Source organism: Triticum urartu, chromosome 6 (genome assembly GCF_003073215.2).
Source record: "Triticum urartu cultivar G1812 chromosome 6, Tu2.1, whole genome shotgun sequence".
Classification (NCBI taxonomy): Eukaryota; Viridiplantae; Streptophyta; class Magnoliopsida; order Poales; family Poaceae; genus Triticum; species Triticum urartu.
This window is the reverse complement of record NC_053027.1, coordinates 556,123,308-556,195,396: the sequence shown is the minus strand read 5'-3', so window position 1 is coordinate 556,195,396 and position 72,089 is coordinate 556,123,308. Positions and strand designations below refer to the sequence as shown.

General features: G+C 44.4%; 3 protein-coding genes and 1 pseudogene across 5 annotated transcripts; all 4 read left to right on the top strand.

Moving 5' to 3' along the window:
* The first annotated feature begins 13,955 nt into the window (after positions 1-13,955).
* Positions 13,956-21,123, top strand: LOC125512953 (annotated as a pseudogene).
* A 14,784-nt stretch (positions 21,124-35,907) lies between these two features.
* LOC125515325 (cysteine-rich receptor-like protein kinase 10) lies at positions 35,908-42,823 on the top strand. Of its 3 annotated transcripts, none has more exons than XM_048680780.1 (7): positions 35,908-36,895; positions 36,986-37,090; positions 40,089-40,249; positions 40,625-40,835; positions 40,987-41,218; positions 41,931-41,978; positions 42,345-42,567. In XM_048680780.1, the coding sequence occupies exons 1-7, from the start codon at positions 36,052-36,054 to the stop codon at positions 42,427-42,429; spliced, it is 1,686 nt and encodes a 561-aa protein (XP_048536737.1). In that variant the 5' UTR covers positions 35,908-36,051; the 3' UTR covers positions 42,430-42,567. The 3 variants fall into 3 exon arrangements, with proteins under 3 accessions (XP_048536737.1, XP_048536736.1, XP_048536734.1); XM_048680777.1 differs by having other exon boundaries at positions 35,913-36,895; positions 41,931-42,084; positions 42,345-42,821; XM_048680779.1 differs by lacking the exon at positions 40,089-40,249 and having other exon boundaries at positions 35,910-36,895; positions 40,680-40,835; positions 41,931-42,084; positions 42,345-42,823.
* Positions 42,824-57,264: 14,441 nt separating this feature from the next.
* Positions 57,265-59,450, top strand: LOC125515324 (cytochrome P450 72A15-like). Its single transcript, XM_048680776.1, has 4 exons — positions 57,265-57,859; positions 58,014-58,258; positions 58,441-58,825; positions 58,905-59,450. Exons 1-4 carry the CDS (start codon positions 57,344-57,346, stop codon positions 59,328-59,330), a joined length of 1,572 nt encoding a protein of 523 aa, XP_048536733.1. The 5' UTR covers positions 57,265-57,343; the 3' UTR covers positions 59,331-59,450.
* A 3,316-nt stretch (positions 59,451-62,766) lies between these two features.
* LOC125515323 lies at positions 62,767-67,318 on the top strand. The gene is made up of 4 exons (XM_048680775.1): positions 62,767-63,272; positions 65,627-65,741; positions 66,248-66,443; positions 66,537-67,318. Exons 2-4 carry the CDS (start codon positions 65,733-65,735, stop codon positions 66,674-66,676), a joined length of 345 nt encoding a protein of 114 aa, XP_048536732.1. The 5' UTR covers positions 62,767-63,272; positions 65,627-65,732; the 3' UTR covers positions 66,677-67,318.
* Positions 67,319-72,089: the final 4,771 nt, after the last annotated feature.

The window sequence follows — 72,089 nt, the reverse complement described above, 5'->3', positions numbered from 1 at the left end:
GAGAGAAAAAAGTTCGTCAAAACCTATCAAAATGGGATCTAATTTTGAAAATCTCGACGCAAGAAATCCAACGACAAAAATGATTTGATATTTGGACGCGGGGTTTAATAGATAAAATGTTTTGAATAAAAGAATCTACGACTTGAGAAGGTGGGACTGACCTTTGTAAAGAGTACTCCATAATTGATGATTTCGGTTAGCGGTTTTATCCTATCGGCACCGGGCCAACAGGGACATGCCTGTTAACCCGCCCTCCCCTGGGTGCTGGCTTCACAAAGTTTTTTTAATCGTTTTCCACATGTTTCCCCATGGGTGCAATGTCTCTCATATTGCGAGAGGTTTTTTTTTGAGACAATCCCACGAAGCTTTTATTTCAAACCGTCACCACATTTACAGGGACGAAAGAAATCCCGTTGGGCTGGCCTAACCAAACATGGCGGCCCGCCCCCAACCTCAAAGCATGCTTCGCTAGATTGTGAGACTCAAAATTTGAGCTCCTAAACTCATGAACTAAATTACAAGAAATAAACGAAGATAGATAAAGTTTGATCTCTTGGACAATTGCTCCATAAGCAGCAGCGCTTCCTTTATGAACTTCTTCGACCACCCCCTTACAATCCGAAGCAATATGCACCCGGTGCTCGTTCAGGTCCTTGGCTAGTGCTATACCTTCTCGTACTGCTAAGGATTCCAATGTTGCTGGATCACCAATGGAGGTGTATACAAAAGCTGAAGCTCCCAGGAATTTACCTGTACCATCTCTGCATAGAGCACCGACTGCACCATACGCACCTCTTCTGCCCACGGCTGCATCAACATTTATTTTCACATGATGTTCAGGTGGTGGCAACCAGCCAGTTGGCCTTGCCGCTGCACTCCCATGGTTCACTCTGTTCGGGACTAGAGCTTGTATCTCCGACAAGTAAGAAGCAATAAAGCCATGAATGACCTGCGGGCTCCTGAAAATTCCTTCATGTATGGCTTTCCGACGCGCATCCCAGATTGCCCAGAGAGCAACAACAAACTTGACAAAATCTTCACTGGAGAGCGCAGCTTGCATGGCGAAAATCCATTCCTTAGCATCCTCCTCCTGATGAATACTTTGCTGGATAATAATCTCCTCCGCACTCAAAGCCCATGTGCTGCGGGATACAGGACAATTTAATAAGGCGTGTCTCCAAGTATCGTGAGCCCCACATAAGAGACAAGCCGGAGTTGTGGCCATGTTTCGGTGGTGCAGAACTTCCCCAGATGGGAATGAGTGCCTTGACAATCTCCACATGAAAACCCTCAGTTTAGATGGAACTTGAACTTTCCAAAGTGACTTCCACTCCTTGCTCTCTTGCTTGCTAGAAGACCCCTCCCGGCCTTCCAACCAGCTTTCCCTATTTATTTTCGTCCTGACCAACATACGATATGCAGATCCGACCGAGAAAAAACCCCGAGGTTCTTCACTCCAAGCCCAAAAATCCTCGACTCTTCTTGTACACAACGGGATCCTTAGTATTGCTTCAGCATCAAAAGGTGTAAAGACTGACCGAACTAAATCCTCTTTCCAGGAGGCTGAGTTGTTTCAATCAGTTGCACTACCATTTGTGGGGGTGATTGGATCAATGAAGTGATCGGGCGTCTGTAACTCTCCCTTGGAATCCAGTTGTGTTTCCAGATATTAGTGGACTCTCCATCTCCTATTCTTCGAATTATCCCTTGAGCCAAAACATCTCTTCCATCTATAATAGCCCTCCAAATTTGAGAGGGGTGTGGTCCCAATTCTGCATCTAAGAGGGACACATCAGGGTAGTATACTGACTTCAAGATTCTTGCACTCAAAGATCCAGGATCAGCCATCAACCTCCATGCTTGCCTCGCAAGCAGAGCTAAGTTAAAGAGTTCTAGGTCTCAAAAACCTAGCCCCCCCATATATTTAGGTGTTGTCAAAATGTCCCACGCCACCCATGCTGGTTTCCACTTTCCCCTCTTACTTCCCCACCAGAATTTCCTTATGATTGATGTAACACTGTCGCAAAGCCCTCTGGGTAATCTGAAACATGACATAGAGTACACCGGAATCGCTTGAGCCACTGATTTGATTAGAACCTCCTTCCCCGCAGCCGACAAAAGTTTTTCCATCCATCCTTTTACCTTCTCCCAAACTCGGTCTCGTAAGTATTTAAATGTCCCATTCTTTGAGTGACCCACATCGGTTGGCATTCCCAAATAGCGCTCGCTGAGAGACTCATTCTGAACTTGGAGACGGTCCTTCACTTCCTGTCTTGTAGCTTGGGGCCAACCCTTACTAAAGAATATAGATGACTTGTCATTATTAATTCTTTGCCCCGAGGCTCCACAATAAATACTCAGCAGGTTTGATACTTGTTCTGCACCCTCAACACTAGCCTTGAAAAGCAACAGGCTGTCATCAGCAAATAAAAGATGGTTTATGGCCGGAGCCGTAGGGGCCACCTTAATACCTGACAAAGATGACTGAGAACTGGATTTCAGGAGGCACGAAAGGCCCTCTGCTGCAATCAAAAATAGGTAAGGGGAGATAGGATCTCCCTGCCGGATTCCTCTGGATGGGCTAAAACTCTCTAGTTTTTCACCATTAAATAAAACTGAGAAAGAGATAGAAGATACCATGTGCATAACTGTGTCAATCCATTGGTGTGCGAATCCCAACTTAATCATGATGGCCCTCAGATATGACCACTCCAACCTATCATAGGCTTTCATCATATCAAGCTTCAAAGCACACGAGCTATTGTTTTTGACCTGTTCCGCTTCATAAAGTGCAGGCATTCATAGGCACATATAATATTGTCTGTTATCAACCTTCCCGGTACAAAGGCTGATTGTTCCTCTGATATTATGTCCGGAAGCACAAGTTTCAATCTATTTGCCACCACTTTAGAAGCTATCTTGTAGATCACATTGCAAAGACTTATAGGTCTAAACTGTGAGAGGAGCGAGGGGTTGGTCACCTTTGGAATGAGCACTAATATGGTGTCGTTGATGCACTCTGGGTTCTCTTCTCCCCTCACAATTCTGAGCACTATATCTGTTACATCATCTCCACAAATATCCCAGTGTTTTTGATAAAAATGAGCAGGAAAGCCATCAGGGCCCGGAGCCTTTGTAGGGAACATCTGAAAGAGTGCGGTTTTGACCTCTTCCCTCGTGTAAGGTGCGCATAGAGCATTATTCATAGCGGCCGTCACTTTACGAGGTACATGGTCAATAACCTGTCGTATACCCTGGGTTCCCTCCGATGTATAGAGATGCTTATAAAATTATTTGCCATCACTGCGAGAGGTAGCCCCACCTCGGCTCTCTTGCTTGGCTAAATGGGTCAGCCCAACACTGTAGTCCCTGTGGTGTTGGACCGAGTGCCTGTTCCGTCTCGCGCGATAATTTCTCCCCGTGATATTGGTGGGTGGGCCTGGGTCCATTAACACAACACATGAAATAATCCTTATCTTTTTTTACAAATTAATAGCTTCACTGATTAAACAGGGGCATTACATTCAGCTTGAATACACGAGTGTATGAAACCAGGAATAGAGTTCATCAGGTCAGACTAGCTTGCTTTGCACCAGGAATAGAGTTCATTATTTCACGTTAAATCTTCCCTCCTGATAATTTTGTGCATAAGTCATGGAGCTGAAGATTCCAGAACCAGGCACATGCATCTACGTACAGTATGTCACAAGCAAAGTCTTGTCTGCTAGAAGAAAATATCATACAACTTGCAGGATGACGAAAAAATCCATACAAGACGTGAGTATTGTGCCCATTATTCAAGTCAAATCTATTTGAGAAATTTGCATATCTTTTCTTTGTCTTGAGTAAATGTTTTTTTTTGCGGGGGAAATACTTGTATTACTCAATAATCAAGTCTTTACAATCATCTTTAGCAATCTCTACCACCTTCGGAGGACCTGACCCAATCCAGGTCGTAGTTCTACTCTCCACTCTCCCAAAGGCAGCTAGACAATCACTAGCTTTATTTTGAACTCGCGAAACATAAGTAATACAAGTAGATCGAAGACTAACAAGATATCTTATCTCATTAATAAGAGAAGCATAAATGGAACGATCCTTGCCAGCACAAGTGATCATGGCCACCGCCTTCGAAGAATCCATCTAAACAACAATAGGAAGATTTGACCTCTGAATAGATATCGAAAGCCCCTCCATGCATGCACATAACTCTGCTTCCAGAGCATCTCTGCAAGAAAACAAAACTCTGCAGGCTGAGAATATAATGTCACCATTTGAATCCCGGAGGATCATTCCAGCTCCATCTGCTCCAGAAGAATCATAGGACCCGTCAATATTTAGTTTAACCCAATCCATGCTCGGTCTAGACCATCTGACCTCTGGGGATGCAGCTCTGCCCGGTGAAGGCAAAGAACCCAAGACCACCACGGACTTGCCCTTAATCGAGTCCATGTTGGAGTTCAATTTGACCGCCAGCAGCGACTCCAGGTAGCTTTGCAAGAAGCGAACCGAACCTTCCAGTGGTGGGGCTGGTTTTTGATGTGTTATCTCATTCCGGACAAACCAGCTACGCCAAAGGGTCATAAGCATCATGCTTCGCTCAATTTTCACTTAATGGTGATAGGGAAATTAGCAGCCACTCCTTCCCACTATTTATCAGATTATCAATACTAGGTAACCTCCATACCTTGGCCATCTCTAGATACAAGTCTCGCCCAAACTGGCAACGCACAAAGGGGTGAAAATTATCTTCCTCTTCAAAACCACAAACTGGACAGGTGCTAGACACTTCTAGTCCAATTTTATGCTTGTTCCGCCAAGTGGGAAGCCCATCAGTCGCTACTCGCCAAGCAAAGTTCTTGACAGTAGGAGGAACCACACTTTTCCATATGTAAGACCAGCAAGCTCTACTCCCGTCTGGAGAAGAGCTAGATGAGGACGCCCTCTCTCTATGTGCTTCATCAAATGCCAACATATAAGCACTTGTTACTGTGAACACTCCCAGCTTATTGGGCCCCCATGCAATAACATCTTCGTCCTGCCTCGGAGAAGCTCTAATCTTTAGAATTTCATCAACGTCCGCGGCAAGGAAGTGCTGCGACAGTAACTGCACCTTCCAGGATCCATTCTCATTCAGGAAATCGGAGACATAGCGCACACGACATCTGCCTTGCAATGAGATGGGTTTATATGAGAAAGGCCTCGGGATCCAGTTGTCGTGCCAAACTCGTATGCTCCTGCCATTGCCCACACGCCAAATCAAACCCTTCTTTAGCAAATCCAACCCGTGGCTTATTGCTTGCCAGGAAGAGGATGCATTTCTGGTGAAAACCGTATCCTCAAGCTTGCCCTCTGGATAGTATCTTGCTTTCAGAACATGTGCACATAAACTGTCTGGCCTAGAGATCAATCTCCACGCCTGCCGAGCCAAAAGCGGCTGGTTAAACAACCGAAAATCTCGAAAATCTGCACCGCCTCTATCCTTTGGCTGCATGAGATGGTCCCACCCCCTCCAATGGACCTTTCTTTTCCCTTTTGCTGAACCCCAATAAAAATTTCTAACCATTCTTGTAAGATCATCGCATACTGAAAATGCCAATTTGAAAACCCCCATGATATAAGTTGGCAGCGCCTGTGCAACAGCTTTCACTAATACCTCCCTTCTGGGCTGGGCAAGTTGACCATCTCCCCACTGAATAAGGCGTTTTGTCAAGCTTGTCTGAAGGTTTTGGAATTTCCCCTTAGACATGCGTCCCTCAGGAGTAGGCAGGCCCAAATACTTCTCCTCAAAAACCAGACTTTGCACACACAGCATCTGCCGAACCTCATCTTGAACTGTGTTCGGACAAGAAGAACCAAAGAACATGCAACATTTTTCATAGTTGAGACTTTGCCCAGTGGCCATACCATACAAGTCTAGAGGCTTCCTTAACGCTCTTTGCCTGACCTCTAGTTGCCTCAAAAAACAACAAGGTATCGTCAACAAATAACAAGTGAGATGTACCTGGTGCTCGCCTGCATACTCTCACCGGAGTAATAAGACCAGAAGCCACTCTTTTTTTAGGATCGCAGAAAGACCATCCGCCACAAACAGGAATAAGAATGGTGAAAGGGGATCACCTTGCTGAAGCCCACGCGTCGGTGCAAATGAGTCCAAGAGAGTTCCGTTTAATTTGACAGAATATCTCACCGATGTGACACAAGTCATGATCCAGTCTATCCATCGCTGAGAGAACCCCAACTTTTGCATCACTTACCTCAAGAATCCCCAGTCCACCCTATCATATGCTTTGGAGAGATCAAGCTTATATGCACAAAAGCTCTTTGTGGGATCCTTTTCCTGCTTGATGTAGTGTAAGCACTCAAAGGCAATTAGCGCATTATCAGTAATCATCCTACCCGGTATGAACGCACTCTGCTCATCTGAGATTAGGTTGTCCAAGAGAGGACGGAGCCTATTAACCAAACACTTAGATATGACCTTGTAAATCACATTGCACAGACTAATTGGCCTATACTCAGACAACTTTGTAGGATTAGCAACTTTTGGTATGAGGACAATTGTCGTGGAGTTAACTCCCTCTGGAATCACCCCCATCGCAAAGAAGTCCTTAGCGGCCGTAATCACACTATCCTTGAGAGTCGCCCAATTCTTCTGAAAGAATCTGGCCGGAAAACCATCGGGCCCCGGCGCCTTAAGTGGTCCTATCTGAAAGAGTGTGTCAGATATTTCCTTATCACTAAACGGAGCACACAACTTGTTATTGTCCTCCTCCGTGACCAGTGCTTCAAAGAGATCAACCACATGGCCTGCATCAAGGTTAACATTCGATGTGAAGATATCACGAAAATACTCATTCGCTAACTTACCCATAGATACCAAATCTGAGTGGACCACCCCAATACTATCTGTTAACTGCCTGATTTTGTTTTTTCGAGCCCTCCACACTGCCTTACTATGAAAAAACTTTGTGTTGCGATCGCCCTCCTTAAGCCATGAAATTCTCGATCTTTGGAGCCAGATCATCTCCTCTTGGTACAAAAGATCATTCATCCTGTCTGTCACTTTCCTTATTTCTTGTCTGTCCGCATTCATATGCATGAGCTCTTCGAGTTGTGATCGGGACTTAGCTAACTCCTTTGTTACATTTCTGAACTTCCTGCACCAAGACCCAAGCGACACCATCTCGTCTTGGTTAGCGCCTCTCGCAGTTGCTCCAAAGTTTGGACATTTCCAACAGACTCCCAAGCATTCTTGATGACCTCCGGCAGCGTGGAGTCCCGCTCCCAGAAAATCTCGTACCGGTGTTTTTTAGGCCCAACCGGTCCTGAATCCGCCTCACCTTTGAGCAGTACTGCCACATGGTCCGAACAAGGACTAAGAATATGATGTACAGAGGCAAAAGAGAATAGATTCCTCCACTCATTTGTTGCAACGGCCCTATCAAGCCTCGCCCTGACATTGTTCGTGCCGCTTCTCTTATTGTCATAGGTGAAAGGGACCCCCGAAAAACCCAAGTCTACCAAGCCACAAACTTCAAGCGCATCCCTGAATGCTATCATCTGCGGCTCCGGCCTTGGTGTAGCTGAAAAGTGTTCAAAATCCCATATTGCTCCGGTCTTGAGTAAATGTTGAGCTTCATTCTCTAGCACAATATCCAATCAAGAGTTCAGATCAGCGGTCAACACTCAACATTGAAGATGACTAGTCAAATTAATATGCATCGCCAGTCATTTCCCTGTGATACTTCAACAATTATTTGAAGGCTGAATTTATTTCATTCTGGCAGATACATCACGGGACTATTATTCTCATAATATTTACTCAATAGAATCTGTTGTTTTCATATTCGGCATCCTACTTCTCGAGATTGTAAGTGGGAGAAGGGCTTCATATGAATTGTCTGAAAAATAACACGAGTTTAGGAGATATTTATACACACGTGACGCAGAATTCAGGGCTATGGCATCTCCAATGCGGTCCCTTAAAGTGCCAGTAAAGGGCGTGGTCCGTGTAAAGTAGGGTCTAGTATATTGTTCTTGTGCACGTATTCGTATACGTATATAATTGTAATTGTGATCATCTATATATTGAGACGTGAGGCTGGATTTCAACCACCCACGCAAAACCCTAAACCCTGTGTTTAACTTGGTATCAGCAAGGGGCGACACAGGCCGAGAGACGATGGTGTCCGGCCCAGGTGAGGATGGCGGCCCGGGCGACGGACCGGGCGAGGGTGGCGACCCAGCTGTGCCGGGAGAGGGTGGCGACCCAGCTGTGCCGGGAGAGGGTGGCGACCCAGCCACGTCCGTGGTCGCGCCATCGGGCGCCGCACCTGCCTCGGGCGGCGGGACATGCACGTCGGGCGCATCAGGAGGCGTCGGAGCAGCAACATGTACCTGGGTTCGAGGATGCCACTTATCCCTCTCATGTCTGCAAACTTCAGCGGTCTATTTATGGTCTCAAGCAATCGCCTCATGCCTCGTATGCTCATTTGAGTCAGCTCCTTTCGCGGCTCGGTTTTGTTGCCTCCAGATCAGATGCATCTCTGTTCATCTTCTCTCAGGGTAAAATACAGATATACATGCTGGTGTACGTTGATGATATTGTGATTGCTGGCTCTACCCCCGCCGTGGTGGATCGTCTTGTGCAGTCGTTGTCTGCTAGCTTTCCCATCAAAGATTTGGGTCGCGTCGAGTACTTTTTTGGTTTGGAAGCGTCCTTTCATTCAGGGGGCATGATCTTGATGCAGAAAAAGTATGCTTTGGATCTTCTTCATCGCGTTAACATGGAGAACTGCAAGGCCACTTCCACTCCGCTTGCTACTTCCGAGAGTCTCTCACGTCATAGTGGTGCACTACTGGGTAGAGATGACTCCTTTCGGTGTCGCAGTGTGGTTGGAGCACTTCAGTATTTGACCCTCACTCGTCCTGATTCTCCTTCGCAGTGAACAAAGTGTGTCAGTTCCTGTCTCAGCCAACGGAGGATCATTGGGAAACAGTCAAGCGTATTCTGAGATATGTCAAAGGTACGCTAGACATGGGACTACGGATTCGTAAGTCCAGATTTACTGGAGTGAGTATATTTACCGATGCAGACTGGGCATGCTGTGTTGATGATAGGCGCTCCACTGGTGGTTTTGCTATATTTGTTGGACCTAACCTTGTATCGTGGAGCTCGAAGAAGCAACCCACAGTCTCGAGATCAAGCACCGAGGCAGAGTATAAGGCATTGGCCAATGGTGCGGCTGAAGCCATTTGGATAGACTCAGTTCTCACAGAACTTGGAGTCCGACGGCAGCGCACTCCTATATTGTGGTGTGATAACTTAGGGGCAACTTACCTGACGGTGAATCCAATATTTCATGCTCGGACCAAACACATTAAGATTGATTTCCATTTTGTGAGAGAACGAGTAGCTGCTTGTGAACTGGAAGTCAGGTTTATTTCTACAGATGATCAGTTAGCGGATGTATTTACTAAACCCGCTACTAGACAGATGCTAGACCGTTTTAGAACCAATCTGAATCTTGTATGGAGTTCAGATTGAGGGGGCATGTAAAGTAGGGTCTAGTATATTGTCCTTGTACACGTATTCGTATACGTATATAATTGTAATTGTGATCATCTATATATTAAGACGTGAGGCTGGATATCAACCACCCACGCAAAACCCTAAACCCTGTGTTTAACTGTCCGAACACTTTTTGTCATTCAACGCAATTCACTAGTCGTCCGCCGACCAGTCCTCATGTTCGTTTTCCGTCAAACCGGAAGCAAACTTGAAGAAGCGTTGAGTTGGATACGTATCCTCACAGCTTATGTGATTTGTCCTCTAAGTCCGTCTAGCCCATCCTTAATGTCTGCATTTGCTGCCTATTCGAGGGAAATGGTTAGACGGCCAGATCCCGTATGTCCATGGACGCATCGGTATTTTTTTCGATAAAGAAGACGCATCGGTATGGGTCTATGGTTTTGTTTCCCGTTTCATGTCTCAGACTATCACTATCTATGTAGAGTAAATAATCTGCTCCGTTAATTATACAATAACAAGAATTATAGTGGTCAAGATTAAAGATCAACTTTTATTTCAACTATGGTATTGATGAAACTTTAAGAGCATCAACTATATGCCAAATTCCCTACGTGTGAATTTTGGTTACCAGAAGTGACCTATCTAGGCCCCATAATTCTTGCGGAAGGTATTGCTGCCAATTCCAAAAGAGTTCAGGTTGTTCTTAGTTAGACTCCACCTGAATCGATTATGAAAGTTACGATTTTTCATAGTCTAGCAAGCTATTTCTGCCACTTCGTCAAGAATTTTTTCAAAGTTGTCAAATCTCTGACTGAACTCCTCAAGAATGGTAAAATGTCTAAGTGGACACCATAGTGGGAGAAAAAAAATCAGGAATTGAAAAGAAGACGGATTATTGCCCCCTACTTGTGCCCCCACATGTTCACAAAGACTTTACAATTTATTGTGATGCCTCGTGACAATGACTGGGTTGCATTCTGATGCAAGATCGACATGTGATTGCATATGCTTCTGATCACTTGTGTCCACATAAGGATAATTATCCAATACACAATTTAGAACTAGCAGTTGTAGTCTATGCTCTTAATACATGGCGCCGTTACCTAACCATTGCGAAATATATATACATGGATCATCAGAGTCCAAAGTATATCTTCACCCATCAAGATCTTAATCTCACGCAATGACATTGTGTCGAGGTTATTTTGAATTATGATTTAGGAATATCCTTCACCCACAAAGCAAATGTCATGGCTGACGCACTATATTTGGAATGAAAAGAGTAATAATTAAAAGAAGTCGGATAGTTCATTAAGATAATGCTTAGTAATTATTGTTTATTTTTAGCTATTTAAGATCTTTCTAAATCTTAAAAAACAAATTACATAACAAAATAGTAGGATGGCAAGAGAATTAGTGCAGCGGGTGAAAAAATGCAAGGATTAAAATCAAGCGTCAAGAGCCTATCAAGGCAGCCCTAAAATGCCCTGACAACAGATCCATTTACAGCAAAATCGGTGCTATCTCGTTCGATTTAGTTACCTAAATGTTAAAAAACTGAGTTAGATGTTTTACGCTAAAAACCTGACGATCAGATTTGCCATGCGAAAATTGATAAAATTGCAATGTTTCTGTATAGGATTTTCCATCTTCTAAAGTAAAAATTGCCATGTAGTGTAAAAGCTTTTTAGAAGAACTACCATGCTGCAGCGGGTAATTGTCATGTGTTTGATCGGGCCGGATCCGACGTACTTGAGGGCGTCAATTTTTTTTATGCTAAAATTCTGACATCGGATGTATATTGGGGTCCTTTAGTTATGGGGTGTCGCTACGTCCTCCGGCTGATAAAACGAAAGCATCAGTGGCCTCTAGAGCCATCCGATTGACAAAAAAAGAGCCATCAAATCTCCCCAAACGTGTGTGTCATGAATTGCAACAAGCTGGTTGTTGCGATGTTCACTCTGCAACAACGGCTTCGTTGCAAAACCACCCAAAACGGTTCTTTTCACATCACGCGTTCTTTTCTTAAGCGTTATTTTTGCAAGAAAAATATTTGCAACAGAGGTCATGTTACAGATTTTTCTTCCATCTTTCACGTTTTTGTAGCATAAATGATGTCGCGGAAGGATTTTTTTTTTTTTTTGCAACAAGGATGATGTTGCAGAAGTTTTTTCAGTGAAAAATGATCAAGTTATATACTCGCTGGCTACTCTTTGGGGCTTCATAAGTTTTCAACAGAGCATGTGTTACAAATTTAAGTTTGCAACATGCCCAATGTTGCAAACTTGTTGGTCTGTCTCGCGTAGCCCTACGCCCTGCATAATTAAAATCAAATCGGGCGGTCACAGAGGTGACGGATACGCGCGAGTCTTCAGCCGGCTGAAAGATAGCGTTTCCCTTAGTTATGGACAAAAATCGCGTCCAAGTTTCGCCATGCGCGGCCGTGGCCAAATCACTGACCACTAAAATACTTGGGGAAACGAGAGCGGAAACCACCTTGAGGTAGAGGAGAAGTAGTCCAAATCCAATCCAGTACGTAGCGCGCGGTTACCTATCCATTCATACGGAGCACTTTATTCATTCATATGGAACATTGACTTCAAGAATTGTATATAGTCCATCTCCAATTATTAATCCAGAATGGAGTATGCATCTCCATATGGCAGAATTGAGGTTCATTCTTCCATAAAGAACAAAAGGCCAGAGTCACAAAACTTCTGCTCTGGTCCTCGGAATACTAGCGACAAGTTCCGAAGTGCCCAATGTCACTCTTAAACTGACAATTTGTATAAAACAAGCACAGTACATCCCATCAAGCAACTTAATTAGTACTTCCTCTATTTTAATTTACTCTGCATATTAGATTTGATTAAAGTCAAACTTCATAAAGTTTAATCAAGTTTATAGGAAACAATATAAATATTTACCATAACAAATCTATATGATGTGAAAGTACATTCAATAATGAATCTAATGATATTAGTTTGTTATTGTGTATATTAATATTTTTGTTTATAAACTTTGTCAAAATTATAAAGTTTGACTTTGACCAAAGCTAATATACGGACTAAATAAAAATGCATGAAGTACAGTTTTCTATTAGGTGGTCACGACGGGAGGTCCCCTTGTTTTAAAGAAAAAATGGTTGGTCACGGTATATTACCAAAATAGGCTTACGCCCTGCTATATTAATATAGCACCCACCCGATACAGCCAGAAGTTCGACGCTGGGGCAAACAACACAATCATGCCCAAAAGAAAAACAAGAGAAAAGCAAGAGAAAGAAATGCCGGCAACACCGGATGAACGAAAGCTGAAGCATCCCGCAACCGTTGCGCCCACCGAAAACATCCACCACGCTCCAATGCCATCGAGTCACTGCGAACCAAGCAACATCTTCAAGAAGGACTGCGACAACGACGACGCTGCTGCCCGGACGAATCCTAGGATTTCTCCCGGTACACTGAGGGAAGCAGGCGAGAGGTACTCCTGACGCCCTTCAAGAAGGTTGATGGTGCCCGCAGGCGTCACCGCGTCGGTGCCGGGCGGACCCAGAGGGATTTCGCCCTACCCCTCATACCCACAACCCAGGACTAACCGGCGGCTCCACCACGCCAACCGCCCACCAACCTGCACCACCATAGTCACGAGGACACCACCGTTGTCTCTCCATCACAGATGCTGCGAGGCCGGCTGAACCAAACGAGACCACCGCCGATAGGGACCGGGAACACCACAGCCACGTGGGAGGGGACAACCTCCATTGGCACAAGCCGTAGCAGACCGGCCGCAGGTGCGAGAGCACGCCGGACCCCCTGCCCAGCCGGGCCCAGATCAGGCCCGTTAAGCTCCTGCTGCCGCGCTGCACCCGACGCAGCGCAGAGCCGCCGACCCCAACAACCGCATCCCGCCAGCCCAGCCGGAGGCCAGACCAACCTGCCCTGACCCAGATCGGGCCCAAAAGGGCCTAGATCTGGGCCTGCAGGGCTCTGCCGGCCAACCCCCATCGCCAAAGGGCCGCGGCGCCGCCGTATCTGCGCCCGATCTACACTGGAGCACCGCCCGCCGAGGCGCACCGTCGCCGGAAACCGCCGCCCGAGCTGGGGAACCGCGAGGGGGAGAGGAAGAGGGCCGCCACCGCCCGCCTCGCCACGGCGCCACGCGGGCAACGCCCGGCCATGCCAGCCTGCGGCAGCGGCGGGAGGAGGGGTGGGAGGTGGGGGCTAGGCGGCGAGGGGAGGGAGGGCCGCCCCGGTCGGGGGGGGGGGGTACGGGGAGGGAGAGAAGAGATCCTGAAGTATCAATGACTTATCTCCGCCGTCACGGTATATTAGACAGCCTCAAGCTCCCACTTCCACTCAAAGGCTCCAAGCCTACCAGTTGAACGCTCTCGAACGTACGTACCTCACCAGTCATCACCATGCCAACGTGCCTCCTCCCCCTCTTCCTCCTCCTCGCCTTGTGGCCGCCGACGGCGAGGGTTGACGCTACCTCCACGGTGAGCCCGCTGAATCCAATTTGCAACCCGACCGCCGGCACGTACACGGCAAGCAGCAGCTACGGGTACAACCAGCGGAATCTCGGAGTGGCCCTCGCCACCCGTGCCGGTGCGTCAGGCTTCGCCAAGGGCAGCTCCGAGGAGGCGCCCGACAAGGTCTACGGCGAAGTGCTCTGCCGCGGCGACTACACCGGCGCCAAGTGCACCGACGGCCTCACAGCCGCCTTCCATGACGTGGACGGGCTCTGCCGGACCCGGAACGCCGTCGTCTACTACGACCAGTACATGCCTGCGTTTTGATTTTCGGCCGAAAAAAACGTATTTCGGCCGAATTTCGGCCGTCTCGCTAGGGGCCGATATATGGGCCTATCGGCCGAATAATTTGGCCCAGTTTGATTTTTTTGGCCCGGCCCAGCTTCGAGAGCCTTCCGGTTAGGCTTGCGCTGAGACAAAACCACGAACACAACAGCCTAACCCTAGAATCACTCGTTTTCTGTCCCTCCTCCTGTGTGCGGTGCCGCCGCTACGCGAGCGCTTCCACCCAATCTCCTCGCCGTCCTCCACAGCTCCGGCCAAGGCGCTCACTTCTCCGGCCCTCCTCCATATTCCTCACCTCCACACCATCCACTTCCTGTCCTTTGCTTCTCCAAGACTGCAGCATGGTGCTCGGCGGCTGCGGCATCGGAGATGATGGTGCGCGAGCCGACCAGTTCAACGGAGGCAGTAGCACGGGGCAGCAGCAGCAGCATGGAGGGCGGCCACTTGATCGGGAAGGTACAGATGTTCTTGATGCAGTTTCAGTACGTGTATGCAGTTTCAGTCTTCAGCAATTTGTCTTGTCCAAGTACGTGTATGCAGTTTCAGTTCTTCAGCAATTTCAGATCGATGTTACTTTGTTTCTTGGTTATAATCTGTGTCTACTTGTGCTGCTTTAGATTTAGGAGAGGTCCTTGTTAAATGGCTTGGCAAATGCATACATCATACGCGGGGAAAAAGTGAGTCTTGATGAGTTGAACGTATAGCATTGAGATTATTAATCTGAAATATACGCATCTGGTAGTCACCAAGGAGTCTCACAATGTTTTGGTTTGGTATATAATCTGAAACATACATGCATCTGGTAGTCACTAAGGATGCTCACGATCTGGTAATATCTATTTTAGTCCAACAAAAAAGTGGGTTCCAAATGTTATTCTGAACATCCTAAAATATATAATCGTTCCATAGATCTGGGCTGTGTGCTTGTTTTTGAGCTGTTGAGATGATGCTTGTGTGCAATATTAAAGTTTTTTTATCACGTCCAACCACTGGCTTGTATGTTTGCAGAAGCATCTCATGTTTGAATTGATCATTTATTTAGATCTACAGAACGTCCAATAAAAAATCAGTTGTGTTACTTGTGTATTATTTAGATGTTGACCGATGGTTAATTTCAATGTTCAGCGGTACCATTAAGTGATGGTTCTAGAACTAAGCTTTGCAGTATCTTTCTCAATAATAGATTATAGTTTTTGACTTGTCTTTTTGGCAAACTAGAGCATCAGGTTGTATATAAATTACTTATTCCTTAGTATCTAGACTAGAGCATTAAGCTGTACTGTTTTTGTTTATAATTCATATGAGGACACCAAAGTAAGCATGTGATTTTCATACTCTTCATAACTGACCGTTGTTCTTTTGGCATGTGATTTTCAGGTCCTGGAACTGCAAATAGGAGTGGCAGTGGCAATCACGATGCAAATGCAAGTGGTTCCCAAAGATCTTGCAAAGGTATTACTATGCTATGCTTGTTCACACGATGCAAATGGAACCATATGATCTTGATTTGCTAGGTTCATTTAAAGTGATGTTGTTTGTTACTTTGCAATGCAGAAATTAAAGACAATAACTTATATGATCCTTGGAACTATGCATGGCCGTATTATGGTGGTTTTGATTGTGTGTACTGCAGCCTAAAGCACAAAGGTGGGGGTGCAACCTAAAGAAAAAGAGACACAAATTCAAGTGGAAAAGGACGCACCACCAAGAGATGGCAATTTGGAGACCCGTAGATCTGTACGGCTTGTCAAGAAGAAGACCAAGGAGCAAGGACGTCAACAGCCCATACCCTGTTGCTTAGAATCTGCTGATAAGTCTCTTCTTTTTAGTGTTTTATGATTCATGATAATTGCTTAGAAAATTTGAGTTACTTGGAGCTGCTAGTTACTTAGATGTGTTAGCTTTCTATCCATGCCTAGCCTTGTTATCATGTTAAGCCATGTATTCATATTATCCTGAATTGTTACCACTTGACTATTGTTGCACTAGACACTTCCCTGTTAGTCCATTTTATTTCATTATGCACAAAGTGGAAGAAGAAAATTCTGGTGTTGAACTACATCCATCCTGATCCTTTCTTTGTTTTCTCTAAACCAGAAATGCCACATGAAGAACTAAGGATATCAAGAAGCTTTTGGATGTATGCAAGCTTGGAGCTGCTGTTTTGTAGGTATATTAACCACTGTATTTATCTTGTAATATGTTTGAGCTTATGCATGATTTTTGATTCACATTTTTCACCGTGGATTTTCCTTCTGTATGACAATTGACAAATGGCTAGTCCAAGCCAACAATGGGCTGTTTGTGTCTATGTCGCTTTCTTTGTATCCTTAAGAGTTTTGTTGTGCTGGAGTACAAACTATGAACTAGAATTCATCATTCTAGTATATGTAGGAATTTAACCTTTGCTCCTGAAGCTTTTTGGTGAATAAAAAACTATATTGCTGTAGTAGATTTGTTATTTGATTCATGAGCATGCATAACATTTGACTATTGTTCTACTAGCCACTTCTTGTCCTGTTAGTCCATTTTATTTTTTATGCACAAAGTGGCAGAAGATAATTCCGATGCAGAACTACCTCCATCCTGACCCTTCCTCTGTTTTCTCTAAACCAGAAATGGCATTTGAAGAATAACCAAGGATATCAAGAAGCTTTTGGATGTAGGCAAGCTTGGAGCTGCTGTTTCAATGTCATGCTTTGATGGTTGTCTTTTGAGCTGTTGTTTCTATGTGTAATCCTTTAAGTCTGTTGGCTGTACCGGACTATTTAAACTCTGAACTATGCTGTGATGCTTGAACTGATGTTGGACTGTTAAGGGTTATGATGGAGGCCACTTTATAACTAATGTGTGCCTGTTAAGTTGGACAGATGCAGTTTTATTAATCCCTAAAGCTTATTTGCTGAAGTTTATATGATCAATCCTGATGGTCGTTGTGCTGCTATATTTATGCTCTGTTTTATTTCAAATCTTGTTTGAATTTTGGCCGAATTTCGGACAAATTTTGGCCAAATTTTCAAATTTTGATTTTGAAATTTCGTCCGAGATTTTGCTGAAAAATTTAAAATTCCCGAAATTCGGCCATTTCGGCCAAGGACGAAAAAAAACACAAACCGAAAATTAAAACGCAGGTACATGCTCCGCTTCACTGACGACGAGCAGTCCCTCTCGAGCGTCAGCAACGGCACTGAGGCGGCGGAGATGTTGCTGGAGAGGGTAGTGAAGCTGATGAACAGCATGGCCGGCCTGGCCACCTCCGGCAGCCCCAGGTCGACCATCCTGCTGTATGCGACCGGCGAGGCAGGGTTCGGCGAGCAGGGCGTGAGCACGGTGTATGGTATGGTGCAGTGCAAGTTGGACCTCACAGGGCCACAGTGCAAGAGCTGCCTTGACGGCATCATCGGGCAGATGAGGAAGCTGTTCAGCAACGACAGCAGCCAGGGCCAGCCCTCTTCATTCCTCATCGGGGGCAGGCTCATTGGAGTTCGGTGTAATCTGCGATACGAGAAGGAACTCTTCTTCGAGGAGACAAACGACACTATCAAGATCGACATGCCGAAAAGTACGTGCTGCTTCACTGCTTACAATTTGCATTTGCATTATTAATTTTGAAGGAACACTTATACTCCCTTGGTCCAGAATTACTTGTCTTATATTTGTCTAGATACGAAGATAATACATTGGTACCTTGAAATATGAAGTTTATAGATATGCAGATAAATCTGGAGAAAACCATACGCACAGTTGAACATAATTTTCTAATCCAAGCAAAAGGGAAACAAATGTTGTTCCAAAGTCCCTAAAATGTACTCCCTTCATCCCATGTTAATTGTCGTTTAAACAGATATATCTAAATATATTTCAGTGCTAAATGCATCTGTTGGAGCGACAATTAATATGGGACAAAGGGAGTACTACTTATTTGCCGTCTTTTTTCATATTGACTTTTCTCTCTCTTTTCCATACATTTATGCAAGATGGAATGAGCGGGGTGCTTAAGATTGTCATATTTGGAGTTCCTCTTCTAGTTTTGCTCATCTTAGGATTGCTCCTAAGGCCATGTATTGTGAAGAAAGTCAGAGGTATATTGTTGTTGTGTTATTTTGCATCGACTTATTCTTCACTTTCTTTCACATGAATATGTAACTTACCTGCCCATTCTTGGGTAGACTTATTATTGCATAGGGATCTAGTCATCCTTGAAAAGGAAATTGTAAGTGAAAGCGACTCGAGGTTTTCACTATTCAGATATTCGAAGATAAGAAGTGCTACTGATAACTTTTCAAAAGAGAATAAACTTGGAGAAGGTGGATTTGGTCATGTTTACAAGGTAATGGCATTTACTTGAATCAACATTTGTGAATGTTAGCCTTACTGAGACAAAATAACACTCTTTTTAGTTTTTGTAATCTTAAATTTCAATTCTATTTGCGCTTGTTTATTTTTTAATTAATTCAAAGATTTAAAAAAAATCATATGTGACTTCATTTCTTATATCTAATAGAGATTTATTTTGTCCCTTCAAAGAATCAATGACACATGCACATGAAAGGACACTTTTTTAAATAGAAATCGTCTGAATATAGCATCGTGAACAAGCATATTGATTGCCATGCATAATTCTTACATTTACCATATTCTCAAGATGAGCAGTTTTAGCATGCTCCCTCTTACCCCCTCTTTTCACATGTAATAGATCTGAGCCGTTGATCTCATTAGTAGTGGTCTAATTAACTCTTATCTTCTTCCCTCACATGTCAAAAAAAGGGTAAGAGGGAGCATGTTAAAATTTGCCTCTCAAGATAGCATTAGTCATCTATTGATCTCTCATGTAAAAATACATGTACACTTCACTAGGGTCGGTTGACTCAGGATCAGGACATAGCGGTCAAACGACTTTCTCCGAATTCAGTTCAAGGATTCCGTGAGTTCATGAACGAAATCAAACTCATAGCCAGCCTCCAGCACAAGAATCTGGTCAGGCTTCTTGGATGCTGCATCAAAGGCAAGGAGAGGATACTTGTATATGAATTTTTGCCAAGTGGTAGCTTGGAAGAGTTCATTTTTGGTACGTTCACTTTTCCCTGGGAAAAACAAAAGATAACGCCATTCTACTTTCACGCAAAAATAACAAAAGGCAGAAATATATTCTATTTCTTTATTCTAGTGAAAAAAACTGTATCTCTGTGTTCACATTTAAAATTGTAATTCACTAGGGGCAGGAGCAAAGCAGAGCTGGCCCGTGCGTCGCCACATAATTGAAGGAATAACAGAAGGCCTTCTCTACATGCATGACTACGCGCATGAGTGCATAGTCCACAGAGACTTGAAACCAAGCAACATCCTATTAGATCATGAAATGAATCCAAAAATTTCTGACTTTGGGATCGCAAGGATATGCCTCTCCAATGTGACGGAATCAAATACAACGACAGCTATGTGAACATTGTAAGGTTTTCATTTTTATGAGCTTCACATGTTAGGTCAGACTTATATTTTGTTAGTAAGTGAATCTTACTGAAGATAATTAAGGGAATATTTATTTAGCTAGCTAAGTACCTTGTAAGTTGAGAATAACTTGAGTTCAAATGATTCATCAAAATTACATGACGTATATTTAAAGGAGATGGTGTTAATATTTTTGAGCGTATGCAATACATAGATATATACTGTCGCACTGTATAGGTCATGGAGATGGAAACATAATATTATTTGTGTATATGCATTCAAAACTTATTACACAAACTAATAGGTTGACTCATGACTCTGCACACCTATGACTTGTATTAGTGTTGACTTATTCAAGGCATTGTCATACTTAAGTCAACTAAATCTACAACTTCTCCCCCCTTCCGTGATCTTCTTGCAAATCTGCAATGATAAGAATACTGATGGGGTTGTCAAATACAAAAGAGAAAAAGTTCAAACAGCAATGGAACTGATTTGACCAAATGAGCGCATGTCACGCCTATCGTCTTTCCATGATATTTCTTTTGCTGTGAACCATGATCATTTATAATAACCTTGCTGGCATATATTGCTTTATTACAGTGGATACATCGCACCGGAATACTGCTCCCAGAGTGTGTACTCAACAAGGTCAGATGTTTTCAGCTTCGGCATCCTAGTTCTCGAGATCATAAGTGGGAAGAGGGCCATCGGTTCCTACCAATTATCTGGAAGATCATACGAACTCAGGAAATATGTGAGTAAAATAAAACATTTCAAAAACAAAGAATCCACACATTATATTGCTTCAGATGTCCCTCTACAAAGCCAGCAATTATTATGTGCGATCTGGTTCAATCTCTAATATATAATCCCTATACCTAGTTAACTATCACCTCCTTTTGTCACGAAAAAGAACTACTCATCTCTTTGAACTTTTTTCAAAAAAAATGACCTGTACATATGATTGCAAGACATACTTCTTGAACGCACAACTAATATGTTTGGCTAATAGACCTGGCGACTATGAAGAAGGTCACTAGTTTTAACGCATACTCTGTTTGCATAATAGGCATGGCAACTGTGGAGAGAGCAGAGGTGCGACGAGCTTGTGGATGATTCGCTAGGCGAGGAGTACCCTGAAATGGACGTTATGAGGTGCATCCAGATCGCGCTCTTGTGCATCCAAGATGTCGCGGAGGACAGGCCTACCATGCACGACGTCATGACGATGCTGGGCAACGGAAACAAGAGGCTGCTCCTGCCTGCGCAGCCCGGTTCTTGCAGTATGCACATCTTCACCGATGCTGAAATAGAGGTGTGAGCCTGGAGCAAACTAAGGCTTGTTGAGTAGACATCGGTGATGTTTGTTGTCTGTTGGAGAGAAGCAATGTGCAGATGGTAAAGGAACTGTTGGTGTGCATTTTTGTTGTATATAAATGACTTTTTTCTTACTTCTCGTTGTTTTCCATTACCTTTTTGACACAAGTGTCTTTGCGTTGTGTAGAAATGGTCCTTTCTCACTTCTCTTAGTCTTTTTGCTTGCCTTCTTGGCACAATTGCTTTTTTGCTTGCCTGGCTGGTCCAAAGTCACGATATTTTCGTTATAGAGTTATTTTTCATGGTCCAAAATAAGTTTGAGATAAAAATTGGAGCCACATGTAGCTACCACATGGAGCCACATTTCCGGTTTTTAAAATATATGAATATTTCTTTTGATACAAGACATTAACACTTTTCTTATATATAAGAATGTAAATAGATATGGTCGGATAAGATCATGATTTTTCAATACCATTTAACATTTTTATTTGCCAAATTCAAAGCGGAGCGAATAATGACTGGATGTGGATTATGTCGATTTACGAATTCGTAGTGGGTCCGGACCAGGAGTGAACAAGATATATCGGATACGTACAAGCAAATAGACATAATTTCATTTCTAACATCAGAGTGGATTTTTAGATCACGGGTGCCTAGGCGCCCCTTTATCTATACAATTCATTCAGAAAATGGCGCATCAAGATTTGTGCGACTCACTGTAACCAAGGAAACCATTAGTAGTTTGGTACCTCGTTAAGCGCAGGAGTTGACATGTCGACCCGGTTGTGAAAATACCTCTTAAAAAGCTATCAAAAAGGCTTTGCATCCGATAGCTCCCTCTACTCACTTTTGCATGCTGTGCACTCTCACCCCTCTTCTTTCGTTTCAACACCTAGCGTCTCACGGGTGAGGAACGACAGTGAGCCAGCGGTGAGACAGGTGACCCAGCTTTAGGGTGTGTTTGCTTGGGCTGCAAGTTCTCCGGCTACAGCTGGAACGGCTCCGGCTGGAAGGAGCGGCTGTAGCTGCTAGCTGTGGCTGAAAGGTTAGAGTTGAGGTGTAGTCGTTTGGTAGTCATGTTGTAGCAGTTGTGGCTAATACTGAAACACGTTGAAATGACCATAGCATCCATGTTGTTCTATAGATTGGGTTTAAGTGTTGATTGTACTGGTTTAACAATAAATGACCCGATTAAGAGCTGTTTTTGTTGTAGATGGCTATTTTTCACATAATTGAACTAAAATTACACTAGTTGATGGTATTAATAGTATATTCGGATAAATTTGACATATATTGGACATATGAGAACCCAATAGTTATGGTGAAAATACAACAGTACTACTCTGGCCGTCATCACCGAACACAAAACCGTCTTTGCTTTAAGCTGTGTCATTAAGCCCTGATTGGCAATGGGAATGAAGGACCTGGTTGATCTAGCACATATGACAACAGCAGTTCATCATACGGCAGTAGTAGTTGCCGGTAGGTTTAACAGTAGCAGTTCAAATTGGAAAATAATCTATGAAATTTGCATCACATATCAGTAGCACTAGCAGAGGAAATTCGCAACACGCACACACAACACAGGCAGTAGCAGAGCACACACCGACGAACCAGCCCAGACACGAACGACGCATAAACGTGCATGCTACACGGCGTTGAAATTGCAGAGGGTTGGGCCGGCGTCACTGGAGTTGAAGCACGGCGAGCCGGCAATGTGGTGATTCGAAGAGGCCCGGGCGGCGGTGATGGAGTCGAAGAGGCTCGGGGCGAGCCGGCAGCGTTGGGAGGAGAGAGGAACTGGACGGAGGGGAAGCTCGTGATGAGGAGTTTCGGGGACGGGTCGATCCGTTCCACCGGCTGGTGGAGCGAAGGGGCTCCGGTCGTCGAAGATTCGCCACCGGCGCCGGCGCGGGACGAGAGGGAAACCTAGGTGAATGTTCTCTGTCGAGACATATGTGAGGAGGATGAGAACGAACCGTTCAGTGGCAGTTTGGGTTATGTAAATGGTGGAAGGGTAAACTTATCTTTTGTGTATTTGAAACCGGCTCCTACTGCGAAAAGCCTGAAATGGCAGCTGTGGCTTTTGGACCTAAATTTTGGAGTGCCCCAACCCAGGGCTCGTTGGAGCCGGCTCGAAAAATGGATGTTGTTTGGGCTCCAGCTTTTTCGGGCCAGAAGCCACAGAAGCCACTAAAAAAAGCTCAAACAAACACACCCTTACCGGAACGAATGAATAAGATGGAGAGAGAGAACACTTTTTCTAATGAAGTGAGAGAGAGAACCTGCAAGTGTGCATGCAGGTGAGAGAAGGAGAGAGTGTCAGGAGTGAGAGCTGGGAGAAGGCGTGAGAGGAGAGAGAGATTGTGCATGCATGCATGTGCACTCCTCAAATGGAACAGGCAACAGTTCAATTCCAACGAGGTCATGCTCCTTTTTAACTTTCACATACAAAGTACTCCTCCCCCCTAGAGTCTCTGCAGATTTTCAAGTACCAATCATGCAATCTTCGCATCATCGTTGATAGAGATCTTTCATCTTTGACGAGAGGCTTCCCGTACTCGTATCTTTGTATCTGCACCTCCATGAAATCATAATGTACATCGTCGGGCAGGTAATCGCCAAGATTGCTATAATCGGGCACCATCCTTGGATCATTAGCGACGTTGTCGCTAGGCACCTTGAGCGGGGGGCACGATTGCTTCGCTTGTTCGCCGAGCTGGGCAATTTGTTTCCCAGCTCATCGTTCTTTCAGCCTTTGATCACTGACAGTACTTCCCGACCGCTCCGCTTCGGCAAATTCCTTTCCAATAATGCGCTCATAGTTTCCTTTCGGCGGAGACTTGGGTGGTTTTGTCAGGGCAGCCAGAGTGCGCTTCGCTTTCACCGGATCTACCTTCTCCTCCGGAGGTGGATGTTTCTTTGCTTTCACCCCTTCAAAGTAGTTCCTCACTTCTTCTCGTGCGATCTCGGCGTTCTCCTCCGGGGTCCTCTCGTATGGTAACTTCTGTGGAGTCTTCAGAGAAGGACCAAATCTGTATTTCCTCCCGCCTCTGGCTGTACTGCTAGACGCCGGCCGAGCAGACGGAGCGGTTGTCTTCTTTACTTGCTTACGAGGCGGAGGAGAAGGACTACGACGCGCCGGAGCAGCCGGAGCGGCGGCAGGTCTCTTCCGCCCTTGCTGACGAGGCGGAGAAGGAGGAGGCTGACTGCTCGGGCGCGTCGGCGCAGGCGGAGAAGGAGGCGGAGTGCCGCCACGCACTAGAGAAGGAGCCGGTCGAGTACCCTGATCGTCACTCGCCGGAGGAGGAGGCGGTGGAGGAGGCGGAGTGCCCTGACTCGCCGGAGGAGGAGGCGGTGGAGGAGGCAGAGTGCCCTGACTTGCCGGAGGAGGAGGAGGCGGAGGCGTCTAGTTCGGAAGGTTGATGAGCTCCTTCCGCCATAGGCATGGAGTGTTCAGAGCAGACCCCAGCCTAGTCTCCCCTTCACCGGTAGGGTGGTCAAGCTGGAGGTCCTCAAATCCCTCCGTTATTTCATCCACCATCACCCTAGCATATCCTTCTGGAATCGGCCGGCAGTGAAAAGTTGCGCCGGGTTCAGTAGGATAAATAGAGCCAACAGCCGCCTTGACCTTCAAATTCATCCATTGCGTCATAAGGTGGCAATTTTGAGACTCCGTGATAGCATCCATGGGATAGCTGGCAGGAGCCGTCAAGGCATGCTCCGGCTGAAGCAGCTCGGTGGAAGCCACGCTGCTTCTCCGCTGAGATGGCGGGGTAGCTTCGGGGGAAGCTTCGGCAGTACGTTTGCTGCGATTTGCTTCTCGTTCCTCTATCGCTTGTACCCTTGCTTGTAGCGCCTGCATTTGGGTCTGCTGTACTTTTTTCCTCCTCTCATGGGATTTGTAACCGCCTGCGTCCGGAAACCCAACCTTCCACGGAATGGAGCCTGGCGTGCCCCGTGTCCGTCCAGGGTGCTCAGGATTTCCGAGGGCCATTGTGAGCTCGTCGTTCTCTCTGTCTGGAAAGAACGTCCCTTACTGCGCTGCTTCGATATACTGCTGAAGCTTCCTGACTGGTATGTCCATTTGATCGTTCGTCCAAATGCACTTCCATGTTACAGGGTCCAAGGTTCCGCCAGCCCCGAAGAACCAAGTCCGGCAACGGTCTGGCCAGTTAATTGTCTCTGGTTCGATCCCTTTATCAACCAGATCATTCTCAGTCTTGGCCCACTTAGGCCGGGCTACGAGGTAGCCACCTGACCCCGTGCGATGGTGATGCTTCTTCTTCGCAGCATTTTACTTGTTTGTCGCCGACATCTTCTTACTCTTTTTCGATGTCTTGTGGGACACAAATGCAGGCCAGTGATCTCTGATCTTCTCATATCTGCCCTTCAATTCTGGTGTCTCATTATTTTTGACAAACTTATTCAGCTCTTTCTTCCACCTCCTGAATAGTTCTGCCATCCTCTTCAGAGCAAAAGACTTGATTAATTGCTCTTTAACTGGCTTCTCTGGATTATCCTCTGGCGGTAGGGTGAAATTTGACTTCAGCTCAGTCCAAAGATCATTTTTCTGCATATCATTGACATAAGACACTTCAGGGTCTTCTGTAGCCGGCTTAAACCATTGCTGGATGCTGATCGGGATCTTGTCCCTAACCAAAACCCCGCACTGAGCAACAAATGCGCTCTTTGTCCGGAGGGGTTCAATCGGTTGGCTGTCGGGCGCGATTGCTATGATCTCAAACTTTTCATCCGAGCTCAACTTTTTCTTCGGGCCTCGTCTCTTTACCGAAGTTGTGCTCGATCCAGAGGGCTAGAAAAAAGAACAAAGACTTAATTAATATGTGTACATACCAAAACAATGAATGCATCAATTAGCTAGTCAGCAGAAGCTTAACTAATATATATACCTGGCCGGACTCGGTTCGGTCACCGGAGACGTCATCACGGTCTCCTTCTTGCACCGGCATTGGGTCACCGGAGCCGTCCTCACGGTCTCCTTCTTGCACCGGCATTAGGTCACCGGAGCCATCATAATCATAGCCAGCTGCTTCCAGACCATCGGTGTCGTTGAGAAATAACGAGCAGATGGCATCACTTCCTCGTGCGATTATGTCCCCCAACAACTCTTCTTGTACTTCGTCTCAGGCGGTGTCCATAGTTTCTACAAATATTGACAACATGGCAATTATTATTCAAACATGACAGATGGATATATTAGTGGCAAAAACGTAGAACTAATATTAATTAGTGGCCTCGACGCTGCTTCTCTAGGGTTTGGGGTGGCCTCGACGCTGCTTCTCTAGGGTTTGGGGTGGCCTCGACAACGCTTCAAGGATAAAAAAAGAAGAGGAAGAAGAAAAAAAGAGGATAAAAAAGAATAGAGGAGTAAGAACTCCTCTATTCTTTCTTCTCCTCTTTTGTAAGAACTCCTCTATTCTTTCTTCTCCTCTTTTTTTCTTCTTCTTCCTCTTTTTTTATCAGGAACGAGGGTCGTTGAGAGTCACCGAGCGATAGAGGAAACCCTAAATAGCAAGTATCGTGGGTGTGAGATACATGTGGCCGTCGGTGTCGGACACTACATCCACGTCCCACAAGTGACGTGGGTGTGGGTGTGAGATACATGTGGCCGTCGGTGTCGGACACTACATCCACGTCCCACAAGTGACGTGGGTGTCGAAGCCCGCGCCACTTGTGGGACGTGGATGTAGTGTCCGACACCGACGGTACATGTATCTCACACCGACGATACTTTCTATTTAGGGTTTCTCCTCTAACACTCCTCTATTCTTTCTTCTCCTCTTTTTTTTCTTCTTCCTCTTCTGTTTTTATCCTCTTCTTCCTCTCATGTTCGAGAGGATCGCCGAGGGGTCGGGACGTTGCCTAGTGTCAAAGGATTCAACAAAACCATGTCTTCATCATTAGGCGAAAGTAACAGGTGCATGATGATATGAAGCTCTCCAAAGTTATTTTGGAACGGAGTCCCAGATAAGATAATTCGCTTTTTGGTACAAAGTTCAGCAAAAACCTTCCAAATATCGTTATTTGGAAGGCCTTTGCTGAAATTCATACAAAAAGGCAAATTATCCTATCCGGGACACCATTCTAAAATAACTTTGGAGGACTTCGTCATGCCCTGGTTACTTCCGGCTAATGATGAAGCCATGGATTTCTTCAATACTTTGACACTAGGAAACCTCTCTCGACCCCTCGGCGATCCTCGACCCCTCGAACCCTCGACGACCCTGGAACCCTCGACCCTCGATCCCTCGACCCTCGATCCCTCGACCCTATAGAATCCTAGAGGGCATACGACCTTCTTTGCTACGTATGTACTGTCGGGCAATTCGTTATCCTTTTGAAGCTTCTTCTTCAATATTTTCAGTAGCTTCTCAAATCCTTTGTCAGCCACAACATTCTCTGCCTTCCACTGCAGCAATTCCAGTACGGTACCGAGCTTTGTGTTGCCATCTTCGCAATTGGGGTATAACCCTTTTTTGTGATCCTCTAACATGCGATCGAACTTCAGCTTCTCCTTTTGACTTTCGCATTGTGTCCTTGCATCGACAATGACCCGGCGGAGATCATCATCATCGGGCACATCGTCTGGTTCCTCTTGATCTTCAGCAGCTTCACCCGTTGCAGCATCATTGGGCACATCGTCTGGTTCCTCTTGATCTTCACCAGCTCCCCCCGTTGCAGCATCACCGTATTCAGGGGCACATAGTTGTCATTGTACTCTTCTTCTTCGTCGTCTTCCATCATAACCCCTATTTCTCCGTTCCTCGTCCAAACATTATAGTGTGGCATGAAACCCTTGTAAAGCACGTGGAAGTGAAGGATTTTCTGGTTAGAGTAAGACCTCATATTCCCACATTCAGTGTATGGACAACACATAAAACCATTCTGCTTGTTTGCCTCAGCCGCATCGAGAAACTCATGCACACCCTTAATGTACTCGTGGGTGTGTCTGTCACCGTACATCCATTGCCGGTTCATCTGCGTGCATTATATATAATTAAGTGTCCAACTTAATAGAAGTTCATCATCACATTAAAACCAAAGTGCATACATAGTTTTCATCTAACAACATATAGCTCTCCAGAGCATCTAATTAATTAAACCATACATTGAAACTATGTAAAACATTTCAATGCGAAAACAAATGCGATCATAATCGCAACCAAGGTAACAATTGATCCAACGGCATAATGATACCAAGCCTCGGTATGAATGGCATATTTTTTAATCTTTCTAATCTTCAGGCGCATTGCATCCATCTTGATCTTGTGATCATCGACGATATCCGCAACATGCAACTCCAATATCATCTTCTCCTCCTCAATTTTTTTTATTTTTTCCTTCAACAAATTGTTTTCTTCTTCAACTAAATTTAACCTCTCGACAATAGGGTCGGTTGGCATTTCCGATTCACATACATCCTACATAAATAAAATCTATGTCACGTTGGTCGGCATAATTTTCATAAACAATAAATGAACCAATAGTTATAAAGATAATATATATACCACATCCGAATCATAGACAGGACGAGGGCCGACGGGGGCGGATACCAAAACCATCGCACTATATAAGATGCAATAATAAAAGTAAAAAAAAATACAAGTATCTATGTAAACATACAAGTAAGAATATTTTTCATTTCAGAAAGAAGATAAGAACAATAGGCTCACCACGGTGGTGCCGGCGATGAGCTCGGCGCGGGTGATCGACGGCGGTGAAGACGGGGACGGGGCGTGACGGACCGCTAAACCTAGACAAATATTATGGAAAATGGAGCTTGGAGGTCGAGCTTGGAGAGGAGAAAGTTTAAGTAGTGTGGCTCGGGCGCTCTGCTCGCGAGCGAGGGGTATATATAGGCACCTCATTGGTCCCGGTTGGTGACTTGAGCCGGGACTAAAGGGGAGCATTTGGTCCCAGTTCAAGCCACCAACCGGGACCAATGGTGGTGGGCCAGGAGCGAGGCCCATTGGTCCCGGTTCATCCCACCAACCGGGACCAAAAGGTCCAGATGAACCGGGACCAATGGCCCACGTGGCCCGGCCGGCCCCCTGGGCTCACGAACCGGGACCAATGCCCACATTGGTCCCGGTTCTGGACTGAACCGGGACTAATGGGCTGATCCGGCTTGGACCAAAGCCCTGTTTTCTACTAGTGCGTAGTCCATACAGATCTAAAACCAATCAACATCCTGCTAGATCATGACATGAGTCCCAGGATCTTTCACTTTGGAATTTTCAGGATACGTCTCTCCAGTGTCACAGAGTCAAAAACGTCGGCAGCGCTGGGAACATGGCGAGCTTATTCTTCTCTCCGTACAGGGGAACACTTCAACTATTGGCTAGTTGTGCCAAAACTATGAGGTAGTTCATTATTTCACGTTAAATCTTTCCTCCTGATAATTTTGTGCATTAGTCATGGAACTGATGATTTCAGTACCAGGTTACATGCATCTACGTACAGCATGTCACAAGCAAAGTCTTGTCCGCTAGAAGAAAAATATCCATACAAGACGTGGGTACTGTGCTCATTATTCAAGTCAAATCTACATGAGAAATTTGCGTATCTTTTTTTTTCTTGAGTAAATATTGAACTACATTTTCTAGCACAATGTCCAACCTAGTCAATCAAGAGTTTAGGTCAGCAGTCAACATTCAACACTGAAGATGACTAGTCAAATTAATATGCATCACCAGTCATTTCCCTGTGATACTTCAACATTGATTTGAAGTCTGAATTTATTTCATTCTGGCAGATACATCGCGGGACTATTATTCGCAGAATATTTACTCAATAGAATCTTTTGTTTTCATATTCGGCGTCCTAGTTCTCGAGATTGTAAGTGGGAGAAGGGTTTCATATGAATTGTCTTCGAGGAGGTTAGGCTCTGAGCAAAAGCAGGGATGTTTAACGGCAAGATAATTGGCTTCGAGGAGGCAGGTGGAGTGTGGATAGACCAGGAGTAGTTCGCATAGTGAGTGAGGTGGTGTCGGATAAAATTCGCATGTAAGTATGTTGTCAAACCGTGGAGCTTTTGGGAGTCTCTCTCCCCTCCTTTATGATACGCACACTCGTGGGTATTTGTGAAAAATAATACTATGAATTGTCTGAAAAATAACACGAGTTTAGGAGATATGTATACACACCTGACGTAGAATCCAGGGCGATGGCATCTCCAACGCGGTCCCTTAAAGTGCCAGACTGCCAGTAAAAGGCGTGGTCCAGACACTTTTTGTCATCCAACGCAGTTCCCTAATCGTCCATCGACCAGTCCTCATGTTTGTTTTTCGTCAAATCTATATGAGTAATTTGCATATCTTTTTTTTCTTGAGTAAATGTTGAGCTTAATTTTCTAGCACAATATCCAACCTGGTCAATCAAGAGTTCAGGTCAGCAGTCAACACTCAACACTAAAGATGACTAGTCAAATTAATATGCATCAGCAGTCATTTCCCTGTGATACTTCAACATTGTTTTCTAGTCTGAGTTTATTTCATTCTGACAGATACATCGTGGGACTATTATTCGCAGAATATTTACTCAACAAAATCTGTTGTTTTCATATTCGGCATCCTAGTTCTTGAGATTGTAAGTGGGAGAAGGGCTTCATATGAATTGTCTTCGAGGAGGGTAGGCTCTGGGTAAAAGGAGGGATGTTTAAGGGCAAGATAATTGGCTTCAAGGAGGCAAGTGGAGTGTGGATAGACCAGGAGTAGTTCACATAGTAAGTGAGGTGGTGTCGGATAAAATCCGCATGTAAATATGTTGTCAAACCGTGGAGCTTTTGGGAGTCTCTCTCCCCTCCTTTATGATACGCACACTCGTGGGTATTCAAGAAAAATAATATTATGAATTGTCTGAAAAATAACACGAGTTTAGGAGATATATATACACACCTGACGTAGAATCCAGGGCGATGGCATCTCCAACATGGTCCCTTAAAGTGCCAGACTGCCAGTAAAGGGCGTGGTCCGGACACCTTTTGTCATCCAACGCAGTTCCCTAGTCGTCCATCAACCAGTCCTCATGTTCGTTTTTCGTCAAATCTATATGAGTAATTTGCATATCTTTTTTTTTCTTGAGTAAATGTTGAGCTTCATTTTCTAGCACAATATCCAACCTAGTCAATCAAGAGTTCAGGTCAGCAGTCAACACTCAGCACCGAAGATGACTAGTCAAATTAATATGCATCAGCAGTCATTTCCCTGTGATACTTCAACATTGTTTTCTAGTGTGAATTTATTTCATTCTGACAGATACATCATGGGACTTATTTGCCCATTTCCCTGGGACCTATTCGCAGAATATTTACTTAACAAAATCTGTTGTTTTCATATTCGGCATCCTAGTTCTCGAGATTGTAAGTGGGAGAAGGGCTTCATATGAATTGTCTTCGAGGAGGGTAGGCTCTGGGCAAAAGGAGGGATGTTTAAGGGCAAGATAATTGGCTTCAAGGAGGCAAGTGGAGTGTGGATAGACCAGGAGTATTTCGCATAGTGAGTGAGGTGGTGTCGGATAAAATCCGCATGTAAATATGTTGTAAAACCGTGGAGCTTTTGGGAGTCTCTCTCCCCTCCTTCTTTATGATACGCACACGTGTGCATATTCAAGAAAAATATATATGAATTGTCTGAAAAATAACACGAGTTTACGAGATATGTATATGCACCTGACGCAGAATCTAGGGCGACGGCATCTCCAACACGGTCCCTTAAAGTACCAGACTATCAGTAAAGGGCGTCGTCCGGACACTTTTTGTCAACCAACACAGTTCCCCAGTCGTCCGTCGACCAGTTCTCATGTTCATTTTTCGTCAAACTGGAAGAAGTTTTGAGTTGGACCACATGTCCTTACAGCTTATGTGATTTGTCTTCTAAGAGCATCTCTAGGAGACCCTATAAAAGGGTTGAACCCGTATAATTCCGACGAGTATACAGGTGGGGCCCGTTTTCTGGCCAGAATAGACACCGTATATCGGGCCAGGCCCCTTAAAAAATTTACCGTGGCCCGGAAAAAGTTCTCCACCGGTACATATGCGGTTTCACCGCTCGGATACGGGTCAAACTCGATCCGCCTCCGCTGCCGTTCCACCGCGATTCCCCTCCTCCTCCGCCCCAATTTCTTGCCGCCGGCAAGCCTAAAAAAGTCCTAGCGACCCATGGATGGCTACGGAAGCGGTGGGGATGACGCAGAGCGCCGCCGCCGCCACAGATCCGACGCCGCACGCAAACGGCGGGCGCGGAGGTGGTTCAACCACGGGAGCCGGCCGCCGCCGGCGTTCGAACGCGCGAGCTCTACGAGTACGAGGGCGAGCTCACGGTGCGCCACCACGCCTCCTTCGGCTCCTTTGCCGCGGGGAGCTCATCCGCGGGCGCCTCGAGCTCGCGGCTCACTCGGGTCAAGAGAGAGCCGGAGGAGCTCAGGCCGCTTGCCGTCAAGATCGAGGACTACCTCCCCCTGGGACAGAAGGAGCACCTAGAGCACGCCATCATGGAGCGCTCGGCGAGGGAGGAGGAGGAGGAGGAGGAGGCCGACGCGCGCCACCGCCGCGAGCTCGAGATCGAGCACATCTTCCTCGAGCAGGGCGTCGCGGCGTCGCAGGTGCACGTCCAAGGTGGCGGATCTGCGCGTCATGAAGGCCGAGCAGGCCAAGGTCTGGATTGACCTCAACTCCGACGAGGACTAAGCTCCTCCGGCTCCTCCACCGCGTCGTCGCAACCGCGAGCTCATCGATTTTGGTAGCGTAGGCTCGGGACGCTGCATGGCCTGCAGATTCCCCCTAGTAGTACAATGCAGTATAATGATGAACTATGTATGATCAATGTAGTATGATGATGAACTATATATGATCAATGTTGCTGCAAGTTTCTCCCGTGATTTTTTTAATTTTATAGTTTCATATACAGGCTCTGATCTATAGTGCATGAATTCCCCCCGCAAATCAAATCTGCAGCGAACTGTAAACATGTTTTGCGGGTCGGCATTATATAGGGTCTGCTCTGCTCAGTTAATTATATAATGACAAAAATTATAACGGTCAAGATTAAAGATCAATTTTTATTTCAAGTTTGCATCACGATGGACAGGACAACCGGAACGTGGAGCTTACCTGTTTCCCATGTGAGATAGCCAACGGCAGAGCAATCCGGTGAGATATATGTGATGACATCATTTACTATATGCGATGATGACATCATTGCTGCTGATGCCAGCAAGCAAACAAGTTGATCGGGTTGCTTTCTGATTCGTCTGGGACATGGACGTGCATGAAGTAGAAACGATCAACTTGTCTTACACCTGGATGGAGAGTACAGACACTACTAGAATCCGAGATTTCGCCCAGTTATAAATCTTTGCGAGTTCTTTTTGTCGCGGAACCGGGCAAAGAAATCTTTGCCGAGTTTTTTTTTGGCACTGAGCAAAGAAATCTTTGCGGAGTTCTTTTTTTCTTTTGAACTGGGCAAAGAAATCTTTGTCGAGCTCTTTTTTTCGGACTTGGCAGATATTTTTTCCTTTTTAAATATTCTTCTCTCTTGTCTTTGCCGGGTATCTTTTTATTGCACCCGACAAACATTTATTTTTTCCGTTTTCATCTCTTTCTCGTGTTTTATTTCTTTTTTTACATTATTTGTTTCCTCTTTATTTTTATGCTTGGTTATATTCTCTCATTTATTTTTAATTTTATTATTTATTTATTTCTTCTTCTCTATTTCATTTTATAGGCAGTAAGTGAATGCAACCGATGCTTCATTTGTTGGCATCGGAAAACAATTCTACACTAAGATACACCATTACATGAACCATGTAAAAAAAATAGCATATTTCCGAGTGTGCTTGCTATATTTAAGACATTAGGTGCATTTCTGGACATTTAACCAATACAATTCAAATTTGAACTGTAAGTGGCTGAAAAGGTTGGCAAAACTGGTTTGGAAAATCATATTTGTGTTCCCGTGTCTATTTATAGGACCTATAGAAGAAAAGGAAAGGTATTTGAAACATGAGGGTGCCAAGACTTGACCACGAATGTGAGTTTTCTGATTTTTTTATTTCAAAAAATGCAGACGAATTCCAAAAAACATGAAACTTGGAATGGTCTCATCATTAAGTGCATTTCTAGACATTTAACGGGTATAATTTAAATTTGAGTTGTATGTTGTTGAAAAGTTTGGCAAAACTAGTTTAAAAAAAATCATATTTGTGTTCTTGAGTCTATTTTTAGTACTTACAGAAGAAAAGGAAAGGAATTACAAACGTGAGGGTGCCAAGACTTGACCCCGAACATGGGTTTTTTTTAATTTCAAAAAATGCAAACGAACTTAAAAAACATGAAACTTGGCATGGTCTCATCATATGATCCTTGTAGTGCGTGGTAAAAAATTGAGATGGTTTTGCAAAAGTTATGACATAGGTTATTTAGAAATCAAACCATCTTTGAGGAAGAAACGTATTTCCATAGAAAAGTTGTGACATAGATTTGTTGTTTTGTATTGAAATATATTCCATAATGATATTTGGAGTGACTATAACAATAACAGTATGCAATATGTTGTTTTGATTGTGCTGAAAATATATATGCCTTAGCTAAACAATGTGTGTGCTATCAAAGAGAGCAATATATGGTAGGAAGAGTGAATGGAAAAATATGTTAGAACTTTTTAATGAATATACATCGATAATTAATGAAGAATCGAGAGGCGCTGATGTTGTAACAAAAATGAATCTATACTCGACTTCCGTGGTAAGATTGTGCATTACATAGATGACCAGAAAAATCGGCGAAACAACATGGGAATGTTAAAGAGAACAAGCCGTGACTGTAGTGACTGAGAGGTGATTGGCAAATAAAAATATTGACCTAATGATAATTAAAAAAGCAAAAGATTATAAAACAGTTACTAAGGTATAATATTTTAACAATAAAAGGTTGTAAGAAAAAGTCATGTTAAGTATACAATAAGATATTTTTATTTGTGCCAAAGAAATATAAGTCAATAGAAAACAACAAATGCACTACGAAAAAATATAATTAATGTGCAAGATAGAATGTTTTGGCAACTTTAGATAATATATACTGATAAATCTACATATCGAGCAGCACAAACAATTAGATTAAGATGGGCAAAGAGATAAAATTTAAGCAAGTTGTGTATAGATTCTTTCTAAAGTCAAATTTGTAAAGTTTAAGCAAGTTTATAGATAAAATTATCAACATTAATAATACAAAATAAATAAGTAAAATATGTGTCTAATTATATTTATTTGGTCTTATACATTTGTATATTTGTCTCTATACACCTAGTAAAAATTTAGAAAGCATAAGTTCTAGAAAAATACATACACAACATATTTGGAATGAAAGGAGCAATAAGTAAAAGAAGTCAGATAATTTATTAAGCTTATGTTTATAATACCATGTATAATTGGTCAATATCGACGACTGGATCCCTTGGAAGAATAATTATAAAATGTCGATGTCGACGCTATCTATTCATTCGTGGAACATTGACTTCAAGAATTGTATACAGTCCACATCCAATCCAGAATGTAGTATGCATATCCATGTCAGAAGTCAGAACTAGAGGTTGGTTCTTCGATAAGAACAGAACGTCAGAGTCACAAAACTTCTGCTCTGGTGCCTGGAATACTCGCGGCAATTTCCTAAGTGCCCAGTGTCCACCCTTAAACTGATGACAAGCTATGGAAAACAAGCCAAGTACATCCCATCAAGCCTAATTTTCTAGTATTAGTTGGTCACGGTATTGGTTGGAAGACCCGTTGTTTTGATTGGTCACGGTGTGATGTTCGCAAGCTCCCGCCTCCAGTCAAAGGCTCCAAGCTGGAGTAGCTAATTAACCAATCGAACGCTCGAACGTACGTACCTCACCAGCAACCAGTCACCACCATGCCCACGTACCTCCTCCTCCTCTTCTTCCTCGCTTTGTGGTTGTGGCCACCGGCGGCGAGCGTTGCCGCCGCCTCCGCCACGGTGAGCCCGCTGCAGACACTCCCCGACGAGGCCGCCGACACGTTCACGGCAAACAGCAGCTACGGGTCCAACCTTGGAGCTCTCGGAGCGACCCTCGCCGCGGGCGCCCGCGCGTCGGGCTTCGCAAAGGGCAGCTACGGCGAGGCGCCTGACAAGGTGTACGGCTTCGTGCTCTGCCGGGGTGACTACACCGGCGCCAACTGCGCCGACGGCCTCAGAGCCGCCTTCCAGGGCGTGCCCGAGCGCGTCTTCTTCCGGAAGGCCGCCGTCGTCTACTACGACCAGTACATGCTCCGGTTCACCGACGACGAGCGGTCCTTCTCCAACATCAGCAACGAGCCGGAATGGTCGGCGAACAATATGAACTCCGTCAGGGGCTCCGAGGCAGCGGAGCGGTTGATGGGGAAGGTAGTGAAGCTGATGAACACCATGGCCGACCTTGCCACCTCCGGCAGCCCCAGGCTGACTAACCGGTCCCGGTACGCGACCGGCGAGGACGGGTTCGGTGAGCAGGGCGTGAGCACCGTGTACGGCCTGGTGCAGTGCAGGCCGGACCTCACCGGGCCACAGTGCAGGAGCTGCCTTGATGGCATTATCAAGCAGTTGCCGACGCTGTTTATGAGCAATAATATGAGCAACCAAGAGGCCTCCTTAAGCCGCGTCGGGGGCAGGATTTTGGGGGTTCGGTGTAATCTGCGATATGAGAAGGACTTATTCTTCGAGGAGACAAGTGACACTATCAAGATCGACATGCCTAAAAGTAAGCACTGCTTTGCTGTTTATACATTTCCTATGACACAATAGTGGTACTTAAAATTTAAAGTGATTTGCCGTATTTTGTATATCCAAGATGGGAAGAGCGCGGTGTTTATGATTGTCATAGTTGGAGTTCCTCTCCTAGTTTTGCTCATCCTCGGCTTACTGCTAAGGCCATACATCGTGAAGAAAGTCAGAGGTAAGAGTTTTGGCCAAGTCATCATCATTAGCATGGTGCTCCTTATAATAATTGCGAGGGCATCATCCCTAGTGTATTGGAAGTTGTTAGGTATTTATTTTTATCTCATGTAGACATATTTTGTACTCCTCTTTACCCTTTTCGTTTCATAATTCATGGCATTTACATACTGTATATATTATGCAGTATAAACCCCGAATGGGAAATCAAAATGGCTATTTTTTAATTAATAAAGAAATCCTAACTCGTGGTATTTAGAGATTGAAACATTTCTAAAGGTGCATCTTTGACTTTATTCTACATATAAATATTTAATTATGTTTCCAAGAAATAACAAAATAATAATTGTGAAAGATTTATTTATTCAGTCAAGTCTTGCGCTGTGAGGACAGCAACCGAATTAACCCACAATCTATGTGCCCTCTAGAACACTTGTTGTATGCTATATCTACGTTCATTTATCATTTTGTGCTGACTATATAGAATTAGTCGGCTTTATTACTATATGACCTCCTCATAGAGTGCGGATTTTTGGAGGCCGAGCTCCAGTGAGGTTAGTATTTCAAAAGTATCAAAAAGCATATTTAAAAGTTTCAAAAACAGAAAAAAAACATGGAAACATATATGTATTCCGTAAGAACATGTTAAATTTCATCGAAAAAATGTTGTGATTTGTAGGCTGTACAAAAAAAATCCTGGCCCAATAACAAAAATAAAAGGCCTGTTAAAAGATGTGTATTTGTCTTTTTTCTGTACGTCACATGGAAAAATACTAGTGGTTGGGGCGCCACCCGGTGGTGCCGCTTGAGAGGAAGTTGTGCTCATGTTTTCATTTAAAAAAATACATGTAGTCCTCACCTTCATCTAGAAAAATATTTTTTTAAAATCATCACCTCCATCTAGAAAAAGAAGTAAAAAAATCACCAACGCAGCCTACCAGCGAGCGCTACTTTGCGTAGCCCTCCATTTAAAAAACTATGTGAGGTCCTCACCTCCATCTAAAAAGGGAAAAAAAATCCTCACCTCCATCTAAAAAAATATCTCAAAAGCTTTTTCACCGCGGCCAACCAGCTTGCACCACGTGGCATAGCTGGTTTGCTGCCCTTCATGCGTAACTTAATTTGTTTGATAATGCTATGGAATTTAGCACATACGTAGTATACATGTGCACGTGTGTTCACAAATAAATCTGGAATTTTTCGCGCTCTGAAAAATAAAATTTGAAAACGAGCTCACTGGAGCTTGGCGTTCGTTGGCATTTTCCACTCGTATTGTTATTGGTCCATGCTTGAACATATAACTGAATCCATCTTTTATAAATAAAAAATAAATGACCAGCATGCCTCATGCTTTTGGTTCCAGTAATCCACTCTCATTTATGTACTCCATTGATACTCATGTTGGTGCGTAATCATTCTCAGCCATTTTCTTTTTGTATTGCTCTTGTGGAATTCTGTACGCTGATAGTACGAAGTGTCTACATATATAGCAGATTGTAAGAGGAGATTTTCCCATTGACTAGGTTTTCGTTGGGTTCCACTCACATATCTATCTGTCGTTTTAGATTAGCATTGGAGTATGTGATGAGAACCAACATGTTCAAAACAGGTGTAAAATGTACTTGTAGTTTATAGTTCGCCTAATTATTAACATGTGCACCTAATTTTTCTGTGTGAGATTTGTGTGAGTGCAAGTATGATGATCCATCGGCTATGGCTTTTTTTTTGAAATACGAAAATGTACGTGCTATGATCTTATTAGGTATAGTTATGGAGATCTACAGATGTGATCTGCTTAGGTATCGCTATATACATATACATATATGCATACATACAACAAAAATTGGTATAAGAAAACTGAGATCTGAGTCATAAAATCACAAAATTTACTTTTACTAGCAAGATGCCCGTGCATTGCACGGAACATCAAGATGCATTTTTTTTTATAAAACACCTGTTGTGATTGACCCATGCGGGAGTAATTTCATGTGTAAAAACTAATATATCTCGAGAAAGAGGAGAGATAAGGTGAGGAGTGGGGCGTGGTGGTGATTGGTGGTTGGACTGAGCGGAGGCATGGGGATGGACGACGCCGGTAGCAGCCACCATGCCAGATTGTTCCAGAGGCTTCTTTTTTTAATTGCTCAACAATGAGGTTATGGGAGATAAGGATGAACGAGGAAAGGCCTTATCTGCAAATGTGGTGAGAGATGCGGGTATCTTTTTACAAAATTGCCATAATTTGCTTTCTATCCGTCGGATATAGATCAGACGGTCTATATTGCAAGATGGCAAGCACACCTATCACCAACTCGGTTTTTTATAAGAGTAGAGATATGTATATTATCTACTATATTTTTACATTCATAATTTTATGTCATATAAAATATATATTTCGACTGACATACATTTTCTTACTTTCTCGTTTCACTTCTGGCGTAGGACAAAATTTATGGGATGTAAAAGTATAGTGTAGTGATGTAATAAGAGAGGGGTAAAGAATAATTATTCCTTATCCAGGGTGCCGAATAGCATGACCCAGAGTGCTGTAATATGGTGTAGAACTAGCTATTTTGCTTCTTTGTGAGAATTTCATGCACATTCATGTATTTTCTTTTGTATTGTTCTTTGAGTATATTAGTCCATCTTAAATGCAATATTCTTAGAGAGGTGTTTATAAAAATAAACCAACTTTTTCTTAAGCACCAATGCTTTCTTTCAATAACAAGGTTCCTAGTTAAGCGTCTGCACTTTACAAATATGAACCAATGCTGGAGCCAAAAAGTTTATTTTCTAAGAAACCCTCCAAATACCATGTCACATAATAATAATAATAATAATAATAATAATAATAATAATAATAATAATAATAATAATAATGATGATGATGATGATGATGATGATGATGATGATGATGTTACTTCATGTGCACATATCGAATTGTTCATCAGTTTTATTTCCACATGAATATGATATTTACCTACCTATTCCTTGTGCAGAATCGTTATTGCAGAGGGAATTAGTCACCCTGAAAAAGGAAATTGTAAATGAAAGCGACTCAAGGTTTTCGTTGTTCAGATTTTCGAAAATAAGAAGTGCTACTAATAACTTCTCGGATAAAAATAAACTTGGAGAAGGTGGATTTGGCATTGTTTACAAGGTATTCGCATTCATAAATATTAGACTTACCAAGACAAAATAACACTTTTTTTCTTCTGTAACACAATATTTCAATATTTTTATTTTTTAAAAAAAATCATCAAATCAAACATACGCAAAATTCAAAATTCATATCGCGGCTTCTTTTACCTAAATTCAAGAAAACTTTGTTTTGTCCCAATGATGCATCAATCATATATATACATCGAAGATCATTATTTCTTACAAAATGCACCCAACATAGAATTGTGAACAAGCATATTAATTGTCATAATGCAGAATATTTGCATAAATAATACATAAGATGCTATATACTCAAGCTAGTATCATTTATCCATTTGCTCTGGCATATAAAAGTTCATGTACACTTCATCAGGGCCAGTTGTGTCACGATCAGGACATAGCAGTCAAACGGCTTTCTCCAAATTCAGTGCAGGGGTTCCGCGAGTTCATGAATGAAATCAAACTCATAGCCAGCCTACAACATAAGAATCTGGTCAGGCTTCTTGGATGCTGCATCAAAAGCAAAGAGAGGATACTTGTGTATGAATATATGCCAAACGGTAACTTGGAAGAGTTCATTTTTGGTACGTCTACTTTCCCGACAAAATGAAAAATACATTGCCCCCCCCCCCCCAAAGAAAATGAGAAAAGGCTGAAATAATTTCTATTTATTTAATGTAGTGAAAAAATAATTTTGTATCCTGATATTCACATTTGCATATTGGAATTAAATAGGGGTAGGAGCAAAGAAGAGTTGGCCTGTACGTCACGGCATAATTGAAGGGATAGTAGAAGGCCTTCTCTATCTGCATGACTATGCGCATGAATGCATAGTTCACAGAGACATGAAACCAAGCAACATCCTATTAGATCATGAAATGAACCCAAAAATATCTGACTTTGGGATTGCAAGGATATGCCTCTCCAGCGTGACAGAATCAAATACGACAACGGCTATGGGAACATTGTAAGGTTTTGATTTTACAAGCTTCACATTTGAGACCGGAATTATATTCAGTTTGCTACAAAATCTTATTGAAATGATGGATATATTTCAGTGTTTTTTCTTGAAGTGCCATGCGAATCGAGACTAAGTTGAGTTCCATGATTCATCATTGCCCATATTTCAAATATTAGATTTCATTTCGACAGGCTTACCAACAACTATTCTATTAGTATGGACTTTATGTGACATAAAATCGGTGTATTAGATTCATATTGCAAAATGTGTTTTTTTGCAACACAAAAGTTACAAATTATAGCATAATTATTGGTCAAAAGTTTGTCCTAACTAGACCTATGTGTGTGTGCAATACATGCATGTATAATATCATGGTGTAGAGGTCATGGGGCGGAAATTTAGTAGTCTATATGCAGTCAAAATGTATTGCACAAGCCAAGGGAGCTGTCTAATGCATGAATCTTCATACCTTATGACCTATATCAATGTTGACTTGAACAAGTCATTCTCATACTTAAGTCAATTAAGTGCACAACTTCTCATCTCCACGATCTTCCTTGCAGATCTGCGATAGCAATAGTACTAGGTTTATTGTATAAAAAATTCAATCAACATTGAAAATGATTTGAGCAAATGAGTGTTTGTCACCTGTCATTTTCCCTTGACTGTGATAATAATGTTTATAGTGAGCTTACTGCCATATATTGTTTCATTACAGTGGATACATCGCACCGGAGTACTACTCCCAGAATGTCTACTCAACAAGGTCAGACGTTTTCAGCTTCGGCATCCTAGTTCTCGAGATCATAAGTGGGAAGAGCGCCGTCGGTTCCTACCAATTATCCGGAAGATCATACGAGCTCAGGAAATATGTGAGTAAAATCAAATATGTCAAAATCGAAGAATTAGCACGTCGCTTTGCTTCAATATCCCTACTAAGCCAGCAATCATTATGTACTATTTCCTGCTTCAATCTCTATATATAAGTTCCTTGCAAGGCCGCGCAAGATAATCTCAGTAACTAGGTTCATCTCCTTGTTTCTCTTTTCAGAAAAATGATCGTTTACATACTTACTTTGACCGCAAGACATACTTTTTTTATAGCACAAACATAATCTGCTTTGGACAACAGGCATGGCAGCTGTGGAGAGAGCAGAGGTGCGACGAGCTGGTGGATGATTCGCTTGGCGAGGAGTACCCGGAGATGGACGTTATGAGGTGCATCCAGATCGCGCTTCTATGCGTCCAGGATAGCGCCGAGGACAGGCCTACCATGCGCGACGTGACGATGATGTTGAGCAACGGAAATAAGAGGCTGCTCCTACCTGTGCAGCCCGGTTCTTGCAGCGTACACATCGATGTCGGTACTGAAATAGAGTTGTGAGCCTGAACCAAACAAGGACTTGTTTGTGTGGACATTGGGGATGTTTGTAATCTGTTGTAGAAAAGCAATGTGAAGATGATACATAAACTGTTTTGATGATCCCATCAGTAGTACAAAGAAACTATTCCCGTTATTAGGGCATGTACAATGATTGATAAGATAGTCTTATCTTAAATCTTGCATTTAATTTAGAGATGACAAAAAGAAGTGTCTACAATAAGTCATCTCTTAATCTTATCTTCAATAACTAGCTATTCTTAAAAACGTGGTGAGACATATTGTGCTAAGAGATCATCTCTTGTCTTCTCTTAAATAAGAGAAGACAAGTCTTTTCTTATGAGTTATCTCTCCTCCACCTCATCATTTATCCTATGTGGCACTCCTAAGATAGTACCATTGTACATGCCCTTACTGACCGGCCAAAAGTGGCGATCTTTAGACCGGTCAGTCCGTCTATATTCCTTGTTGTCAAAAACTGGATCATAAACAAAAGGACATATTTTTAAATATATGGATACTTCTTTTATATTTTCCCTAACATTTTTATCCAGTTGCAAGACACTAAACTTTCCTTTTCCCTCGTTATTACACTTTTTGTAAAAATGGTGAAAATATATACATATTTGAGATTCTATATAAAAGAAGGAAAAAATGGTCACACAAAGTGACCCATGCAGACGGAGTTTTGCTAGTTGCAACACCTACGGACCAAATCCTAGGGAATTAAGCCTACAATGTTGAGGTGGCATATCTGATTGAAAATAGGGCAGAAGGGGGGGGGGGGGGGGGGGGGGGGGGGTCACAAAGTAAAACTATGTTCGGCCGGAGCTCTACAAAATCGCTACAAGGAAAAATAGGATGGTGCATCATGAATTGACAAATGATAACTGGATCACAGCAATCGCTAACCTTCGATCCCTGCAACAGCTAGGGGAATTTGTCACTCGGTATGGGTGGATCGGTCAAATAGCTCTGTTGCCAGATCAGCGACGACACAATCTCCTAGAACTTGACCACAAATGGAGCCTACTCTTCCACATCGGCCTATGTGGCACAGTTTGGCTCACACCCGTGATTTGACTCTTCAAAGGTCCGGTCTACCCATGCTGAGCCAAAATGCAAATTCTTCGCGTGGCTAGTCCCGCACGGTAGAATTATCACCGCGGATATGCTAGCTATTCGTGGCTGGCCACACGATCCAAGGTGTCAGCTATGTCTTTAGCAGTCGGAAATAGCGACCCACCTTTGCAAGGACTGTCCCTTCACAGTCGCTATTTGGAATCAGGTAATCACCTGGACCAACGAGGGTGTTGCAGTCTCAGTTTTCTTGCCCAAGCCAGTGTTGTTTCTGACTTGTGGGACAAGATGTTGGTAAATGAGCCATCCCATGTGTGGCGGCAATGGAGCGGAAGGATCATCTACACCCTTTGGGCTATCTGGAAAGAGAGAAACAGATGTGTTTTCATCGGTCAACGGATGACTCATCGCGAGGTTGTCTTACTGGCTTTTGAGGACATTAAGCAACGGGATATGGTTTTCGTTGGGGCCTTGCCATTTGTCGGTACTTTTTGGGTTTCTGCCACGTTCCTTAAAAACGTGTGCCCTGTAAATTGTGTTTCTGGTCTTCATCTATAAGAAAAGGCAGGGCTCCTGTCGGTTCCTCGAAAAAAAAGTAAAACTATGGGAGGTTAGTGAGGACAGGACACATCTGTAACCCGTGTCGGTAGGTTTAGGATTTTCGGGTTTTTTGGCAAGTTTATGATTTTCAATGCAAATGATTAGGCGATGTGGGCCTATTGCTCGAAGCAAGCTCTTTCACGGGTTGTAGGCTCACTAGTGTGCGGCCTGATGTCAACCTTTACACTTCACATGTAAGCAAATAATTTTGCTCCGTTTCTCGGCAAGCCGATTTCCCACTAGAGACCTCCACCTCAGAGTCCGGCGCACCACGTAGCGAGGTAGCGCTCGCTGCCACCTCATGTTGGCCGACCCAACAACCACCTACTTGTTTGTTTGCTCGGTTCACGAGGTAGCGAGGCAGTGCTCGTTCGATTGGTTCACCGTTCAGAGTTCACCGGTCAACAATTCACCGGAAATCCTTCACTTTTTCAAAAAACTCTTAGCTCAGGTTAGCGGATTTTGAAAAAAATCATGGATTCAAGACATATTCATGGATTTGAAAAGGTTCATGAATTCAAAAAACATAAATTCCAAAAAAGGTTCATAATTTTGATAAATTTTCATGAATTTGAGTATTTTCATAAAATTTTAAAAAATACCGAGTTTGGAAAATTTTCATACAATTAATACAGTTAGCGAATTATTAAAAATTTCTTAAAGTTGAAAAAAAAATCATGACTTTCGGAATATCAAAATTAAAAATGAGAATTTAAAAAAAATCAAAATATAAAACCAAAAAAATAGAAAATGACAAAACACAAGAACAAGAGAATATAAGCCCAGTTCCTCACGTATCGGAAATAATTTCGGCATTGGGCACAATATCAAAGATCTTTTAGAAGCATTTATGGGATGTGAATTGAGTACAGGTATGCCTATAACGGGCGCTTAAGGCGCTGAATAGGAATTGGATTCCCCTGTGGACCCAAAGCGCACCAATTTCTGCCCATGGAGAAATAGGTATTTCTGGCTTATTTATTCTTGTCCTTGTTATTGTTTTTTTAGATCTTTTCTCTATTTCTTGTTTCTTGTTTTTGTACCTTCTCCTTTTTATTTTTCAAAATATGTTTCCCCGCCTTTTGTTTTTATCTACTTATTCATTATTAATATTAGTTTTTTGAGTTTTTGGTAAATACGAAAAGATTTTCCAAAAATACATGATTGTTTCCAAAATATGTGGACATTTTTTAGCAAATATGGACATTTTTCTTGAAGTACAAGAAAATTTGGCACAAAATATTTCATGATTTTATTGGAACATTTTCAAATATAACATGAATATTTTATTCAATATAGGTACAAATTTGCAAATTATATGCACAAATTGGAAATGAGCTATTTTTCTATACAAGTGCAATTTAATGTACTTTTTGAGAAACAACTGTAACTTTATTCATACTCATAACAATTACAGGTACATTGATTTGGACATAAGATCCAGGAAAATACAAAGTAACTCCTATGACTAAGAATTACAATGAAATCTCTTGAAAACACCTTCTTCGCGGTATCAATATCTGCTCGAAAAATACTCCAAAGACATTGGTAAAGAGGCTGTAATTGGACTGAAGCAACGATGTTGTCGCTCTTTCACCCGCACGAACATTACCAATAATGGTTTTTGAAAGCGCCTTAAGTCGCCCATCCAAAAAGATGGGAAGCCTTGATCGATGAACGTACTTGGGCCGGGATGATCCCCTATGCAAGCCGTCGAATGACTATACCTTCACCATGGTGTCGATGCAAAATTTTTCCTCCACAAAGAATCAGACCAACAAAAAAAAGCTTGACACAACAACACAAACTCATCCGATCCAAATAACCAAACCCGCGAGGACAGAAAACTCTCTAACCTCATGGCACCATCAAAAGGACGAGAGGAAATTTATTCTCACAAAACAATAATGATCACTAGACGTTGGCGAAGAACATATAGATCTTAAAGATTCGAGGTCCCCCACCTCTCAGCGCCAAGATGGCAACGGGAGGCGAGGGGACCTAAATTTCTCATATGACGGCGGCACCAGAAAACCCTAGCAGTTGAGCAAAGGCTTTAATGTATTTTATTGCTTTATTTTATTTACAATAATTTTTGAAAAAATGAACATAATATTTAGTCGGTCGGCCCACCCTTCGCATTTAGATCACTAAAATAGTGATCTAAACTCTCTTATATTTTTCTTTATAGCGAGAGTAATGTTTTTTTTTGCATTAGAGTAATGTTTTCTTGAGGCGGTGAAAGCCCCCTGTTCCTCGTGTTCCGTTTCGTCATGGCCTCTGTGTTACTCCATCCCATCCTAGTGGAACCCGAAAGGCGTACAGATGATTGGCCTTCAGAACAAGCGCGCGACCAAGCGGTTCAGGCCCGAGGAGCCGGCGGGGGCTCTTCCGGCACACCGGACCAGGAGGCGCGCCGAGAGGCCCCGCTTCCTCCAACCCTAGCAAATTTACAAACAAAAGAGACCACTCCAGATTAATAAGTAAAGTTAGAAACTAGGTAATGCATTATGAATTTACAAACAAAGAAACTATATGACGCTGATCTTACCATGAAACTATATGACACACAGGTGCCCGCTCCTTTTCCCTTAGCAAGCAAAATTTGCATGGAACCATCAAAGTTTTAAATAGCCGGCTCCATTAGGTTATATATACCCTTAACGCAATCCTCTTTGTTATTAGTCAGGTGACTCGGCGTTCCTTGGATCAACTAATACTTCCTTCATTTCAAAATATAGTACGCCCATGTTTTCCGAGGTTTAACTTTGACCATAAATTTAACTAACGAGACCGACTGCGGCGGGAGAAAAAATTATTTAATTGAAAACTTCTTTTGAATACGAATTCACTGGTATAATTTTTGCTCCCTCCGCAGTCGGTTCTGTTGGTTGAATTTATGGTCAAAGTTGAAGCACGGGAATAGAGGAAGCACTATATTATGGAACAGAGGGAGTATATTCGAGTTTTTAAATCAAGCCACCTTCCCAATTTCAAGTACAGAAGAAAAATATAGCGCCTTATCTAATGTCACGGCTAGAGTTACATGGCTACATCTGTAACGCTCTCGATGCGGCTATATCTCTCACGTGTCGAAACACGACTTAGAGGCATAACCGCATTGAAAGCAATATCGCAAGTGAGGTAATCTTCACACAACCCATGTAATACATAAGGGAAAGAGATACATAGTTGGCTTACAATCGCCACTTCACACAATACATGAATAAAGCATTACATCATCCAGATACAATCAAGGTCCGACTACAGAATCAAAATAAAAGAATACTACCTCAAAAGCTACACAGATCCCCGATCGACCTCAACTGGGCTCCACTACTGATCAACTAGAACGAAACAACACAAAGGACAAGATCTTCATCGAGCTCCTCCTTGAGCTTGGTTGCGTCTCCTACTCGGTAACATCAGCACCTGCAAACTGGTTTGGGAAGTATCTGTGAGTCACGGGGACTCAGCAATCTCGCACCCTCGCGATCAAGACTATTTAAGCTTATAGGTAAGGCAAAGGCATGAGGTGGAGCTGCAGCAAGCGACTAGCATATATGGTGGCTAACATACGCAAATGAGAGCGAGAAAAGAAGGCAAAGAACGTTCGAGAAAGTATGATCAACAAGTGATCCTAAAACAACCTACGTCAAACATAACTCCAACACCGTGTTCACTTCCCGGACCCCGCCGAGAATAGACCATCACGGTAACACACGCAGTTGATGTGTTTTATTTAAGGTCAACTTCAGGTTTTCTACAACCGGACATTAACAAATTCCCATCTGCCCATAAGCGCGGGCACGACTTTCGAAAGTTCAAATCCCTGCAGGGGTGTCCCAACTTAGCCCATCACAAGCTCTCACGGTCAACGAAGGATATTCCTTCTCCCAAGACAATCCGATCAGGCTCGGCATCCAGATTACAAGACATCCTCGACAATGTTAAAACAAGTCCAGCAACACCGTCCGAATGTGCCGACAAATCCCGATAGGAGCTGCACATATCTCGTTCTCAGGGCACACTCGGATGAGACTAGCTACGAGTAAAACCAACCCTCGAGTTTCCCCGAGGTGGCCCCGCAGGCAGCTCGGTTCGGACCAACACTTAGAGAAGCACTGGCCCGGGGGGGTTAAAATAAAGATGACCCTTGAGTCTGCAGAACCCAAGGGAAGGTGGTAGGTTGTTAGTGCAAATGGTAAAACCAAGGTTGGGCATTGCTGGAGGCGTTTTGTTCAAATCAAACTGTCAAGGGGTTTCCATTATAACCCAACCGCATAAGGAACGCAAAATCCGGAAACATAACACCGATATGACGGAAACTAGGGCGGCAAGAGTGGAACAAAACACCAGGCATAAGGCCGAGCCTTCCACCCTTTACCAAGTATATAGTTGCATTAATTAGATAAGAGATATTGTGATATCTCAACAAGTAAACATGTTCCAACAAGGAACAACATCTCCATGTTCCAACCAGGAACAAACTTCAATCTTCACCTGCAAGTAACAACGCTATAAGAGGGGCTGAGCAAAGCGGTAACATAGCCAAACAATGGTTTGCTAGGACAAGGTGGGTTAGAGGCTTGGCTTAACAATATGGGAGGTATGATAAGCAAGTGGTAGGTATCGCAGCATAGGCATAGCAAAAGAGCGAGCAACTAGCAAGCAAAGATAGAAGTGATTTCGAGGGTATGGTCATCTTGCCTGAAATCCCGCACGGAGAAGAACGAGTCCATGAAGAAGACAAATGGACGTAGTCTAACGGGTCCTCACAAACACGACGTTACCGGAACCAACCCAAAGAAGCAACACCGGAAAGAAGCACACAACATAGTAAACAACCAACACACGAACATGGTATGATATGCGGTATGCGGTGCATATGCATGACTTGCAAAGGAATGATTGAACCTGGCCTCAACTTGGAAATCCAAGAGTGCCACTGGAAAGGTGAGGTTATTTCGGTTGAAATCGATATAAAGATCACCGGAATCGGATGCACGGTTTGGAAATGGCAAACAAAACAAATATGGCACCGGTCTGCGATAATCAGCAAGTGATCAACTAAATGCATCAAGATAAATATGCTACAACACTCAAACATGACAACAAAATACATGACAGGGATCCACTCATGATTCTTGACAAAAGATGAACACTGAGCTACGGCTAATTCACTCAATAACAGGTTCAAACAAGCATGGCAAAAGAGCAAATGATAACAGGTTTCAGACTTAGTGAAATTAACACAAGTCTGGAATTTATCATCAGGAAGCAATCTTTAGCGCATGAAAACTACATGCTACAGGAACTTAACATGGCAAAGCAAGGCATGTCATGAAGCTAATTAAAGCACTTAACAAAAGTCCCTTAGTGACCTTGAGCCAAAAGGGATCAGAAAATACAATTGCAAGCATGTGAACATGGCAAAAACATAAACAAATCCAGACTTAGTGAAAAACCGGAGCATGCAAATCAGTTAACGAGTAGGCATGTTTACGAGCTCGATGCGCTCACTACAAAGCATGGCATGACAAACTAAGCATACACCCATCAAGAATACATAGCATAGAAGCTAGACATGGCAAGAACAACAACATAGTATGCACGGATCAATAGCAACATCCTCGGCAAAATCGCTAAACATGTCAACAATCTGCCAGGATCAATTTATAGCAAAAGTAGAGCTCGATTGACTCAAGCAAGGGTGCTCCATAATTCCAAATAAAGACATGGATGGATAGAGCACCACAATATTAAAAAAACATCATTACTGATCATCCTCAAAAGAGGCACGGATCACTAGGAAACAACATGAACATATGGCATAAAGACAAAAACAGGACAAGGACTTAGTGAAATTCTAAGTCCCTGAAATCAGCATTACCGATTAGACTACTTTGCAAGCTTGTGCTAGTCACCACAAATATCACAAAAATACATGGCATACACCCCTGTAAAGATGGCATGGCATATAACAAAACACATGTAGAGCTCAAGGTCATAGCATGCACACATTAATCATGGCAAAAATGACAAAATGCCATTTGCTGAAACAGATCTGATAAATTCATCACATAGCCCTCTTCCAACAGCATTTCGGACATCAAGATGAGCTCAAATGAAAATGATGCAATGAGATGAAATGATGTACTCGTCGAGACAAACATTTTGATATGCTACACGCACAAATCGGATCTCCGATGAGAGAGTTATGACATGCCAAAGTTTGCAAAAAATATCTGGGAGAGGGAGAAGAAGTCAACCGGATCTAGGGTTTGCACGCGCCCCGAGGTCAGATCCGAGCTCGCCGGATCACTGTTCGCCGGAGAAGTGACCGGAGAGGAGGGAGACGTCGGCCGGAGGGTCGCCGGAGGTGGGCGCGCCGGCGAGGGTGGCACGGGGCCGGCGCGGGTCGGGGCGCGCAAGGCGGCACCGGCGATGGTGACCCGCGGCGGCGGGGGAACCCGGTGGCGAGGCAGGCGGGAACGCCGGCGAGCAGGCGGCGGCGGAGCTTCGTCGGCGGAGGCGGGCGGCGGGTGGTGGCGCGCTGAAGGCGGGCGGTGGCGCGCTAAAGGCGGGCGGCGGCGCGGGGCTCGGGCGCCCGCGGGTGGCGGTGGCGGCGCCCCGGGCCAGGAGGGCCCGATCCGGGCCCCGGCGGGCCGCGGCGGCGGGGGAGGCGCGGCTGACAGGTGGCGGGCGCCGGTTGGTCTGGAGCGGCGGCGGAGATGACGTGGCAACACCGGATTGGCCGGAGTGATGTGGCGGCAGGGTGGACATGTCCGGCCGGGGCGGGAGGAAGTGTCCGGCGGCACGGGGAGGAGTTTTTAGGGTTTCATCTACGCGAATTTCGGAGGGGATCACATATATATAGGTAGAGGGAGCTAGGAGAGTCCAAATGAGGTGCGGTTTGCGGCCACGTGATCGTGATCGAACGACCGAGATGATGGAGAGATCTTAGGTGGGTTTTGGGTCACTTCGGAAGGGTGTTGGGCTGCAACACTCATGAGGCCTTTTCGGTCCCTCGGTTAACCGTTGGAGTATCAAACGAAGTCCAAATGGCATGAAACTTGATAGGCGGTCTACCGGTAGTAAACCAAGGCCTCATGACAAATCTCGGTCCAATCCGAAAACATTTAACACCCGCACACGAAAAGGGGTAGAAAGGGACACCGGATGACATAAGAGCGCCGGATTGCAAAACAGACAACGGGGAAAATGCTCAGATGCATGAGACGAACATGTATGCAAATGAAATGCACATGATGACATGGTATGAGATGCATGACACGCAAGCAATGACAAGGCAACAACAGCGAATAACTGGAAGACACCTGGCACATCGGTCTCGGGGCGTTACAACATCTTTGCTCAAAGAGCTTGGCGTGCCATGGGACAAAATTCCTTCTCTTTGGTGTGATAATCCTGCGGCAACATACCTTTCAACCAACCATATGTTCCATGCAAGAAGTAAGCATATATATAGATTCATTTTCACTTCACAGAAAGGGTAGCTTGTAAATTACTGGATATTCAGCTTATTCCATCTCATGATCAGGTTGATGATGTGCTTACAAAACCACTCACTGTTGAGTTGCCGCATAAGGAAGTTGTGGTTGGGGCATGATATTATAATTATTACTCAGAGGACATGCCACATACAATGCAACCATAATGGTTTAAACCATGCCAGATAGTGTACAGCTCCTACCATGATGCTTTTAGATTGATTCGGTTTTGCTTTGCTTGATCCTCAATTATGTAAAAAAAACATTTATAATCTCGGCTTGGTTCCCCAATCAATATATACCATGCCGCCACCTGAGGGTGGAGATATGCTTCCCAAAATCATACATGCAATGTGGTGCGTACGGTAAATTGCTCCCATCATGGCGGCAGGAGCAATTGTCGTAGTGGAGACAACGATGCCTCTTATGTCATCATCTTTGGAGCAGTGCAAGTATTGTTGTCTCAACTTACTAGCCTAGACAATATAAGCTCCTTTTGTTTCCGCCTAATATATATACACTTGCCGATTGGCCTATGCCTATGTTTTGTGTAGTGTTCTATGCACAACTGCTCCCATGGCACTCCTACCGGTGCAATTGGCAAGGTAATGAATGTGTTCCTTGTGAGAGCAAATGTTGGATTTACTTATAGATATGAGGATGTTCAAACAGATATCCACATATGTACTTTATTTACTATACTGATAAATTAAACTAGACATATGTTTTGTAGGGCGCTGCCCCCTGCCCCTAGCCTTCGAACATTTTATGAATAAATGCTTTTCGAGTAGGGATAGGGTATTTAATTAAAATAAATAGAGTCGTTTTCCCTGAGGCATTTGTATTTCCTCCCACAGTCAGCCAACAAAAAATCCAAATACAAAAAATTCCTCATTCTACGACCTGTCCATGAGCACCACTTTCCGTATGCTACTTGGCGTATCTGGCGATGCCGCCTTCGGTAGTGATGTGCCAAGAAATATCCTCACGTGTGTAATTAGCAAATCCTCATGGACAAGGTAATCAATGTGTTCTTTGCGATAGGAAATATTATATTTACTAATGGATATGCGGATGTTCAAATTGAGATCTACGTGTGGAACTCCTGCCAGTGCAGTCGACAAGGTAATGAATTTGTTCATGGTGAGAGGTAATGTTGGATTTACTTATAGTTATGAGTATGTTCAAATATAGATCCACATATGTACTCCTATATTTACTACTAATAAGTGGAATTGGACACATTTCTTACCTTGGGGGGAGGGGGTGCTCCCTCTCCCTAGCCTTCAGAAATTTTGTGAATAAATACTTTTTGGGGTAGGGGGTAGGGTGTTTAATTAAAATAAATAGTCATTTTCGCAGAGGCGTTTGTGTTTCCTCCCATAGTCGGGAAACCAAAAAATCCAAATATGAAAAGTTCCTTGTTCTACCATCTCTCTATAAGCGCAATGTTCTGCTACTCGAAGTATCTGGCTATGCTGCCTTTAGTAACGTCCTCATAGGCGCAATTTGCGAGTCCCTTTTGGGCAAGGTAATGAATGTGTTCCTTGTGATAGGAAATGTTGGATTTACTTATGGATATGTGGATTTTCAAATTGAGATCTACGTATGTACTCCTATGTTTTACTATTGATACGTCAATTTTTTTGTGAAGAAATGTATTTTGGGTAAGAGAGCGTGTTAATTAGAAGGTATAGAGTTATTTTCCCTAGACATTTGTGTTTCGCTCATCTAGCCATCCTTGTCTGGCTCCACCAATGGAGGCACCATCGATTGGAAACCAAACTATGAAAAAGGCCTTGTTCTATGGCCTCTCTCTCAATGTACATATATAAGCAAAGTACTCTAGATGCTACTTAGATTATCCGATTATACCGCCTATAGCAATATGTGTCATGGCACATCCTCACATGCACTGTTTTTTCCATGATCCATTTTTGTTAGTTCACATCGCAAATGTGTGTGCTGTACTCCATTTTCTAGGGATGTACAAGGTTGGATATGAACCTAAGCTCACCCATTTATTCAATGGAAAATCATGTATGGATCACTATCCAATTTCGATATTCAATGACTGCCACTAATTTTTTTGAACTATGGTTGTGCTACTAACGTCTACGAACAACTTAGTCGCAAGCCCTTGTGTGTCGTCTTTGTGAGTTGCCATCACGAGCCCTTGTTTTTTTTGACCCATTTCTTCCTTTGTGGGACACACCACCTTTCATGTCAACTGCAACAACAAGGAGGCTTGTTGAACCGTTATATCCGCTTTGGGCACCTGCTACTTTTAGAATACATTGTTTGTTGCACCTGAAGTGTAGATGGTTGGTAGCGAGCGGTAAGGCTTCCTCTCAGTTAAGGAACCAAGGTATCAATTTGTGAATAAAAAATCACATGCCTAATGATCAGACATGCACTCAACTAAGAAACTTAACTTGTGTCCCCCACAGGTTATAGTGACGTTGCCAATCTCACTAGTTTTGCTAGTTGCACAACCTATTAAACTGTTTGGATTTTTTAATATTAAAAGTAATAAACTAGAGAATATGAAAGTAAATGAAAGGTTCTATCAGTGAGGAACATTGGAGCGGGGTTCATAGTTTCACTACAGACATCTCTCCAAAGAGCAATGGTGCATTAACTTAAGGATACACATGTGTTGATTAAATTGTAGTGTGTATGACAAATCATCATTGTCATGAAAACATATAGGCATTACATCCAACTGTCCATAGGCTACTATCTAGCTTGCGTCTATAGCTACTACTCCATCCAAACACAAATATCCAACATGCATCTCGAGTATTGAGTAATAAAAGAGTATTGCATTAAGTAAAATGATATAATGGTGAATACATTTCATTTACCTCTAGCTCAACGCTAATGTAACTAGCCAACTATCATTTTAGCCTTAGTGGTGAGGATAGAACTTTATATTTGTATTCTTGACTGTCATAGAAATTATTCACTCAGAAGAGAACAACCCAAACTAATGTATACAATTCCCTCTTGCAAATCATTGTTCCAAATATGACCAATTTGATTTCTGTATTATCATTGAAATTTTGTTGGTATTTATTTTGAACTCACAAATATTTTGTTCCCCTTTTGTGGTACATCCTTTCGGGGCCATCTATTGGATGCTCTCTGTGTCAAAAAATCGAGGTAACTCATATAATGCGATTTTGGTTGCCAACCTACGCGTGGAGGCTCCTCATGACTAATTTTCTCCAACTTTGTGTTTTCTCTCTGATTTTGCAACTGGTTTACCTCCAAAAAATGGCTGCTGCACTTTTCTAGAAAGGTTGTATTTTTTTGGAAAATTTAGTAACTTAAAGCCTCTCGAATTTAAAAAAATTTCACAAATTAATAAATTTTTGACTCAAATTGTAAAAAAATGGTTCAGGGTTAATAAATATCATGGCTTTACAAATATATTTGTGAGTTCAAATAATGTTCACTGGAAAAAAATGGTCTTAAAATTTTCAAAAATCATAAAAACAATTACTTGAGAAATTTAGAATTGTTCAGAATTTTTTGTTAAAAAAACTCAAAAGAAAGGAAAAACAAGAAAAACAAAAAACAAAACAGTAAACCGAACAGAAGAAAACTGTCAAAACAGCACTAAAAATCGCTACCAAAAAACTTTATAAAAGCAGTTGTTCTCGCCTCCCTGTTGGGCCTGGGCCATGCCGACATTTTTGTTGCTGCGAGCGAGCAATAGAGATTTCCCATCCTTCCCTAGAAAAAATACGGGAGATTTGACCAGAACGGCGACCATACCATCTCGCAAAATGAATTCTGAGCTGAAGCAAAGCAACACCAAGCAGAAAGGAAGCATCGACCACAACATCTCACGAAAAAGGAAAACGAAGTGGTTATTTGGTTCTACCCTTTTTGTATTTCTTGGGACGAGGTAGATAGGTACAATGCCGCGAAAAGAAATATAAAAGCATCTCTAGCAGATCTTGCATAACATCTCGACTCGTAAAATAACCGTCAAAATATGAGTCCACGCAAAAAAAGCTGCCTGATCAGACCCCGTATCGGGTCACGACCTGTAAATTTTTTTGCGGGGCGCGGCAAAAGTTCGCCCTCAACCTTTAGATTCACGGAGTGGGAGGCCGACCCGAGCTCGCCCCCTATCCACAGCGAGATTTTGCGCGAGGAAAATTTTCGTGCGGCCATTCCCGCTTCCCACCCCCTTCACCGCCATTGCCCCGCCTTCGCTCGCTCCGGTCCATCTTCCCCAACCATTCTTCGCCGCCATGGAAGCCTCCCATCCGTCCCCCGTCATCGTGGATGTCGCGCACGCGCAATCCCCTCCGGCAGATCTCGTCATCGACCATGTCGCCCCCACTGCTCAAGGCACCATCGCGCCTGTCCGCAAGCGGCAGGGCAACGTCGCCGTGCAGGGCAGAAATCCGGCTGGCCCCGCCAGGAAGGCACGCGCGCCCGCCGCCGCTGTGCGATCTGCCCGGCCGCTGTCGGAGAAGAAGGACAAGGTATCGGGCGTGAAGCGCAAGAAGGCTCCTACGAAAAGGTCGGCGACTTCATCCTCTCCCTCCGCCCCGGCAAGAGGTACCACGACGATGCCCTTCAACGGCGATGCTTCCACCGCAAGCTAGATGTTCGACGAAATGGCCGGAAGGTATGCTTCTTCGATTTTCTTCTACTTGCTTCGCTTTTCACCATTGCGGTAGCTCGTGACTTGATGACATTCACTGTAGCGCCGGGTGAAAAGCGACCAAGATGATGATGGACGTGGTTGTTGCTTTTGCATGAAGTCCTTTTGTGTTTGTCGTAGAAAAACTATACTTTTATTTGCGCACGAACTATGTTTTATTTTTCGAATTTGAACTCAATCGTCGTAATCGCTGTCAAATTGGCTAATCTGTGGTTTTCGGTTTGCGGGCCGACGCGGGCGAGGGGTCTGCTCGGCTGCAGCCCGCATCGGCTCGCAAAAGCGTTTTTTGGCTAACTATAAACGAGTTTTGCGGGTTGGCGTTTTACGGGGTCTACTAGAGATTCTCTAAGAGCATTTAGATCACTAAAAAAATTGATCTAAATGCTCTCATACTGTATTTCTTTACGGAGGGAGTATTCTTTACATTATATTCCGTTTCAAAAATGCTCAAACTTAAATGTCATGATTTGGTTCTTTCGTGTTACAAATGAACCGATCGTGCGTTGTTCAGCACTACGTCCAGAACCCCTATAAAAATATTAAAAGGCAGTACTACATCCAAGCTCCCCACAAAAAAGTCTGAGCTCAAGCCAAGCAACACGAAGCAGACAGGAAACAGCGCCCACATGGAGGCCTGCCGCGTCACCGTCCATAATCTGCCCAATCAGATCCATTATAGTTTCTTCTCCACCAAGTTCCTTCGGAGCAACGGACCAACGGACGTGGCATCGTTGACCAATCCATGGAATTCTGTGGCACTGCCTTCTATATATTCCGTCGCCAAACGCCTTACTACCCATCCACTGCAAAGTTCACTCTCATCTAGCCTTTCTTCCTCCATTTGATCTGACTGACTGGAGCAAGAAGCAATGGTTCTCGGAGTGCTGGCGAGCCGCCCAGCCATGGTGCTATGGACCCTCCTGGGCCTGGCGCTTCTCTGGCAGGTCAAGCGGCTGGTAGACTACACGTGGTGGCGGCCGCGGCGGCTCCAGCGGGCGCTGCGGGCGCAGGGCCTCCGCGGGACGCCGTACCGCTTCCCCGTCGGCGACCTCGGCGACTACGGGCGGCAGGGCAAGGAGGCGTCGTCGAGGGCGCTGCCGCTGCGGTGCCACGACATACGCGCCCACGTCGCGCCGTACCTCTGCAGCACCGTCCGGGAGCATGGCAAGACGTGCGTCTCCTGGTTCGGCCCCGTCCCCAAGGTGACCATCGCCGACCCCGGCGTCACCCGGGAGGTGATGTCCAACAAGTTCGGCCACTTCGAGAAGCTCCGGTTCCCGACGCTCACCAGGCTCCTCGCCGGCGGCGTGGCGGTCTACGAGGGCGAGAAGTGGGTCAAGCACCGGAGGATCCTCAACCCGGCGTTCCATGTCGAGAAGCTCAAGGTAATTAAGTGTAATTTATTTACTATTACTGTATTTCCTTACCAGACTACTGTACTAGCAAGCTAGTATTAATTTCAGTTGAATAGTTTTACTACTACTACTACCATGAGTAAGTTCGTTACTGAAGATCACGCATGGCTCCCTCAATTTCCAGCTCATGATGCCGGCGTTCTCTGCGTGTTGTGAAGAGCTTGTGAGCAGATGGATCGAGTCCCTCGGTTCTGACGGTTGCTGTGAGGTGGATGTCTGCCCGGAGTTCCAGACCCTCACCGGAGATGTCATCTCACGCACCGCGTTCGGCAGCAGCTACCTCGAAGGAAGAAGGATTTTCGAGCTGCAGTCTGTGCAAGCCGACCGCATTGTGGCCGAAGTTAAGAAGATCTTCATTCCTGGTTATATGTGAGTAATTCCTTAACTCTTACCATCCTTCTAATATTGTAAGCATGCATGTTCCTGAACTTTTGTTTTTACATGTGAGTACTGATTTAGCAGTGAGATCCATATTTTGAACGTAAAATGTATGTACTCATTTAGCGGACCCGATTCATATATATGTACTGATATCCATAGGAAATTTCCAGGTCCTTGCCTACCAAGAAGAACAGACTGATGCATCAAACTAATAACGAGATTGAATCCATTCTACGAGGCCTGATTGAAAAAAGAATGCAAGCGATGCAACAAGGAGAAAGCACCAAAGATGATTTACTCGGCTTAATGCTTGAGTCAAACATGAGGGAAACAGACGACAAGGGTCAGCCCATCCTAGGAATGACAATTGAAGAAGTGATAGAGGAATGCAAATTGTTCTATTTTGCAGGGTCAGAGACGACATCGGTACTTCTCACTTGGACAATGATCGTACTGGCCATGCACCCTGAGTGGCAGGGCCGTGCAAGGGAGGAGGTCCTTGGCCTATTTGCGAAGAATAAGCCCGAGTATGACGGCTTTAGCAAACTCAAAACCGTGAGTACATTTTGATATTGCAATACTAACACCAAACTAATGGCAACTAGAGTTTTAAAATTTACCACTCTACTTGTAGGTGACCATGATTCTTTACGAGGTTCTCCGTCTTTACCCGCCGGCTGTTGCATTCATGCGAAAAACATACAAGGAGATAGAGATTGGAAGCATCACCTACCCTGCCGGTGTGATCATCGAGCTTCCTGTGCTGCTTATCCACCATGACCCAGACATATGGGGAAGCGATGTGCATGAGTTCAAGCCAGAAAGGTTTGCTGATGGGATAGCCAAGGCATCCAAGGATCCTGGTGCCTTCCTCCCATTTGGTTGGGGTCCACGGATCTGCATCGGTCAGAATTTTGCTCTGCTTGAGGCCAAGATGGCTCTGTGCATGATCCTTCAACATTTCGAATTCGAGCTTGGCCCAACGTATTCTCATGTGCCGCATAACCAGAAAATGTTGCGCCCCATGCATGGTGCACAAATTAAGCTCAGGGCAATATGATAGTGAGCATTTTAGCAGTGTGCATGATATCATTTTATTACATAGTTTTTAGTGGTTGGCCATGTAATAAGCTTTCATACCTACAGATGTTTGAAATAAAGTCCAACCGTGTTGCGCATATGTAACACTACTAGCAAAATATTTTTTTGTTCTTGATTTTAACTTTCCATGTTGTACTGTGGAAAGGAAGATACGTCCTTTTCGCTATCCTTCCTTCAGGCTCTTGTTAAGATGCCACTTCATAAATATTGACTCTTCGAAGGACAGTCTCATGGCACTAAAGGGTCCATTTGTTCTCATGAAGGTTGCCTAATCTTATGACAAATTCTGTTCCATTTTTCTATTGCTTCCCTCTATCTCGTCTCATGTCTCACACTTATCTTGCCCATTATGCAATGTAACATTGATAGAACAACCAACGCTCTTGCTTCCAACATATGGTTGCAATTACAAGCAAGTAAATATTGTAAAACCAATGCATCCATAACAAGTTCATGTTGTAGACAGAGGTACGTGTAATGAAAAGTTATCATTTATAACTGACATAAAATTCAGACATGTTATTTAGAAGGATGTCACACTTTGGGAATTCACCAAAAATGCCTTGACCACTGGTTTTGGGGCTTACTTTCAATCCAATTTGTAAGTGGCAATGCAATCCTTTTTCCTGCTTGTCCATGTTTTCATTCCACTTATCAACAGTGGTTGCTCTCGCAATGGCCCAAATATTTATTTTTTAGTGTCTCTCCTTTAAACATTTTGTGGAAATTCTGATGTAGATGTCTAACACAAAATCTATGTCCAACATCTAGAAACGCTTTATCAATTACATTTATCAACCCCTTCTTCTTGCCAATCATGATAGTATAGGGGGAGGTATTGAAAATGTCCATGTTTTCTTAATGTCGTGAGAAACCATTCCCATGAATAGGTTGATTCCACCTCGATCATACCCATAGCAGCTATGGGGTAGATACAATCATTTGGGTCTATGCCCACTTCACACAAAGCAACTGACCTTTGTACATGCTTTTCAAGTGACAACATCAACATATAAAATTAGTCCGCACCCCTTTAAGAACCCTCTCTTGCTGGCATCATAAGCCCAATATAATGAAGACAAATGGTCCTTCAGATCTTGGTCATCCTTCTCCTTTACCTGCATAGTGCAAACAATGAATGTTCTACCATGGTTACTTCTTATGAGTTATTGGCCATAATCCCACAACCGATTGTACTGGTCTGCTTCATTCCCACGAATTATTTCTAGTGTTGTCTTCCTCGCCCTATTGAACTTCATCTATTTGGGAGTAGTTTGTACTCTCTCTGAAGTTTCTTCCCAAAAGTGCTCAAATCCATCTTATGTCATCCCTAAACTTCTTAATGGACTTCTTTGTAAGTAGGTTCACAGTCAAGCACTTAGAATCCAAGCTCCTCCGACAGGTGTGGTTGCCATTGTAGTTCTTAATGACAATGCTCCATGTCTTGTTGTCTTTAGATGCTTTAAACATCCAAGGACAACCTTCTGAACAAAACACATTCATCCTAGTTGCCTAATTTCTAGCTTTTATGGATCTTAACTCTCTCTCTCTCTCTCTCTCTCTCTCTCTCTCTCTCCGACACCGTATTCATCCAACGCCCTTCTCACCTCTTTCATATAACTGAAAACTAATCCAACCGTAAACACCGGATTATCCATGTCAATCTCTGCGTTGGAAGTCCTAAACGCACTCCCTCCACTTCTTTTTAGTTTGCATATAAAATTTGATCAAAGTCAAACTTTGTAAAGTTTGACTAATTTTATAGGAAAAAATATCAACATCTACAATACTAAAGCTATACGGTATGAAAATTAATTTCGTAATGCATCTAATAATATTGATTTCATATTGTGAATGTTGATATTTTTTTCTATAAACTAAGTCAAAGTCAACAAAGTTTGACTTTGACCAAATTTTATATGCAAACTAAAAAAAATGGAGGGAGTATAGTTTAACTCTTCTAGCTCTTCCTTTGAAAGGTTTAAGTCATCCTCATTTAGTGGATAATTCTCTTCCATGTACTCATTCGACACATTGCTATCCTCCGCATTGTTGCACATGTAGAGCTTCCTCCTGGCGGATTCAACTCAGATTGGTTTTATCGTGTGGTTCGCCTAGGGCTTGTGATCCACATCCCATGGGGTGTGATTTACATCCTCCAGGGCATCATCTCCACCAGAAACTCCTATTGGTTTTGATCTTCCTTTCGATCCCATTGCAGGATCCGTGAGCATGTTGTAACACAATTGCGTGAATCAGACAAACAAGGCCGCAACATGTCCATCCCGAGGTGGAGCGCCTCGTGCGAAAAGGGAAGCAGACCTCTACCGGAGTTACCCGGCAGTCTGGCAGCGGCTGGGGGATCTCCCTACTATCTCTAGGAGCTAACCCTAGCGAAGAGTTATCCATGGAAATGCCAAAGTAGCACTTATTTTTTTCTTTCTTCAAGTTGGTTACCGTAAGACTTTTAACGTTGTTACCTTACTCTACTAGGGCTTTTATTAATATAAAGTTGAGTGCGTCGCCTTCTAAAAAATATGTATTCCCTTCGTTCCCTTATACAAGGTCACAAACTCAGATTACAAGTACCAAGATAAAATTTAACGACTGCTTTACAAGCCAACTTTTCTTTTGTTAACCGAGATCACTAGTACATCCGCATGCATGCAAGGAAGGAATAAGAATGAAGTAGCACAGAGTCATTATGACTACATGCATGCAAGTATTAACCAAGTTGTTAGGCCCTTCCCAGTGCTCCACGGTGGATAGATGCTAAGCATGCCACATAAGCGAAAAAATGACATGGCACAACATTTAAGGAGGGGAGAGAGCACTTTGGTGACCCTAAGAAGAACCAATGACAAGCGCGAGAACCTAGGCAAACCACATGAATGAAACAATTTGACCAATGCATGAAAGACTTTAGGTGCTAACTCATTAAATAAAGTGTGCTTAGCAACAACAAGTTAAGCACCTACGCATTGGGGAGTTGAGTTGCTAAGGTATTTAATGCACTTAGCACCTCATCTTAGCACCTTTGCATTGGAAGAGGTCTTAGTATGAGAAAACATCATTGATGTAAGTGGCATTGTATAGATGCAAAATGTATTTTTTATAGTGGCCTTGTATAAGGGAATGGGGGGAGTACAATTTTTCCATAGAGTGAAAAAGTATGTACATTTATTGAGAGCAAATATGTATAAAATTCAAAAATGGTAAAATTATATTGTCGGGTTTTTAAGCATGGCAAATCGAATATTTTTATGGCAAATTGTGTTGTCTCGAGCGCTGGCAAATCCTTTGAGCAACACAGATGTGTATAAATATTGATTTGCCTTCTGTGGGCTATTTGTTTGGGCTTAAGGCCTTTGGATGGCAAAGGAGGCCGTGTCCACCTCGGGCTTGGGGTGCACTTGGCGTTGGAGTCCGTCCGGCGTTCCCCCTTGGTCTTCCTCCCCACCCCCAAATCCTGTCCCACCGACCGGAGTCGCCGCCGAGATGACTGGCCTCCATGACAAGCGCGCCACCAGCGAGTCCCGGAGATCCAAGCGCCCTGAGCGGTCCAGGCCGGAGGCGAAGGTGGCGGAGCCTCCGGCACGCCGGGCCAAGCGCGCCGAGGGCCATGTTCCTCTGCGCAAGCGCGAGTCTGCGAGGGTCGGGCGACCACCCCACCCCCTGGACTCGGAGGATGTGACTGCGGAGCCTCGTCCAGCACGCCGCGACGAGCGATCATCCTCACCCCTTTGCGGCGATGGGGGCACGGAGGAAATCACCATGGCTCCTCCACCGCCAAGCGCGAGGACTCCCCTGACTCGCCTCGCACCGCCTACGTGCTCCGCAACCGCCGAGTCCCGGATGCCGGCGACCCCAAGCCCACCCCCCCTCCGTGCTTCGACAAAAGGTATCTCTCTATATCTCCACCCCCGCAACGCAATCAATTCCATAACTTGATCTTCGCGATGTGCTGAATGCCTTGGATTTGGTTCATGGATGCTGAAATTCTGCTTCGTTGTGTGATTTTTGGGCAGATTGGTTTTACTATTGTGCTGACCACATGATGAAGCTTCAACCCACTGACAATTGCTACTTCCTAGCTTTGTTAAATAATATGCCAATGTTAGCAGTTAGTAACAATTACTCCTGTAGACTTACTCATACGAGTAAATTACACAAAACCACCAGTTTGAAGGCTAGGTTTGCGAAAAACACTACAATACATTTTTTTTGCAAAAAACACCGTGTCTACTGTAATCTTTTTGCAAATAACACTGATCGGCGGATTTGCCTCGGCTGAGCACGTTTATGACAAATGGGGTCCGCTAGTCAGGCTGATGTGGCACCAATTTCTAACACCGTTAAGTTAAACCGTTTTACTAGACATGGGCCCACTTGTCAGCATTTCACCTTGATCTCTCTCTCTTCCCTCGAGCCAGCAACATGCAGGAGCGCCGCCGCCGCCCATCACCATTGCCTCTGAGCTCCACGAAATTCACCGCCGTTAACCAGCCCTCACCCAGATCCGGCAAGAATCAAGTCGCCCCCCTCTCTGTACCTCGGATTCGTGCTCCTCCCCTGCGAGCGGCGGCCACGAGCGCCGGCGGGACTTGGATGAGGTCGGCGAGCCCGGCGATGCACATCGTCCTTGGCGCGTGGCGGAAGGCTGCCCCTCGGCCGGGGCGGGACTAGCGGCGTCCTCTGCCCCCCCCCCCCCCCCCCCCCCCCCCCCCCCCTCGATGCGGCAACAGCAACGGCGGCCCTTGCCTCGGCTGGGGTCGGGACGGGCGACGGCAACCGAGCCGCCGGCGCCTTCCACACTCAGATCCATTCTCCCTGCTCCAATCCAGCTGGTGCCTCTACCTCTGCGCTCGAGCCGCCATCGACGTAGGAGCTGCAGTAGCCAGTGAGCAGGGTGGTCGCCGTGGCTGAGGAAGGAGGCGGCGACTCCCTGCTGGAGCATCACGGTGGCTCTGGTTCGGAGGAGGTCGCCGTCAAGATGCACGAGACGAAGCAACATCGTCGGCGGCCAGCCCGCTACTCCCTCCCCTTGTCAGATCGGCGGGGTTGTGCAATACGGCTCGTCAGCGCGTGGTGGCGTCGGGCGCACGTCGGGTGCGGGCCTCCGGGCATGCGCCGTTGACCACAGGGGCAGGACGGGCGGCAGCGAGCTGGTGAAGATAAGGCGAGAACGGACAGATTTATTCTTTTTATTTCAATGACAGGTGGACCCCACAGGGCTCCACACAAGAGGATAAAGTCCCAAACATCGCCGTTACATGCGAGGTGTTAAGCGGTGCCACGTCAGGCTGACTGACGGGCCCCATTTGTTATAAACATACTCAACAGAGGCAAATCCGTCGATCAGTGTTATTTGCAAAAAGATTACGGTAGACATGGTGTTTTTTGCAAAAAAAAATGTATTGTAGTGTTTTTCACAAACCTAGCCTTCAAACTGGTGGTTTTGTGCAATTTACTCCACTCATACACTAGTATAAGTTGGAGCTGATATAGCATCAATCAACTATGCTGATCAGACTAGAAAATGCCTTGATCTCTCTATACATCTCTAATCCTTGCAATGTGCTGGATTTGATTTATGGGTGCTAATTTAATTCCACCCGCCAATTCTGCTGCTCTGTAACGGCCGGGTCACTCCAGTAGCACCCTTCTTCGTTGTGTGAATTTTGGTCAGATTGATTTTACTATTATGCTGACCAAATGATCAAGCTTTTAACCCCCTACCCAGTTGCAACTAGCTTTGTTGAACATGCCCATTGTTAGCAGTTACTCCTGCAGAGTGGTGTAAATGGGAGTTAATATAGTGCTGTATCAATGGAGGGAGTATGGTACAAATCTCTCTTTTCCATGATATTAACATGAAACAATACTTTTTGTTTCATGTCTACGTATTTGATGTGACTGGTCATGACATGGTTTAATCATGTGCTCCCTGTCTTGTGTTTATATGACACAGTTTGTTGTCCTCCATGTCTTATATTCAGTGTTGCCGTTAAGAAGCACAGGAAATAGCCTCCTACTAGTAGTGATAGCAGCTAAGGTCCAAAATTATTTGTTTGATGCAGCTTATCACCCTTTGAGTTTTGATTTTTTTTCAAAGACCTGGCACTTGTATTCCCTTCTGTCAGACTCTGTTCAGTGTGACAATAGCGCTCAGTGTTGAAAATCATACTAGTTGTTAATTTGATGGACATTTGAAATCAAGAAATGTGCGTGATGTTGACGCTTGTGCTGTTTCAGGGAAATTAAGCTGGATCAGCCACGCTTATCCAAGAGGCAACTTAAGCGAGCTGAACTTTGGAATGCCCCAGCATGTGCGCGCAAGGGTTTGGAACGCTACAACGGCATGAATCAGGTTTTGATCTAACTGAAGTTTATAAACAGTGCATAGTGCCACTTCGTGACTGTTACATAATCACAAATCTGGACACCTTTTCATACTTGGCTTTATTTATGTTCCGCTTCAAAAGTTAATGTGTTGATGTCTATTGCTGGAAATGAGTCACACCTGAGCAAACTTAGATGGTTGCAAACATACAACCTCATTAATCTCACGACATAGGTGTGATTATAGAGAAACTGGCATGAGGTCTAGAACTGTGCCTTCATTGCTTATGCTGCCAACATCTCTTGCATGAGTCTACTGGTGTTGATTGCGCACCTAGCCCAGCAGATGTGAGGCTGTTTCGCCCTTGGTAGTCCCATGATGGGTTGCACCTTGTAAACCTTGGTTGTACTTTCCAATTGGTTCCAGACTATAGAGTCGGGGCTGAATTTGATAGCTCATAATGCAATTCCAAGTATATATATCCATCTTGTGAGCACTTTCTTATTTTTGTTTGTTATAATATAATATTTTAGGGGGATGAGTATGAGCTGGTTGAAGCAGTGGGCGTCAAAAGCTTTTGCTACTGTGGTCCGTGGCTGCATGCAAATTTTCTTGCTAGGCATAAAGGTGCCAGTAGCTGTGATGATCTTGTTCCCAAGCACTTCTTTGCTGAGCTGAGGATCGATGCAGATGGTCTGTCGTGTGTTTCATGCTTCAAGTTCGACTCAGGTGTGCTTGTGTAGCTTGAAAATTTATTTTGATGGATTCTTTGTGTCTTTGTGGTGCTAATTGCATATATTTCCTTCTTATATACACTTGCAGTTGACTGGAAGAACTTTGGCGGATGTGGAGTTTGCCCGGCAACATTTGTCCATCCCGCTGGTGGTGGGTACATTGGTGCACTGCCTGAACGACGTCTTCAGCCTGCTCCCACTGGTCTACAAATATCGTTTAGCTTTTGAGTTTATGGTAGTAGAATGATTTTCTAGTTTATGCAAGTTAGTTGTTAAATCAGATAGTGAAGTCTGAAACTCGACTTTGATGAGTCAGCTAGTGAAGGCTGAGATAGCACTTTGATGTTTACTCTGCCAACAAGTTCAGACTGGTAGAAGGGCAGAGCAGGGTGGAGCTGCAAAGGAGAAAGAGATCAACTCGAAGGTCATGGAGAAAGCCAATATCATGAAGTCTGAGCTCCAGATGATCGAAGAGATAATGCTTACGAACGGCTGCAGGAGGTTGAGCATGTCAGCATGTACCGTAGGATGACTATCAGAGATGTGTCCCAAGGAGATGAGCCCAAACCCTTAAAAACTGGGAATTCAGAGCTTGTTCCCCCTAAGTAGACTGCTTGTTTTAGTCCTTTGTTGGTTAGTTGTCGCCGATCGACCACCTATGTCGTGACGACGATGCATTTCATTGTCTATAATGCATTCTATAGTCTATGTGAATCATTAGCTATTCTGGTTTTGCAATGCCTGACGATGTAACGATGTAGCATTAGAGAATTGTGGGATAACCCCGTTGGTAGGGTCGCATTGGCGTCTGAAGAATAACTGACAGCACATTGAACTAGTGTGTACGATTTTTTTTTTGTAAGAATAGCATTGTTCTTTCTTTATCTGACCCAAGTGGCGTACGGGGTTCCTTTGTTGGACTTTTTTTTTTCAGACGATGTTGCATTGAGGCTATGGTGCATCGTCACCTCTGGATCCGAAATCACTGCTTGTCTCTCCATGAATGTGTCGATATAAGAACAATATGCAAATAACCATAAGAATAAAGCAATTTTCAAAGTAGTACTAGCAACTATACCAGGTGGAGCTAAGTCTAAGAAAATAGTATCTTGTGGTTGTTAATTCCGTCTTCAAAATAGTACCATCAAACTATCTTTCTTGGTAATCAATACCGCAAAAAAAAAAACTTTAAGCCACGTCCATTGCACTTGTTGCTCAAATGGATGTATCTAGATGTATTTCAATACTAGATACATCCGTTTGAGCGACAAGTAATTTCGGACGGAGGTGGTACCATTGTAAGGACACTAGGGCAAATAATAAGCACTAGGAATTCACTTAAGTTCAAAACTCTTAATTCTCGAGAGGTAAGAAGGGTGAAGGTTTTTTGTCCACCTCATGTTGCCAACCCTAGCGGCCAACACGAAAGGTCTTCTCCACGCCACCGCCTTGGTCCCCCTCCTCTCCTTCACCCAACGACCTCGATCGTGGCAAGAGTGGGACCCACCTGTCTCGTTTTTCTTTTCTTTATGTTTTGTTTCCCTAGTGGCATTGACGAGGTTGTGGCGGCAATGGCATGTTGGAATAAGGTCTCTTCGACATCTACCTACCTCGGCAATGTCTTATCTGGTGTTGACGAAGGACTTGTGAACGTTTGTGTTGCTAGATCTGTTGGCTCTCTTCGGATCATGCCAGTTGTTGTGTCTATCGAGGAGAGTACTTGGTTGGCTATTGTTAGGGAACATAGGAAAAAAAATACTTTTTTAGTCATACCTACGTACATGCCCAGGATCACTATCAAGATGCAAGAGAGGTTTAGATCTTATCTTTACCAACAAATGTAGTGGAGAGAAGAGTTGGTGAAGACTGTTGTTACAGATTCCCGTAGCTAGGATTAAACCTCCCAAACATGGGAATTTTCTCCCTTGAAAGAGGATCAAATAGATGATCCCTATGCTAGTATCCATGTGTACGAAAATACCAATCCAGCAGGGCTTCACCATCTAGAACAAGAGCCTACGGAAGAACTAGAGGTGGAGGTGGAGCACCCTGAATGCATAAGAACTTTTCGTGAGAGAGAGAGAGAGAGATGGGGCAGCCTCTGCGCCAGATGAGATGTGTTTAGAGGGGCTGCCCCTCTCATATTTATAGAGGCGTGGGAGGAAGGGCTGCCTTAGAAGAGGAGGCACCTCCTCCTAGTGTCGGCGCACCAAAGGTGGGTGCCCCACCAAAACCCTAGCCCCCCAACTTGCCCCACAGGGCAAAGGGGGCCCACAATTGGGGCCATGAGGCTGCCCCACTTGGACTTGGCCAAGTGGGCAGTCCACGGCGCCCCTCCAGAATATCCCGAAAGGTTTCGGGAAGCCTTTCAATGGCTTTAGGTGTCCTTCGGGACCTTCCTGATTTACAAAAAAAATCGATTTTTCTCTCTTAGAATATTTTTAAACTTCATGGAATAATCTGGTGAATACCTCTCATGATCCTAACACTTCTAGTGCTCAACAAATTGGTGAACCTTAAGCCTGTGCCCCCCCCCCCCCAAGTTCATACATGACCCATAACACCTTTTGATCAATAATCGGTAGCGGGATCTGGGCATCCATATTGACTTCTACATATAGAAGAATAATTATCACGTGAACCTTATGTTCATGTACACCATTCCATTTGCTTCGCAATATAACAGAACCCGAGGCAAGACTTTATCGATATCCTTGTGAAGCGACAACTTGACATTCTTTTTCTCGTTTCCGCATTCCGTTTTCCCTGTGATCATATCACATTATGTTTAGCCAGATGATGATTGAGGGAGTCCTGGATTAGGGGGTCTCCGGACAGCCGGACTATATCCTTTGGCCGGACTGTTGGACTATGAAGATACGAGATTGAAGACTTCGTCCCGTGTCCGGATGGGACTCTACTTGGCGTGGAAGGCAAGCTAGGCAAGACGGATATGGATATCTCCTCCTTTGTAACCAACCTTATGTAACCCTAGCCTCCTCCGGTGTCTATATAAACCAGAGGGTTTTAGTCCGTAGGACAACATACAATCAGACCATAGGCTAGCTTCTAGGGTTTAGCCTCTCTGATATCATGGTAGATCAACTCTTGTACTACTCATATTATCAAGAATAATGAAGCAGAACGTAGGGTTTTACCTCCATCAAGAGGGCCCGAACCTGGGTAAAACATCGTGTCCCCTGCCTCCTGTTACCATCCGCCTTAGACGCACAGTTCGGGACCCCCTACCCGAGATCCGCCGGTTTTGACACCGACATTGGTGCTTTTCATTGAGAGTTCCTCTGTGTCGTCATCGTTAGGCTTGATGGCTCCTTCGATCATCGATAGCGATGCAGTCCAGGGTGAGACTTTTCTCCCCGGACAGATCTTTGTATTCGGCGGCTTCGCACTGCAGGTCAACTCGCTTGGCCATCTGGAGCAGATCGAGAGTTACGCCCCTGGCCACCAGGTCAGGTTTGGAAGCTTAAACTACACGGCCGACATTCGCGGAGACTTGATCTTCGACGGATTCGAGCCCCTGCCGAGTGTGCCGCACAGTCACAACGAGCATGATTTAGCTCTACTATCGGACAGTGTTCAGGAGACCGCACCGGCAACCGCTCCGACCCTCAATTCGGAGCCAATTGCGCCATCCATGGACGGGTGGATAGACCCCACCACGAAGGCCGTATTCTCAGCGGCAATCAAGTCGAGTATCGACCTTACCCTTCACGGGAGTCGTGATGCCGAACTACCGGATTCTTCCCCGGCCATGGACTCTGAACCGCCTGCGCCCGTGCCTATCGAATCCGACTGGGCGCCGATCATGGAGTTCACCTCCGTGGATATCTTTCAGCACTCGCCCTTCGGCGACATATTGAACTCATTAAGGTCTCTCTCCCTGTCAAGAAAGTCCTGGCCGAACTATGTTCGGCAGGATGGGGATGCGGATGACGAAGAAATTCGCCGCCCACCCACCACCCACTTAGTAGCCACTGTCGATGATCTGACCGACATGCTCGACTTCGACTCCGAAGACATCGACGGTATGGATAACGATGCAGGAGACGAACAGGAACCACTGCCCACAGGGCACTGGACGCCCACTTCATCATATGATGTATACATGATGGACACACCCAAAGAAAACGACGAGGAGGAACGGAAGGACGCAGCGAAGGGTTGTTCCCTCGAGAAGCAGTCAAAGCGGCGGCGTAAGCGCCGCTCCAAATCCCACCTCGGCAGAAACAGCGATCATATAGACCCAGCGATAGAGCAGGGTGAACCATCGCCCGACTACGGCAACACGGAGAATCAAACCGAACAACCCGACTCCGTCGAAGATAACAGTCCGGACGACATCACACCGAACAGGCACCCGGAGCAACAGAATGCCCATCAAAGGCTTGTTGCCAATGCGAGGAGTCTGAAAAGGCAGAAGCAAAGGCTCAGGGCTGCACAAGACACACTCAGAATCAGATGGAGTGAAATACTCAACACTGCAGTAAAGTACGGCGGTAATCGCCACACCAAGAGCTACCCGAAGCGAAAGTTGCTACCTGAATTCGATGAGATGGCCTTAGATCCCCCGCAACCAAAAAACAAAACAGCCATCCGGTCGGATAGACGACCTCGTGGCCAACATAGAGCGGCAAACGACGCCGCACATAAGCCAGTACGCGATCCACGTGAGGGCTCGCATCAAAAGGACGATGCAACCAGATCCATCTACGGGCCACGCAAGCGCGCTCTAGCATGCAATGCAACACAACAAACATCCCAACACCACGGTACACCCAAATACAGGGGTGCCGCACACCCCCTATGTTTCACCGATGAGGTGCTGGACCATGAATTTCCAGAGGGATTCAAACCCGTAAACATAGAGGCGTACGACGGAACGACAGACCCTGGGGTCTGGATTGAGGACTACATCCTCCATATCCATATGGCTCGAGGAGACGATCTCCACGCCATCAAATACTTACCCCTCAAGCTCAAAGGGCCAGCTCGGCACTGGCTTAAAAGCCTCCCCGAAAACTCCATTGGAAGTTGGGAAGAGCTCGAAGACGCCTTTCGGGCATATTTTCAAGGGACCTATGTCCGACCACCGGATGCAGACGATTTAAGTCATAAAACTCAACAACCCGGAGAGTCAGCCCGAAAGCTTTGGAACAGGTTCCTCACTAAAAAGAACCAAATAGTCGACTGTCCGGACGCCGAAGCCTTAGCAGCTTTCAAGCACAGCGTTCGAGACGAATGGCTCGCCAGACACCTAGGCCAAGAAAAGCCAAGAACAATGGCAGCATTAACAAGCCTCATGACCCGCTTTTGCGCGGGCGAGGACAGCTGGTTAGCCCGATGCAGCACCAGCGGCCCAAGTACATCCGAAGTCAGGGACGAAAACGGGAAATCACGACGCAACAGAAACAAGCGCCGGAATAAAGAAGACAGCCCAAAGAGCACGACGGTAAACGCCGGATTCAGAAGCTCTCGGCCAGGTCAGCAAAAGCTGTCCTCCAAAGGCAACAGAGACGAACTGTCCAGCCTAAACAAGATTCTGGACCAAATATGTCAGATCCATAGCACCCCCGATAAACCTGCAAATCATACCCATAGAGAATGTTGGGTCTTCAAGCAG

Excerpts from the sequence above, each read along its gene's own strand:
- LOC125515325 (XM_048680777.1), top strand. The coding sequence starts at position 36,052 with ATGCCCACGTACCTCCTCCTCCTCTTCTTCCTCGCTTTGTGGTTGTGG. Across the intron at positions 40,250-40,624 it reads GATTTGGCATTGTTTACAAG|GGCCAGTTGTGTCACGATCA; the intron begins GTATTCGCATTC and ends ACACTTCATCAG. Across the intron at positions 42,085-42,344 it reads CATACGAGCTCAGGAAATAT|GCATGGCAGCTGTGGAGAGA; the intron begins GTGAGTAAAATC and ends TTTGGACAACAG.
- LOC125515324 (XM_048680776.1), top strand. The coding sequence starts at position 57,344 with ATGGTTCTCGGAGTGCTGGCGAGCCGCCCAGCCATGGTGCTATGGACC. Across the intron at positions 57,860-58,013 it reads TCCATGTCGAGAAGCTCAAG|CTCATGATGCCGGCGTTCTC; the intron begins GTAATTAAGTGT and ends CTCAATTTCCAG. Across the intron at positions 58,259-58,440 it reads ATCTTCATTCCTGGTTATAT|GTCCTTGCCTACCAAGAAGA; the intron begins GTGAGTAATTCC and ends GGAAATTTCCAG.
- LOC125515323 (XM_048680775.1), top strand. Across the intron at positions 66,444-66,536 it reads ATGCTTCAAGTTCGACTCAG|TTGACTGGAAGAACTTTGGC; the intron begins GTGTGCTTGTGT and ends ATACACTTGCAG.